Source organism: Bidens hawaiensis, unplaced genomic scaffold, assembly GCF_021521415.1.
Source record: "Bidens hawaiensis isolate Kalapana, Puna unplaced genomic scaffold, B.hawaiensis_p1.1 tig00001016_1, whole genome shotgun sequence".
Lineage (NCBI taxonomy): Eukaryota > Viridiplantae > Streptophyta > Magnoliopsida > Asterales > Asteraceae > Bidens > Bidens hawaiensis.
Window position 1 is genome coordinate 604,161 of NW_027491059.1, and position 72,089 is coordinate 676,249.

The window sequence follows — 72,089 nt, forward strand, 5'->3', positions numbered from 1 at the left end:
ATAAGCATTTATGAAAACAAATTTCTAGTTTTAGGTATCATTTGCAAAAAATTTCAGAGATATGTATTATAAACTAGTTGTGACGAGTAGTTTGTAGAACCAATTAAAAGTTGTCATGTGTCTGTAAACTAACCATAACGATTAACGACCACGTTCGCTAATCATTTACTCGTCACGACTAAATAAGTTTCATGCCTCGTAATCAACGCCCACGAGTAATTCGTAAGTCCTTTAGTCACAACGACTAGTTTACCCGGTTTACATTCCCTACACGAGTAGTTTATTAACTCTTCGTTACTAGTTTAACCTTATAATCTACTCGTAGCGACTAAAGGAATTATGAATTAATCGTGGGCGTTGATTACGATGCATGAAATTTATTTAGTCGTGACGAGTAATTGATTAGTGAACGTGCTCGTTACGGTTAGTTTAAGGACACTTGGTAAGTTCTAATTAATTTCTACAAACTACTCGTTACGACTAGTTAGGGCTGTAAACGAGACGAGTCGGGCCGAGCCAGACCCTGCTCGGGCTCGATTCGAACTTAACTCGAGCCAACTTGGCTCGGCTCGATTTCAAACACTGAGCTGTGAAACTGAGCTCGAGCTAGCTCGCGGCTCGACGAGCTAACAAATTATTCAAACTTATGGAAGGAAAAAATAAACTTACAAGAGGGTTTGATAAACTAAAATAGGGAATTGCTATTACTATATATATATATAGTAAGAGGGTTTGATAAATTAAAATAGGGAATTGTTATTTGGATTTTGGAAAGTGAAAACGGTTCGACGAGAGCATCGGAATTAGAATATGATTTGCAACTATTTAGGAAACAAAAATCACTTCATACATATATATATATATATATATGGGAGATTTAAAATGAGAACCCATTTGAGTTTTAAGAACTCGAAAGAACTCGGTGTAATAATTTTTTTTTTCGAATTTTTTTACACATACGTAATATATGTAAGTTATATACATGTAAAAAATTACATAATTTTTTACGCACCGAGCCGACTTTTTACACATGTGTAACGGACGTAAAAGTTAGTGTAACCACTTACCTCTTTATTCTCTCTCCTACTTTAACTTTTTTGCCATATTTAATCTCAACCACATATTCCAATCCACCTAATTAAATGTGTGACCTAGAATAGAGTTCTTAAGTTCTTACAACTCATCAACATGGTTTTCAAAAGATCTCTCCCCTATATATATATATATATATTATATGAGTCTTAGTGTACGAGCCATGAGCGAGCCACAAGCCGAGCCACCCCAGGCTCGAGCTCGACCCGAACAAAACTCGAGCCAGCTCGGCCCGAACAAAACTCGAGCCAGCTCGGCCCGGCTCGATTTTAGATCGAGCTTTTTTCGGGTGAGTTTTTTTCGGGTTTTTTGCGAGCGAGTTTCGGGCAAGCCGCGAGCTTTTTGAACACCCCTACGACTAGTTTATAATACCTATTTCTTGAATTTTTTTGCAAATGGTACTTAAAACTAGAAATTTGTTTTTATAAATGCTTATTTTGGGAAATTTCCCCACGGTTAAACATTAAAACTCACATATAGTTACAATAATGGTCCTTCAACTTTAAATCAAGTTTGGTTAATTTATTAAATAGTTACAAATTTAGCCCTTACTATAAACTAACTACATCAACGACTTTTTAACGACCATAATGATTTCATGCGTCAATATTTTTAAAGAAAATTACACCATAAAAATGAGTGTTATATCCTCTTTAAAATGAGTATGGTATTGTTATACTTTATAAAATTTAAAAAATTTACATGTTAAGTACGCACAATGGGGCAGGTCAAGTGGGCCTGAGTCATGGGACATCCCAGATTATGGTCGGAAAAGATCGATACAAAAAAGGTTAATTTGGTTCGAGTTAAGTTAGTACAGGTTTGGGTCGAAAGGGGTCAGGTCAAAACAAGTTTTGGGTTAAAACGATGTACTGGCATCAGTTAGGTGTATGATGACGTGTTACGTGCGCACCAACACCGGATTGCATGTGCATAGGTGTTGTGTGACATACTTACCAACACCGGTTACGCGCCCGATGTCACATTATGCGCATACCATCGTCAGGTTACGCACATACCGTTGCAAGATTTCGCACATGCTGACACCGGGGTGACGTGTTCGATGTTGGATTTATGTGCAAACTCCGCCGCATCGCGCGGGCTTTCATGTAGTTAAATTTAGAACATATTACACTTTCGTTTCTCTTAAGCATATAACAAATTTCGTTATTCGTCCTTAAAAGAAATAACATATATCAAATCAAATGTGATCATATAGTTGTCTTTACGTCGGACCACTTCTTGAGGACAACATTTAAGATGTTGATTGGTTCATGACTATATATTATTTCTTAAATCGGTTATTGAAAAAAAAAGAAAAGAAAACAAATCACTTTTTGATATTTGCCTAATTTGATTATGTAATTATAAAAATTTAAATTTACACCTTCCGTCGTTTATCATATTTCACTTTTCTTCTATAAAAGTAAGAGAATGACATAAACAAACGTACAAATTTACTTGTCTTTACATCAATCCACTTCCTGAACACAACAGCTAAGATAGTGATCACGTGATTCATGATAGTATTCGTCATTTTTTAATTGATTATTAAAACAAAAATTGTTTCATAATTTGATGGTGTAATTATTAAATTTAAAACAAATTACATTTTACGTTCTTTTGGTAGATATCAAATTTTACTTTTCGTTCTAAAAATAATGAAATGATAAAAATCAAAATGTGATCATTTACTTGTCTTTACGTCAAACTACTTCTTGCAACACAAGATTCATGTTGTTCATGACATTATTCTTTTCTTTTTAATTCGGTTATCGAAAAAAAGATCAATTATATAACTTGATATAAACCTAATTTGACGATGTAATGATTAAATGTAGAAGAAGTTATGAGCGTTATTCGTTAGGTACAAAACAAATTTTCGCATTTCGTTTTTAAATAAACGATTTTTTATGTTCATATTTTGTCATGGTTTACGTCTTTCCACTAACACGGGTAGGGGTGCAAATGATCCGAGCTATTCGCGAGCTATTCGAGATCGGCTTGTTAAAAAGCTCGATCGAGCCAAGCTTAATCGAGCCCGAGCCCGAGCCTAAAATTAAGCTCGTTTAATAAACAAGCCCGAGCCCGAGCTTCATTTATCGAGCTCGAGCCGGCTTGCGAACCTAAACAAGCCTATCATTTATATGATTTTTAAGAAGATGTATAATAATTATTAATTAATTAATATATATATATGTTATTAAACATAAATAAAAATAACTAAATAATATATATTATTTTATACATAAAATTTTAATAGAAAAATATATAAAAATAATTATAAATATGTAAAAAATAATTGATAAATAATAAACAAGCCGAGCCTAAACCGAGTTCGAGCTTGAAAATCTACTCACGAGCCAAGCCCGAGCTCTGTGTATGTTAAACGAGCCAAGCTCGAGCCTAATCGAACTCGGGCTTGGCTCGACTTATTTGCACCCGTTAACACGGGTTAACTTTTTCCATCCACTAGTGTAAATGATATAAACTATGACAATATGTAAACATAAAGGATGACTTGTGTGATTTTCATAGTTTAAAATACGATTTGTTCTTAAAATTGTTAAGTCTTAAAATATTTGTTGTAACATGAATACTCTTTTCTCGTTTTATTTTGCCTTTTCATTAGTTTACTATTACAAAAACATTTTTTTCTTTCTTTTTTATAACCATTAGTGGCTTACATCTAACTTGCCTTGCTAAACCTATTATACTATATATAAATAGAAACCTTAACCTACAGTAGTAAATTTATATACGCATATTTAGCCCTCCTAAGTTTAAATATTGACATACCGGGTCCCTTTGGTTTCCCTTCTATGTAGGCGCCAAGTTTTATTATTATTATTATAATTATTTTTTCAATAGGAGATTGTTTTGTTTGCCTTTATTTGAAAGTAATAAAAGTAACAAAAAAGGAAGTTGCTTTTGTGGTATTGTTTTGTTGTTGCAACTTGCAAGTCCTGAGTTCGAGCCTTTTTGAGGCAATTTTTTTGTTGTTTTTTTTTAAATAGAAATAGATTTTTATATTTATATATTTCATACTTAATCAAGAAATGAAAATGTAAGGTGGTGTGGTGTTTTGGTTTTAAATTTGTTTTAAATACGTTAGTTTGACGAATTATTTTTTTGGTTTAGTTTTGATACCGTAAAGAACGTTGTCGATATCAACCGAATTCGCGTCAACTTACGAAAACGACGCCCGACTGTAACCAACACAGAACTGCCTAGCACGCCCGGACGCAACGCGCCAGGTAACAACCTAGTTTAGAATATATGTAAGTGAAAACCACCATGTATGTTTATTGGTACATGCATTTTGATGTAATGGCGGATTCAAATTTTTTGGTAAGGTGCAAAGAATGGGTTGGATCAAACTAAATAAAGAAGAAAAGAACTTACATTGTATTTAATCAATTCTAAATTTGAGTTATCCCCTCTCTTATCTTTTTCTTATTTGTGAATGACATCATGGGACGTTCTTGGAGGACCACATTGAAGTCACTAATTCGTACTTTTAATATAATATAAAAAAAACATTTAAAAAAAACAACTAAAATATCATTACATTAAATTCTACATAATAGAGAAAAAATTTATATAAAACTAAAGCACGACTATAGAAAAATAAAGAGTTGAGTGTGAGGTTTTTAAAAAGTAAATAAAGTTTATAGAAAAATATGATTTTTAGTTAAAAGCTAGTAATTTTACCTCGCGCTTTACTGCAGGAAGTACCATTTGATCAACTATTTAGGCTATCCGTGCGTCGTAGTAGTACCTAGACTTGTGGTTCTTCATCTCTAGCCACGTCATTGTGGTTCAAAATTAGGGTCCCAAGTTTGACTTCTTAGCGTTACTACAATACCTCAAACATAAACAATCCGAAAATATATCAATTTATTAAGCTGGTATGTATCAAAACATATAAAGTGACTTTCATTACATTGAATGAGCAAAAAGTTGTTTTAGTATTGTTATAATCAGCTTTCAATACATCAGATGAGCAAGAAGTTGTTCTAGTCTTGTTATATTTATACCTTGCCATATGCAAGTTGACTCATTTAAGTAAGCGTGCATGTTTTGGTATACATAGTTTTAATCTGTGAAACGGGTAAAGGTGAGAATTTTGGCCCGTTTAAAATAGGACTGATTGTCATCTACATTTTAAATAGCAATATTAAGATGATAATATAAATTCCCACAACAAAAACATTATACCCAAAAGGTATTTAAAAAAAGTCTTGTAGATGTTACTGATGCGAAGAGAAGGGCGCTTTCGTGGTGCTTCCAATGGCTATGAACATTGTTCTACTTGAAAGATGCTGAGAGAAGGGTGCTTTCATCTTTCACCTTTAGCTCATGGTGTTTCCATTGGCCATGAACATTGTTGTACTTGACTGTGTATGTCTACATGTAAAATAATAATGAACGTTTGCAGATGGTAATATTAACATTTAACAAATGTTGAGTACTATATCTTGGGCCATAGCCACTGCCCCTTACGATACACAGTTAAATCAAAATGAGACATTTGTTTTGATATAATGCTACAGAATTTATGATAGTACAAAGGAAATAAGCCCACGGCACCTAGAAACACATGCCATATTACTTAAAAAGTTAACGTAATAAAATGAGGTACACCTAAATTATATTAATAATGGTGGCAAAAGCTAATGCCAATGCATGGTGTAGACAACATCTTCATTTACAAAAACAAATAACAAATGCATATATACTATGTAAATACATAACTTAAATAGACAACCACAATTGTAAAGCAACAAATAAACATATTCAAGGCGAAAATGCCTTTAAAACCCATGCTTCAAGAACTACGAAAGCAACTGACATTTCATTGAACACCTGGTCTGCACCTAAAAAAACACTAACTAAAAGCCAAATTTCACCAATATACGTCCTAAAAGCCTAATTTCAAAAGTCACAAACACAAAACAATATGAAAACACATACCTGAGATTGAATTAAGGTCGGTTTCGAGGAAAAGGTGAATTAATATGCAGCTTCTTATAAGTCCCCAAGTGCCTTAAACCTCAGAAATCGCCCCGGTATACTAAAGATTCCTAATTTCTGATATGTGAAGAATGGTTTAGCAGGGAAGATAGGAGACAAATTAGAAGTTAGTTATATCTCGGGCACCAAATTAGAAAAAAATTAGAGTTGTACAAACCGCAGAAGAATTAGTACTCCTCATCTACAGTGTGAATATGTGAGACAACGGTGATTTGTAAATCTACCTATTCTAATAAAGTAAAATAATTGTGAACACTTGTCATTTTTTGGTTAATTCTCACGATTTATTCCCCTCCAAAACTAATATCTTAATTAACCTTAATATATGTAATAGATTAATAATTATTCACTTTTCTTTTATACTCTATTTATATTATATTTATATATTTTTATAAAAATAAATATTAACATATTATTTTATTATATATTCCAAAATACTTGGTGAAATCCAAAAATTAACAACAAATCATTTTTGTCAAATATCAAAAAGAATATAATTTCAAATGTTAACATTAACATATTGTACTATGTATATTGTAAAAGATTGTAAAGAAAAACAAAACTCGAATACGCTTCATTTTTTACAAAGTAATTTTTTAATCATTAAATTATAAATATATGCTTAAAAGTTGGTCCTGTTTTTTAAAATCAATCAATTTTTCTAATGTTATTATTATTATTATTATTGTAAATTGTCATATAAATTTATGAATTATAAATACATGCTTTAAATTTATCCATTTATTTTTCGGTTAATTTACTAAACTATATATATATATTAAAATGTAAAGATAGTATACGCCAATCATTTTCAGACATAATAAAGTTATCATATCAAACTTCTTAGTTTTATAAACAGTGATTGTTTCGGGTTTTTTGTGGATCTTAAGTTTGATTTTTATGGGTAGAAAGTTGGTAAATAAATTGTTTGGTACTAACTACATTTAGATCAAAATTTGTTTCGTCTTTTTTATTTATTTATTTATTTTTTGTGGAACTTAAGTTTGGTTTTTATGGGTCAGAAGTTGGTAAATAGATTATTTAGTACAAGTTAACTACATTTAGATCAAAATTTTTTATGGGTCAAAAATGGAAAATCTGAGTATTTTTAAAAGTTTGATAATGAAAATAGATTAATCATCAAATTTGTTACGGGTTCAACGTGTTGGCTTGAAAATGTCACACATATGAAAGTTAAAATTTTAAAAATGATTCAGGTTTCAAAATTATTTTGAAGTGCATTTTTGGAAATAATCAAAAGTTCGGGATTTGGCAAATTGACTATTTTTCCCTCGACTATTAAAATTTAAGAAAAGATTACAAACACTTTTGACATGTCGCCCCCAGACCTATCAATGCTTCTAACTTTTATCAAATTTGAAATATTTGTGTAAGCATTAACTTTTCCTTCAATGGTAATCAGAACGTTGTATGGGAAACATGTCATGCAAAACCATGCTCAAATGAAGCAAAATATTCACAAATACTGAATGGGTTAACATGTTATTTTTTATGTTGTCATTATGACAAAGTCGAGAAGCCCACTGAAACTTATCAAAATCTTTTGCATGGTGTAGCTCTGAAAAACATAGTTCAAGAAGAACATCCATCGCTACAATTTAATGTTCTCTTTTCCTTTGATAGGTGGTAAATTGATAGTATATCAATAAAAGTAACACTTATTCTGTATTTAGGCTGAGTGGTTAGGACTACTATTGTATGAGAAGTCTTATTTTCGGAATTGGTTAATAAACAAAATTCTTGGAATTATGTATATATATGATACTGAGAATGAAATTTTCAATAGAAAGAGTGTTCTCGGTTATGTCTCTGCATGTGCATTTTTCTATTAGTTCATTTAAAAAAAATCATTTTGTGATATAAATGAAATTAATTTATGTACAAATAGTATAGGTATAAGCATAGATGTAATTCATTTTTTCATATACGTTATGTAATTATTTGTTTTACTTGTAATTTTATAATTTGGATCATCCCGTGTATAACATGGGCTCTAAAACCGGTTAGTATATATATAATATTATTTTAGTCAATATCTGGCCAGGTGACATGCATTTTAGTGACACCATAAATCATAATCAATACATTGACATCACCAAGGCCCAAATATTTGTTTAAACAAAGCCTACTAAAAATCTTCCGTTTAATATAAGAATCAAGAGCCCAAAACAGAAAATAAGAGTTTTAGAACTCATAAAATGCCCAAAAGCTAAAGCAAAGAAGTTACCCGCTTGCCTTTTTGACCCTTTGCATTTGTTGAAAGTGGGTCTATGTCCTAAAGTTAAAAGTTTAACTAAAGATTTATAAAGAGTAAACTGCGATTTTCGTCTCCGTGGTTTGTTTAAATCTGCGGTTTTAGTCCAATAGTTTCAAATTTACGATTTTCATTCATATAGTTTCGTTTCACTTGCAATTAAACCTGAATTTACTAATCCCGTTAACTTTGGTCATTAAATCCATCAGCGTGTCCTTCACGTGAGGGACAGTTTTTTTCCTTTTTCTCTCCAAATAAACTCCAGTCCTAATTTGCAAGCCTCCTCATGTGAGGGGCTGAGGTGTATTTTGGGAAGAAAAAAAAAACAAAACTGCTCCTCACGTGAAGGATACATTGATGGGTTTATCGACCAGATTAACAGGATTAGTAAATTCGGGTATAATTGCAAGTGAAATGAAACCACATAGACGAAAATCGCAAATTCAAAACTATTGGACTAAAATCGACAGATTTAGACAAACTATTAAAAAAAACCGGAGTTCACCCGTTTATAAATAATTATAAAACCAGGTGCATTGATAAGACCTTCCTTTATAAATGAATGGTTAATAACTACATATGAGTGACCTATTGCACATGGACACATGGTCTTATGCTAAAATCAAGTTGGATGAGTAATGAATGTCACACATGCATTATTAAATCATAAATGCACTATGATGCATTTTGAAATCATTTGGATATTTGCTAAATATTTATGTGAAATAGTACTACGTACACTAAAAAAACATTCAATTATTCTCACTATAAGATTTAATACAGTTCATCCACAAATAAAATTTGTAAAATGCACTATATTTGTAGCACATCATACAAACAAAATCTAATAGTATACAAATGAATCAATACCGTATCAAATTAAAATATTGAGCCTATCTTACATGGTACTAACTTCTTTGGCTCCCATAAAGTTGTGCATAAACTCTCTTAGTCCTATAGACCACAGTCATACTCAAGAAAAACGCGGTGAGACAAAGAACCGACAAGATCCCACAAGTGATTGAATAGCATATGGTTCCATAGCACGTGAGTGCATCACTGTCTGTGAGCGGGTTTGAATCGTTTTGAATCTTGGCTTCGTAGTCATAAATGCCACTAGCAATGACGCCCGAGAAGATTAATGAACCGGTAGGGCTAGCAAGTGTAAGAAAGTTGTACAATGCGCCGAAACTCTTTAGCCCGAATAGTTCTGAGGCAGCCGAGGGAACGATGGCCCAATGGGCCCCGTAACATGACCCCATTACAACCGAGACAATGTATATTGCGCCTGGTGCACCGATGGCGTAGTAGAAAAGCGAACAAGACATCACTACTTGAACTGCAGCCATTGCTACTGGTCTAGGGTATGCATACTTCCTGTTGACAAAACAGTTAAAAAATTGAATCATTTAAAAAAATCAAACTTATGTAGGTGCTCAACCCTGAACTCAAAAAATGATGGTTTAGTTTTATGTTTTCAAAAAACTGAATTTTCTGTTCGATTTCGGTTTCGGATGCAATTAAATCCGAAAAAACCGAACGAAACGAATTTATGGATTTTCATTTTATATTATAACTGTTAAGAAATTTATAAAAAGTTAATAAATTCTGTTACTTAAATATTTTAGGCCCAAATGTGTCATAATCAATTAACCATTAATTAATAAAAAAGATTTAGCCCAAATTCAATATTTTAGAACAACTTTTTTTTCGTCCCAAATATTTCAAGCCCAAATGGTAAAACCAGAAAACCGAACCCAACCCCAAATCGAAACCCAAAAATCAAACGGTTTTCAAAAACTCAAGAGCCGAAATTTTGGTTTTTGGTTCGGTTCAAGCCCAAAAACAACCCACCCCACACCCCAAACATGCCCACAAACGCACCTTACAACAAGCTCGGAGAAATACCCGCCAGCAACACGACCAAGAAAGTTCCATATGCTAATCATAGACACGAAAATATGCGGCTTTTCATACCCCAAAGATTGACACATCTGACCCAGATTATCAATAATCGTCAAACCCGAACCCGAAGCCAGCACAAGCGAAAAAAACATAAGCAAAAAATCCGCCTTCACCAATGCTTGCATCAAAGTAAAATCCTCCCCTCTTCTTGGCCCCCTTTTCTTGTTAACTTTCACAGCCCCATCAGCTGCAGCCTGCACGAGCCTCGCTTGCAAACGCGCTATTCGTTTCTCACGCTCTTTAGACGAAAGCGAATCAACCAAAGACGATGTCTCATCCTCCACTTCACTTAATATAACTTCGGTTTTACCATGCTCAACAAACTCTTGTTTTTCCTCCTCGTTAAGCAGGCTTTCGGGCTCGTGGGTAAAAAACACTAATGTAACGGGTATTACAACGGGTAGTAACACGAGGATCACGAGCCCGATAGTTAATGTAGTGAGAATAGTTTGGTTTAACTCAACCAAGTCTTGTAGTATCAATACTGCTAAAAGATACGCTGCGAGAATGAGGCAAACGCCGTAAAGAGCTAAAAAGCTCGTGCTATCGGATTGTCTCGCTTGTCTGTGGCCTCCAACGGGTCGAACGAGGAACATAACCGCGGTGATCACTATCGTGGGGCCCACGGCTACTACGAATATTATGGAGGCTTCGTCTGGGAAGTTAAACATGGTGTAGATTTGGGTTAGTATAGCTCCGCTTAAGCCTGCGAAACCTTTGAGGATTCCGACTACTGGACCGCGGCTTTTTGGGAAGTTTTGGACACCGGAGATTAATGCTCCGGTGTTGAAGTAGGTTTCTCCGTTTGTTCCCACAAATATGCAAACACATAGCTGCAAGTAACATTGGAACATTAACATGGTAAACATAGGCACAAATATGCAAACACATAGCTGCAATTAATATTGTAGATTCTGATCCCAGGAGGTAGGGGTGTGCATGAAACCGAAAAACTAGTCCGAAACCGTAAAAACCAAACCGTAACAGAAACAGATGGTTTGGCTTTATGTTTATGTAAAAGCCGAACTTTCGGATCAGTTTTCGTTTTGCGTGTAAACTAAAAACCGAACTGAACTTATAGATTTTTATTTGTTTTATTTTAAATGTTAAGCAATTTATAATAGTTTCAAACATTTTGGCCCAAATGTATAATAATCAATTAATTATTTTTTAGCCTAAAATTTTCAAGCCCAAACGGCAAAACCGAAAAAGATGAACCGAACCGAATCCAAACAAAAAACCAAAAAAACCAAAAGCGAACTGAATCCAAACCAAAAACCGAAAGCAGGATGTCCACTGGTGCCGCCGGGAACACCACTGGGACCACCAAAAACGAAAAACCGATCTGAAACTGAAATAACCTAACCAAGATAAAAGCCAACCCATACACACCCCTACCAAAAGAGTTGAACTTTTGATTTTCATAAAGTCAAACCTGGTACTTTCAAAGTTCAAGATTTACTTCAAGTTAACAATTTTTGGTAAAATTTGTTTGCAATTATTAATCAACAAAAAGATTTAGTCTCAAGTTCATTATTTTAATAACAACTTTTTTTTTCATTCTGCCAAAGTTTCAAGCCCAGATGACAAAACCAAAACCAAACCGAATCCAAAGCCGAAGCCCCAAACCAAACCAAACCAAACCGAACCAACCCCGCACACCCCTACCAAATTATTTGACATATAGAAGTCAAAAGTGAACATCTGGTGTCCAATAAAATGGTCCTATGAAGTAGGCTCATCAAATAACATCCAAATCTCATAAAAAACAAAAACTTTGACCATTTGACTTTGTGTATGTGTGTGACTGTGTGAGAGAAAATAAAAAAAGACAGAAAAACTAACCACCCACAAAGGCAAGTGTGGCAAAGTTTGATTAACAGTTAACCAAACAAGGCCATAGCCAAAGAAGTTTTGAGCCACACCAATAAGCAACACCACCCAAATGGGAGCCACTTCAGACAAACTACCAGCAATGAAGCCAATAGCATCACCAATATCTTTAGCCACACCCAGTATGGCTGTCTGCCTTTGGTTGTAGCCCATGGTGCTCTTGATCACTGGTGATATGCTTCCATACATGTACCCAATACCAGAACAAGATTGCACCCACATGGATGCTACAAACACTAGCCATCTGTTGTTCACAAAAGCCTTTGCTTTTTCTGGTATTGTCGTCATCTTTGTAACTTTAAGCTTCAAGGTTTTGATCAAGGTTGAAGCTTTTATGGGGGGGTTTTTGAGTTGGGTGTGTATGAAAGGTTACAGGTTTAAATGTAAGAAGTTGTGTTGAGTTTTCTTGTTTGTACAATTTTTGTGGTCTTTTAAAATATTGGTACAGTAATTAGGTTGACTATTATTATTATTATTATTTTATTTTTATTTATTTATTTTTAAAGGGTGAGTTTCTGTTCGGTCACCGTACTCCTTAAATTTGGAGTGTCCTGTTAATTCATTTTGGTCAGATTATGCTGTCTTAATCGGACCCACATTGGCTTCAGAGTTTGGCTTGGGGGACCATACCACCGGTTGCCACTTAACAGTCGTTGTGCCGCCACAAGATCCGAACTCTCTGACGTAACATACGGTGGGACGAAAACCCGGATAGTCTCGAAATCCTAACTGAGAACCTCATAAAAAAAAGCCTAGCTTAAATTCTTTATTTCCAATATCCATCCAAAATTACTCAAATGGGAATCAGAATTCGGTCTCCATCGGAGTGGGAGATGACTATTATTTATTTTATATTTTGTATTTTATATTTATATTATCCGGGTTTTGGAGAAAAACGAAATCAAATCCATATTAAAATAATATAGTGCATGTGATCCACATTATTATAATGTGGTCTTTTAATGCAATATATACTACATGTCATAAAGATATTAAATATTTTTTTCAAACTCATAGCTGGTGTAGTTCTATTATAAATTAAAGAAGATTGTTTTTATTTTATTTCATCAAAGGTGTAGCTCAATAGAGGGGTGTGGAAGATCCGGTTTTGGTTCTGTTTTGGGCTAGAACTAAAAACCGAAATGTTAGTTTTTGAGTGTTTTAAAACCGTTTGATTTTGTTTGTTCAATTTTTGTCTAGTGGTTGTTTTTCGGCTTTGCCATTTAAACGTGAAAATTTGAGCCGAAGAATATAAGTCGACTAAAAAGAATAAATTTTCTTTTAGTTAGTTAATAATTAACTAGATACTATACAACTATGTTAAATATTATTTCGGTTAAACTACATATTAAACCAATAAAAATTATTTAAATTTTAAAATGAATAATTAAAATTTATAAGTTTGGGTCTGGTTCAATTTTTTCGGTTTTAAAACGGTTTTTCTGGTTCATGCATATTTCTAACTGAATATAATATAAAATAATTAAAATTAGCATTAGTCTAAAATCTTGATTAACCGAGTTAATTAAACAGCCTTTTTAAATAATCGAATTAACTAAACCCATTTATGATCAAACTATACTAGTATACTTACAATTATCTTTCAAAAAGATAATACAACTATACCAGTATACTTTAGCCTTTAACTGAACTTAACGGTTAACCACGCTAACCCTGGTTATCATAACGTGTTTTCCATTGCTAAAAATAATATTAATTTTAATTTCTTTACATCTATAATTGCGGGTGTTCTTGTACAATAGTTTCTTTAATCGAATGCCCATGTGACAGATTATATTTAATTAAAAGAAAACATCAATTGGGCCATTATATAATTATATACTTCATTTACTATCTATATTAATCATTAAACTTCCAAAAATAAAATCAGCAGCCATGATCCTCAACGAGTCTCTCAAGGCTTACCTAACTCCTGGTCTCAAAGTGGCTCCTGGGTAGGTGCGAAATGCGTGGTGGTAGGTACAAAATACGTAAGTTAAAATGAAATAATATTAAATTAAATTGTTTCTAACACAAAAAAAAAATAAATCTTTTTCTCTTTATGTTTAGAATGTTAGGCGTCTAACTTTTAATGCAATTGCTTGACAGTCGGGGGCGGCCCTGTAGTAATGTTGGGTGAAGCTAGGGCTTGAGGTCCTCGAAAAAATAGGGTCTCCGTTTAAAAAGTTTAAAATTTTATATATATATGTAAAAGATAATATTTAAACCATGTAACTAAAGTTTAAAAAGATATTCTATATTGGCCCAGTGGTTAAAGGTTCAAGGCACCTACCTTCTTAAAGAGTTTTTCACCCAGTTCGATTCTGATAATGAGCAGCATTTATTTTAGTTATTTTCTATAAACATTTTTTATTCACTTTGTTTCTAAATTTTTCAGCTGTTACTGATACCGATTCCACAGTGATAATCAAATGGCTCAAGAACGAATATGGTAATCAATGACTATAATCGAACCAATGGTTCAATAATCAAAACTAAGAGTCTGACTTCCTACCTACTAGGAATGAGATAAACCAAACGCACACAAAAATCGGAAATAATAAATTCAAAATATAATAACGAAATTAGATAACTTCAAAGAACCCAGTCAACCTTATCTGCATCAGTTACATATAACTTTTTTTTATTACTGGGAAAGACAAAACAAAGTTGGGTATTCCGTTGATCTATATTATAATCAAACTCGTTGTCTAAAGCAAAAATTGAAAATTTTGTAATTATATATATTAAACACGGCAATCCTCGATAAATTTTAAGAATTACCTTTATAAATTATGTAATTTCAGCCCTCTAACTTTGAAAAGGGCCCCGAATTTTTCTATGCTTTAGGCCTTCAAGATGGTTAGGCAGTCCCTGTTGACAGTTGACACATGACCAAATTGAAGTAAGAAGATGTTATTTTTTTTGGTTTGTTTAATTATCTATTTAACAATTTCATGTTTCGGTTTGTCGTGTTAAATTAGTTTTCTAAAGTAACGTTGAAAGAGCTAAAGTTGATTACAAAATAAAAAATCGGGTTGACGAGTCAAATTAGTTTTCTAATCTACCTCATGAAATCGCAATTGACAAACATTGAACATGTGAAATATACATAGGACTAATATTGAGGCCACTAGTAGTCCAATGGACCAAGGGCTTTTATGCTAGTATTATTAAGGTGACACAAAGACATCTCACTTTACGAGGTTGAGATTTTTCAGTTGCATTGTGGACAAAAGGTATAAATTTACAAATATAACGTGTGTTAGTTAAGTGTTCTAAAAAATAGTTTATCGGTATTTTTGGTGTTATGAGATAGGATTTCCGTAGACCTTCTTGTACGCAGTCCGTTCTTGTTACAGTGAGACTGATAAATTAATTTGATCATAATCCCAATTTAATTTTGAAGAGGTTTAGTACTATGGTTTTATTATTATTTCAAAGGTAAATTGTTCACTTTGCGGTTAGTCAAGTTCCATGCAGGATTCCACTTAGGATTCCTTGTCTTTGTTCGCTGTTCAACACATCGATGCTTCCACTAAAAACAAAATATGATTTTCTTTCGGCTTCCACACAAGATGCCACGCAACTCTTTGCCAAACCACTTAGGCTTCAACTTCCTTCCTTAATCAACTAAGGTTTCAGGTCTTTGTTTCTCGTCTTTCTTAAAGTCCCACCACGCATGTATCAAATTAGGCTTCAACCTCCTTAATCAATTATATGTTAAATGTAACATGTTTACACATTGTTTAATATCACTTTAACAACCAAAATTCCTATCAAATGAAATATAGTTAATCGTTTCTTTAGTTACTTTTTAGATTCTTTATTGCATCAAATTTAAAAAAAAGTTTGATCATATCACTGATGTTGATATGTCCGAGTGGTTAAGGAGATACTAGCACGTGTGTTTTTAGCATGTATAAGATACAAGCACGGAATTAATGCTTCTCAACTTCTCATAGATCAGATTTGAGAACATATTATTGGCATTTTAAATTGGCAAGTTTGCAAAGTCTTGTCGCAGTATGACGTGAATAGATACATGATATTTAAGTTGTGCATCCTGTAATGATACACCAGTTGTTACCAAATTTGAGAGGATGCAAAATTTCTAATTAAACCATTAACTGCTAGTTGTTAGCTACGAATTATTGTTATAGTTAATGCGTTAAAACAGGTTTTTTTTTTTTTTTATTGTGTTAAAACTGTTAATTACAGGTATGGGTCAAGGTTTGTTCAGCCCATTTATAAGCAATGACCCAAATGGACCCATAACGTGTCAGATTAAATTGTATCACACTATCACCTGTCTTCATAAGCTTCATGTAACATCAAGTTTGAACTTTGAACACACACTTCAATTTCTTAGGTTTTGCACAAAACAAACTTGTAAATAAATTGGCCGCCATGATCACAACTATGGGTGTAAGCTAGAGGTGCACAAATCGGTTTTTTTAAAAAAATCGGTTCGGTTATTAACCGGACCGGTTTTTTTTGGACCGGAAAAAAACCGAACCGGTTAATAACCGGACCGGTTAATAACCGGTTTTTTCATCTCAAAACCCTAACCGGTCTAACCGGTTAGGACCGGTTTAGAAACCGGTTAGAACCGGTTAATAAACCGGTTTTTTTATTAACCGGTTTTTTAAAAACCGGTTTTTAACCGGTTAACCGGTTTTTTTTTTTTTAATAACCATAAAAAACGGTCAAAAAACCAAAAAAACGGCTATATGCCCGTTATACAACGGTCAAAACTGGTTTAACCGGTTAACCGGTTATAAAAAAACCGGTTAACCGGTTATAAAAAAACCGGTTAACCGGTTATAAAAAAACCGGTTTATAAAAAAACCGGTTAACCGGTTTTTTTATAACCGGTTATTAAAAAAAACCGGTTTTTTTTATAACCGGTTTCAAAACCGGTTTTGGCTCTAAAACTTAAAACCGATATACAAACCGGCGGTTTGTAAACCGGTCAAACCGGTTTTTAAAAAACCGGTTTTTTTAAAAACCGGTTTCCGGTTTAAACCGCCAAACCGGTTCGGGAACCGGTTTTTTTGTGCACCTCTAGTGTAAGCTAACCGAGCCGAACCCGAGCTTGACTAGGCTTGAGCTTAATTGGCTTGGCTCGTTTTGAGCAGTGGCGAACTCAGGAAATTGTCATAGGGGTCGGAAAATTACAGGATAGTTGACTATTGCTATATAAACTTTTTCTGATTCCGGTTTGGCTGTTCGGGTCGGCTAATCGGTATATAATTATTTTAGTCCGGTTGGATCGTTCCAGTAGGGTCAGGTCATATTGATAAAGATAATCCAACCAAATAGCATATAACAAAAAAAATACGTGAAACTTCATTAGAATGCATAACTTTAAAATGCCATGTGTCTAAGTTGTTCTCTAAGGGTTTTCATTTTTTAAAATCTAACGAAAACATCATTTAGTCTGACATTCAAAGGCTAGCACCACAACCACCACGAGTCAGAAATCGACAAACTTGGCGTGGATGGGCAAAAGTATTTTAAAAAATACTAGCACGCACATTTTTTACATGTAGATTTTAGGAGATTAAATAAAAAAAAGGACTTGTAGATCAGGTTTGAGAGTTTTGATAGACGTGTCAACTAAGCAAAGTCGTGTAGCAGGATGACACTAATGGATACTCGGTATTTAAGTTGTGAATCATGTAATGGATATGGTTAAAATATTTTAGTTTACAACCAGGAAAATCGATTCCTAATTATGTTCTAAAGTCTAAACCATTAACAGTTGGTTGTTAGTTGTGAATTATTGCTATAGTTAATTTGCTAAAAACAGCTTTCTTTTTACAACATTAGTTAATGTGTTAAACTGTTAATTACAGGTATGGGTCACTGTCAGGGTTTGTTCAGCCCATTTATATAAGCAATGGCCCAAAGGGACCCATAACGTGTCAAATTAAGTTATATCACCAGTCTTCGTATTTGATATTTCGTAAGCTTCATGTAACATCATCAAGTTTGAACTTTGAACACATACTTCAATTTCTAAGGTTTTGTGTAAAACAAACTTGTAAGCTAGATCAATTCGAGCTCGTGTAGTACCTTAAACGAGCCAAAGCTTGGCTCGAATTCAGTTGTGTAGTGTGAAACAAATACATAAAAGTCTAAGAGAGCTAAAACTTAAATATACACAAGGCTCGACAAGTCCAAACGAGCTTCCAATACAAGGCTCTAACTTGAAAAAGCTCTAGTTGTTTCGAGGTTCTTATCCGTCGGAGCTCGAATAGCTCACGAACAGGCCGACTCATTTGTATCCCTAAGACCCTAATCACAGTCAAGAATCGACATGGTGGTTGTTGACAAGTGTTTCTTATGAAAAGAATGATAGTGTATAAATAAACCAAAGAATGTATTAGTATCCAAACTGAGTACCAATGGTGCAGATACATGAATTTTAGTCGGTGGATACTGAAAAAGGTCAACCTAAAACGAGTCAAGTAAACCTAAAACGGATCAAACCAAAATGGGTTGGATAAAAAAACATTAAATGAATTACGTATAGAAATGTAGGCAACAAATTTCATTAAACATAATGTCATTTCATTCTTTAAGAACGGTCAATTATAGGTTCAACTAGCAATTGCTTTTTTTTTTGACACTATAAATTATACATGTGTTCAAAAACTCTTCACTGATTTGATTATGCAGATTTGTCTTTATAATCTTCATTGCCTAAAAACATATCTCAACCATTGCGGTTGCAATAAGCAAAACTAATGTTAACTTCAATAATCGTTACACAAAATGAAAAGAAATACGTTTCCTTGTTTTTACCATAACTCTAGCAAAATCAAAAGTACCTTTCGAATTAGCAGATCTTTCACCCTTTGAGATGCAATAACAGTTTATCTCGATTATCAAAATCATATATGGATAAAACTCACATAAGTCTCATTAACCTTAAGTCTCATTAACCTCGATGCATCAAATATAGTAAATGAGTCATACATATTGAAAGCCATCATGTTTTTGAAGTAAATCCGTGTTAAACTCATGAAAGCGACCACCAAATTCGTAAATGTCCATAACGATAGCATTGTTGAGACAATCGAAATAGTAATAATGTTGAAGCTTATTAAAGGAACTATAGATTTGAGGAGGTGCTACGACACTCATTACCCAACACGAAATCCGCCCACCAGAAATTAGAAAAGATGGTGTGTCTTTAGAAAACCTTATCCACAGTTAAAACTAAATATAAAAGTTCTAAATCTAAATGATTATTTTTTATGCTAGCATGTGTTTCCCATTCGCTTTGGTTATCCAAATTGTAAACTAACATAAACACATAGAAAACTCAAAAAACATATTATTTTTATTTGTCTCTGTTCCTTAAGAAACTGATTTAGTTGGTCACACAATCCAATTGTTATGATGCTATTATTCATTAAAATATGTGATATGATCAAACATTAATGAACACAAACGAAACCCTTTTATGTATTCAATCACTTAAAATAAATAAAAATTATATTTGCATTTGTTAACCTAACAACCAATCAAACAAAACTAACTTCCTGTTAACAATAGCGGATCGAGGAACCTTTTTCATGAAGGGTGATAAAGGGGCGCAACACTAATAAAGAGACAATCAGGATTTTCACATATAAATAACACTAAAAATATAAAAAAATAAAAAAAACCTTAAGGCGGGGATCTGCCCCCTCCCCCTCCTCGTATATACACCCCTTGGAAAACCCTTTATCCAACTTCCCGTCACGATAAGTCGCGTTTACAGCCTCTAAAAGATGGGGTTTTAGTGACATTCTGAATGTTCGGAGCATACCATCTTAAAGTAAATAATACGTGATAAATAGTAATCAAAGTCGATATGTCCGAGTGGTTAAGGAGATTGGGCTACGCCAGCGCAGGTTCGAACCCTGCTGTCGACGTAATAATGTTTTTGAACACCAGTAGTTTCGGTATACGAACCGAAACTTCGTGAACATGCTTGTTTATTTAATAAACACATGTTTTGTTTTGATTCATTCTCATTCATTTAGTTTTGTGTGTTCTATTCATTCATTTGGTTTTATTTAAGTTCGTTTAAATTTTTATAAATAGAAGTAGTTACATTTACATAAATATGATCAAGTCAAGATGGGTTCTAAGGTGATTATCCGTGCTATAGTCTTGGGTCAGTTGTTTTTAGAGAATTATGTGATGTATTAGTCGTATTTGTCTATGTTCATTAATGCTAACTTATGTACGCTTATGTTTGTTCGTTTACTTTTTTGTGTTCGTTTACGTTCGTGAACAGTTTGCTTCGGTTAACCAAAGAACACGAGCATGCCTATTGAAGAAACACTAACCGGACCCCGGGCAGATTACTGGTAACCTGGGGGTTGGATAGCTGTTTCCCACGAGGGGTTAGACCCTTGGAAGATGGTTCTTCTGATAACCTGCAAAACAGACACCGTGAGCTCGTCACTGAGAAGGGGGGGGGGGGTTCCTCCTTGTGACCACCCTCCGGCGTGAGAATCAGACTAGATTGCTCTTTAAATATAAAAGTATATTAAGAGATTGCTAGAGCAGATATCAGGTATATTATGATGATAATATGATAATGTAATGTGTCGATGATCATACCATTTGGGGTATTTATAGCCGAAGGTAGGTTTCCAAGGAGGTATGGCCGGCTGCAACAGTGTTCCTGTTCATCAACAGTAGCCTACGCACGTGCCCTGCTGGTAGTTGGTGGGTAGGCAGCGGCTGATAGTGACCAGGCCTGCTGTATACTGTTCCCTTTCCACCAACTGCCGGCTACGCACGTGGTATGACAGTAGTTGGTGAGTAGGCAGCGGCTAATAGTGATACAGTACAGGAGCATGCTGCTCGCCATGCTGTATCAGTGAGCTGTCGTATCTCTGATCAGATTTTTCGCCCATACCTCGTCAGGTACAGTAAAAGGTCCTTCAGTATACAGACTGGCTTATTTGGGCGGGAGTATTCCCCCTCCCGCCTCTGTGCGGGATTGCTCCCGGCTTTGCTCATTCCTTCAGGTGACACTGAATGATCGAGAGCTAAGTACCTAGTGCGTGTAGCCATGCTGCGCGGGTGGCCTTCCCTCATGGCTTGTATCCGAGGCTGCGGGAACAGGCGGAGTCCTTCACCATGGGAGGCATTTCCTGCGGGAACAGCTTGCGTACTGCGCGTAAGGACGTCACGTCTCTGAGCATGGTTGGTCCTGCGGATCCAGTTGGTTTTTGCGCAGACGTCCCTGTTTAAGGTGAGTCTTGCGGGACCAAATGGGCTCTACTGGGACCTACCTCTTCAAGTCCCCCCAGTCCAATGTTCTTCTCATGCGTGTTTAATAAAGTGAGGTGAACTTTTGGACTTTGAGCAAAGGGTTTTGAAAAGGGTTTTGTAAGGTTTTCCATGGGGATTCTTTCCGCGGAAGTCCTTGTCACTTGCAGAAATGCCCGAGTTTCCTGCTTGGTCTTTGGGTATGATGCGGGTAGGTCTGTAACCTCCTCGCAAGTCAGGAGCATTGAGTCCCAGTTGTATGGATTTTCCATGAGGTTTTGGTAGTTTTGAACATAGTGATCAATTATGTTAAGACCACCAATTCCATCCTGGAGCTTCAAACAACGTAGTTCTCGACGTTCCCGCTATGCGGGGATGTTATTTCCGTTTCCGCTAGCATTTCCCAGAAGATCCTTCTTGGTTTCAATTCCCAGCGGAGCGCTAGGTATGTGAAGGGTTTTGCCTTGACACTGTACCTGCGCTCGTCTTACGGTTACTTTACTTCCAAGGTATTCCTGGCGTCAATTCCCTGCGGGTGCTAGGTATGTGGAGGGTTTTGCCTTTACACTGTATCCGCACCCGTCTTGTAGTTACTTGGTTGCCGAGGAATACTTGGCTTCAATTCCCTGCGGGTGCTAGGTATGTGAAGGGTTTTGCCTTAACACTGTACCCGCGGCCGTCTTACGGTTACTTGTTTGCCAAGGTTTATTTGGCTTCAATTCCCTGCGGGTGCTAGGTATGTGAAGGGTTTTGCCTTTACACTGTACCCGCATCCGTCTTACGGTTACTTGTTTGCCAAGGTTTATTTGGCTTCAATTCCCTGCGGGTGCTAGGTATGTGAAGGGTTTTGCCTTTACACTGTACCCGCATCCGTCTTACGGTTACTTGTTTGCCAAGGGGTAAGGGGTATTTTCCCGCTTACCTTTTAATATTTTCAAATTTTTTGAATTTTGAAATTCGAAGAGTTGGTGAAAAGATAAGAACAGTCGAAACCTATGAAACGTCGTGCGACGGTTTCTTCTGACTGTGTCAGGACGTGCAGGAAGTTATGGTGACGTGACAGAACATGGTCATTCCAGACGCTTTTCCTGGCGCGTGGGCACGATTTTTCGGGCGCGTGGCCGCGAAATTACTGGCACACGTCCTGTCAACAGCTGTTGCCAGCCTGCTTTTTGCCACGTGTCATAGTTTCATTGCACCTTCGATTTCTCTCTCCTCCGCATTAAATTCACCGCATTAATTGCGATTAGTATATAAAGGGGGAGAGGCCTCTTTGTAATCCACACTTTCACCTCTCTTCTTCTTCTTCTTAGTGATTTCCGGCAAATACTCCCCTTTTTCAGGCAAGCATTTTCCCGAAATCACTCTTCTTTCTGCAAAAATGTCTTCTCATGATGCTGAAGCTGTAGCCGACGATAGGAGTACTGCTGGCGAGTGCCAGTGTGCTCTACCTGTCGATCAGTACCAGTACATCGTCAGGAAGTTCATGCTCGAGTCTCTCGAGCCTGAGTTTCCTGAATCCCACCAGACTGTGTACGATGCCCCCAGTGGCAAGATCGGGGTATATGCTGCATTCTTTGTTTATGGGAACCTTAGGTTCCCATTGACAAAGTTTGTGTACCGTGTCCTGGAGAGGCACGGGGTGCACCTGACCGAGGTGCATCCGATGGCGATTGCCAAGGTCCGGCACTTCGAGTGGGTGTGTCGGATTCTGGGTATTGAGCCCTACGTGGACCGCCTGATGACCTTTTATACTTGGAGGTGCGTCCAGGGGTGGTACACCCTGACAACCCGTATTAAGGGTTTGAAGATCTGCGTGACCGAGCGCAGTCTCCGATCGTGGAAGCGGGAGTTCTTCTACATCTCTGCCCGCGCCATCCCCATTGCTATGAAGTTCAAGAAGGGTCAAGCGCTTCCGAGCCTTCACGCTTCCAGCTACCAGGAGGCGGAATGGTTCGCGAAGATATCCCGGGTCCAATCTCCGGTTTACCGGTTTGCGGAGTCCGGGATGGTGCTGCTGGGGATGAGCCGGGTATGGAAGGATGCGTCCCGGTTTCCCATCCTTCTTGAATATGGTTTGAACTCTATTCCTTATGGTATGTCTTGTCTTTCTTGCTGATATTAGTTAATTTTCTAACTGTTTCTTTTTCTTTCAGAGGGGAATAATTTGGAGTCGCTCCTGTTCCCGCGGGAAGCTGACAGTCCCGTGCGGGTGGGCACTCGTGCTCTGGACGACAATGAGTTGCCCATCCTGGAGCAAACGGCGGATAGGTTTGTGGAGGTCTATCCGCCGGGCCAAGAGATCCTGAGCCACCGGCGGCCAGGTAAGGAGATATTTTATCCTGAACCCCTCAATGCTGTACCCGTTGCTGGAAATCCTTACATCCTGTCTTCTTCTGAGGAATCCGCAGATGGTCCTCCCCTTGTGCGGAAGAAGAAGGCTGCTGCCGGCGTGAAGGGGAAGGAGAGGGCCTCCACAGCTGATCCAGTGGTTCTCTCTGACTCGGAGTCAGATAGTGAAGAGGTGGCGGGGAAGCCCGGTGGTGAGGAGACCACTACTCCGGAGGCTACGACCGTTACCTCCGGAGAACCAACGAAGACGACGGTGACCGGTACCAAGAGGCCGGCTCCATCGGGTTCCTCCCCGCCCGTCCGTACGTTCAGGGTCAAGAAAACCCGTAAGTACAATCATAATGTCTGCAGATTTATCGCTATAAATTTATCTAACACTTTCTTCTTTGTGCAGGCGTGGGTGTTGACGCATTCCGGGGTGAAGCGCAGGGGAGTATCCCCCCGCCAATGACGGTAGGCTCGGTCAGCCTTCCTGAGGCGTCGACCCAGGCGCCTGCGCCTGCATCCGCTGGTCCAGTTGCTCATTCCTTTGAGCCAACTGTTCCGGCAGAGATGACGTCACCGCCGGCTGTGAGTGCGATTTTTACAGCATCCTTCACAGAGCCGGCGGTTACTGCTGCTGCTTACAAGGCGGCGACCACGGCGGCGACCACAACGGCGACCACGGCGGCTGCCGCCATGCCCGCGCCACCGGCACCGATGGCCGGACCATAAGGTACGCGCAGGGCTTCCCGTCGATTTTTGCCACCTTCCCGTCTGCCTGACCTGTTGGATGGATTTCCTTTAGGTTCAGGTGATGGGTTTGGCGGCTATCGGCCTGTCATTGACCCTACAGGTGCGTAGGGTTCCTTTCTTTTTCTCTTATGTTTTTTATCATCTTTTCCTTACTGCTTTTGTTTCTTTTGCAGTGTCGGATTCCAATGAAGTGTATGTTCCTCGATGGAACATACGCCGAGGAACAACCCTTCGCACACCTGTGGAGTGCGTGGACTGGGCTCGCCACGCTGCTCCTCCGGGTGCGTTGGGGGAAGCCATGGTTAGCTACCAGGAGGGTAGGCTAACTAATGAGCTTCGGGTTCTCCAGGCCCGGATGCAGCCGCGCGTCGAGCTGCTTTGTCGTGAAAACGACAAGTTGAAAGCAGCTCGCGCCAAGGACATATCTGAGGCGCGTGCTCTTCGGGAGGAGAACCAACAGCTGGCGGCAGCTGTCGCCGACAAGGAGAAGGCCTTCAAGGCCCTCGAGGTTGAAGTTCAGGCGCGACTCGAGGCCCGCTCCAAGGCTGCCCAAGCTGTGAATGAACAGCTTCGGCTGGCCAGGGAGACTGCGCGAAACGCAACCGAGAGGGCTGCCAAGGCTGAAGCCGTTGCTGAGCCTTTGCGTGTGGAGAATGAGGAGCTGAAAGGCAAATTAGAGGCTCTCCAACGCGCTCATGATGCCTTGGCAATGGAAGATGCCAAGAAACTCCAGGAAATCCTGGACCAGAGGGGGGTGCTTGACCAGACCCAGCGGAAGCTTAAGGGCGTCGAAGAGGCTGCCGCAAAGGAAGTTTTACTTGCCAACCTTAACAAGAGCGAAGCCGAACGCGCCCATAACGAAGCTCAAGCTGCCCTCCAATGGCTTCTTCGAGAAGCGTTGCCTCAGGTATGTTTAGTTTTATCTTCACGCTTTTCTTTTGTAAGAAAAGGTTCTAATACTTGTGTTTTCTTTGTAGGTTGTGCGTCGGGTCTTTTCAGAGACCTCTTACGATGATGCTATGACCGCAGCCCTCAACGCTTCTCATGAGGATGGGGAAAAGGCCGGCTTCTTGCTTGGTCTAGGGTTTGTTGAGAAAGGCGTCCCGCCTTCCAACTTCCCTTTGTTCAATGTGGATACCGAAGCCATTTATGACCAAGCATTGAACCAATACGCCGCCTTCCCGCATCCAGTGGTGGAGAAGGTGGACGAAGTAGCTGCTGCTGATGATGGGTTAGCTGTCCTCAAAGCGTTCCTCGAACCACCCCGTTCTTCTGACGGAGCGGGTCCAAGTGGAAGCGTCCCTGAAGCTTGATCCTGAAGATCCCTTCCCATTGCTAAGACTTGTAGTTTTTTTTTTTTTTTTTTTTTTTTTTTTCTTTTAGGCGGGTAGTTTCCCGGCCATTCTTGTAATATATTCTTGAAATATTAATCTTTTTGCGTATAAGATTGTTATTTCCTTCTTTGGGTTCCTTGCTTTATAAAATTATGACTTGCATACTTAGTTTAAATTAGCAATTTTCCAAGTGTTTAGAATAAGAACCTTTGAACGTGGTTGATAGTGGGTTAAAGTTTCGCTTCCTCCTTCGTGATTGTGCGGGTGGAACCGTCACTTGCACTTGGTAGGATGGCTAAACTTTAACTTATATCTGACCTGCGTGTAGGTTTTCCTTTTCGAAATTTCTAAGGCATTAAGATAAGTTGACCTTTGAACGTGGTTGATAACAGGAAGTCTTGCTTCCTCTTTCGTGATTGTGCGGGTAGAACCGTCACTTGCACTTAGTAGGATGGCAAAACTTTACCCTTATCTGACCTGCGTGTAGGTTTTTCTTACCTTTTGAGGATAAGTTAACCTTTGAACGTGGTTGATAATAGGTGTGAAGTTTTGCTTCCTCTTTCGTGATTGTGCGGGTAGAACCGTCACTTGCACTTAGTAGGATGGCAAAACTTTACCCTTATCTGACCTGCGTGTAGGTTTTTCTTATCCTTTTTAAGAATTTTGTTTTGAACCGTTCGACGCGCGGTTGTCGATAGGTTAGTGTTCATTTTCCTTTCATGATTCATGCGGATAGACCGGCACTTTCATTTAATGGGATAATTGAATTCTCCTTCAACTGACTCTGCGTGAAGGTTTGCCACGTTATTGGGTTCGTGCGGGTAAGACCGCCTTCCCACGCAACGACTTCACGTAATGTGAATGCCGTCACCAGTGTTGGATAGTTTAACCGTTCGATGCGCGGTTGTTGATAGGTTATTATTCAGTTTTCTTAATGATTCATGCGGATAGACCGACACTTTCATTTTTGGGTGCTGAACTTTTTCCCCTCCAACTGACCTACGTAAAGGTTTGTCACGTTGCTGGGTTCGTGCGGGTAGGACCGCCTTCCCATGCAATGACGACATAATTATGCGGTGAAAACCGGCATACTAGTTCAGAAAAGTATAAATGTAAAATCATCAGCTTCGGTGTTCTTAAAGAGAATCATTTCCATTAGAAGTGGCTCTTGGCCTTTTCTTTACAAATTGGAATTGATTTACATGCACTGTGTAAATGAGCTCCCTTCCATGTTGGGATGGGAGTGCCATCGAGCCGATACGCACCTGGTTCGGGATCTCGTTCTTTACGCAGCATGTAGTCTCGATTTTGAAGCTGGAATTGATTCGTGTTTTTCCCAGCTGTGGTTCTATACGCACTCGCCTGCTCAGCCTTTATTACGCCACGAGGTGCGCGAGCGTCCCATCTCTGACAAATGCTTCGACCATATCTTTTACATCTATGCATTCTTCAGTGTTGTGGCCCTTTGTCTTGTGAAAGTCACAGTATTTGCTCCGATCAGCATCGTGACGATGTCGGATTATTGGAGGCTTTGGCCATAGGAGCTCTTCAGTGGCGAATATCTCAGTGACGCTTTTGGTGAGTGGCGTCCATCTGGAGTTCCGGTGCGACTGTACATTATCCCTTCCGTCCAACCGATGTTGCAAGCCGGATGAGGTGTCAAAGTTTACCCTTGACTGCCAAATGCCTAGCTTTCGTTTTTTATTTAGTCGGGCGGTGAGGACGTTGTCTTCTCTCGTCCTCTGGGTGTAGAGGTTTGTGCTCTGTGGGAGATCTCTACCCAGTTGCTTCTCTGTTTCCGCATAGCGTTTTGCTGCTGTCATGATGCCATCCCATGTGGATGGCATGCCATCTTTACCCGTTAGGGTGCGGATGAGCTCTGGGTCATGTGCGCCCTGGATGAAGGCAGCGCGAACGAGATCTTCGCTGATATTGCCCAAACTTAGCTTCTTTGAGTTGAAGCGAGTGATGAAGTTTGGCAGAGATTCATCTTCCTCTCGTATGCATTTGAGGATTGTCCATTGCTCCTCGGTATACTTTCGTTGCTGGCTGAAGTGTTGGCTAAACTTCTGTTGGAAGTCTGCCCAGTCGTAGATGTGGTTGACCGGTAGACGATCGAACCATGCTCTAGCAGCCCCCACCAGCGTCATTTGGAACATGTAACACCACGTGGGTTCCGTCCAATTACTGACGGTTGCCCCCGCTATGAACCTGTTCAAATGATCGTCTGGATCAGATATACCGTCATATGTGCCTATGTTAGGCATTTGTTTGGCACTCTTTGGGGCGATTGCTTCAGCAATGTCCCTTGCAAATTTGGACGTTCCTGCATTTGCAACGTTTGGTCTGAACGTTTTAGAGAAGTCCCGTGGACTTCCACCTGTGCTTTTTGGTTTGAAGGCTTGTCCAAAATGCCTTTTCGGTTGGGATTCCGTTTCCTTACGCTTCCCTTTTGCCCTATGGCGAGGGTTCGCGTCGGAGTCGGATTCCTCCGAGTCATCCTCCCAGTATTCGAATTCGTCGGCCTGTTGCACGGAACGCAAGCGTTCGTCCAACTCAGCCTGGAATTCCTTTTGTCGTGCCTCCGCCCATGCCTTAACTTCATCGAGAGTCTGGCGGGGGAGTCTTCGTTTCTCAAACTGGATATCGGTGGATCCCAATAGGTGATCATTTACTGCACTTGCCCCAGCTTTGGTAAGTGGGGTAGTGTTCGTAAAATTTACTTCACTTGCCCCGGCTTCGGTAGCCGGGGTAGTGTTCGTAAAAACTGTGTTGCCGGTGTTCATCCCAGTAGCTGGGGTTGTGGTTACCGGAATTTCTCTAACCATCTTTGTAGAAGTTTGAAAAAACTGGAGAAAAATAAAGTTCTAGCTTTATGCACGGATGGCGCCAATGAAGAAACACTAACCGGACCCCGGGCAGATTACTGGTAACCTGGGGGTTGGATAGCTGTTTCCCACGAGGGGTTAGACCCTTGGAAGATGGTTCTTCTGATAACCTGCAAAACAGACACCGTGAGCTCGTCACTGAGAAGGGGGGGGGGTTCCTCCTTGTGACCACCCTCCGGCGTGAGAATCAGACTAGATTGCTCTTTAAATATAAAAGTATATTAAGAGATTGCTAGAGCAGATATCAGGTATATTATGATGATAATATGATAATGTAATGTGTCGATGATCATACCATTTGGGGTATTTATAGCCGAAGGTAGGTTTCCAAGGAGGTATGGCCGGCTGCAACAGTGTTCCTGTTCATCAACAGTAGCCTACGCACGTGCCCTGCTGGTAGTTGGTGGGTAGGCAGCGGCTGATAGTGACCAGGCCTGCTGTATACTGTTCCCTTTCCACCAACTGCCGGCTACGCACGTGGTATGACAGTAGTTGGTGAGTAGGCAACGGCTAATAGTGATACAGTACAGGAGCATGCTGCTCGCCATGCTGTATCAGTGAGCTGTCGTATCTCTGATCAGATCTTTCGCCCATACCTCGTCAGGTACAGTAAAAGGTCCTTCAGTATACAGACTGGCTTATTTGGGCGGGAGTATTCCCCCTCCCGCCTCTGTGCGGGATTGCTCCCGGCTTTGCTCATTCCTTCAGGTGACACTGAATGATCGAGAGCTAAGTACCTAGTGCGTGTAGCCATGCTGCGCGGGTGGCCTTCCCTCATGGCTTGTATCCGAGGCTGCGGGAACAGGCGGAGTCCTTCACCATGGGAGGCATTTCCTGCGGGAACAGCTTGCGTACTGCGCGTAAGGACGTCACGTCTCTGAGCATGGTTGGTCCTGCGGATCCAGTTGGTTTTTGCGCAGACGTCCCTGTTTAAGGTGAGTCTTGCGGGACCAAATGGGCTCTACTGGGACCTACCTCTTCACCTATTTTCTTAACGAACGAACATGAACAAAAACAATTGTTCGATTATATGTCCGCGTTCATTCAGTTCGTTTAATTGCCTCAAATCAATAGCAACTCCTTTTTATAATCCAAGTTGCAGAACCTTCATAATATATTATCTTATCCTGCAATTCTCTTTCTTCCTAGCAACGCATGTTGTGTAAGTTGTAAGCGTTTTCAAAAATAAATATAAGCATTTAAACCCGTAAACGTTATTGTCTAATGTTTTAATATGTAACTAACACGTTAAACGTGAGTAGAATACGTAGTCATCATCTAACCTTGTAGCGCGGACCGGTTTAAAAGGTCGTAGGCATTAAAAGTATGTACTTTCGAAGACCTTTAACCGATTCAAACAATTTAATCCAACTTTAATTTGATTTGTTACAAGTAAGCCAAAACTCAAACCGGTTGATTTGATACGTGAACAATACTAATTCATAGGTAATTTGGCCATAAAAATCCACCAACATGAGACAGTTTAGCATTCTCTAGACTAAGTCTTATAAATCTCTTTTAAGAGCAGGACAATCATGTCGATATGTCCGAGTGGTTAAGGAGACAGACTCGAAATCTCTTGGGCTCTGCCTGTGCAGGTTCGAATCCTGCTGTTGACGATGTTTTATTTATAAAGTCCCATTTTTTTAATCTTATTTAAAGGATTAGAACCATAATTTAGGAAATTATTTATCACTCACAAATCACATTTCTTTCAATTTTTGTTTTACTATAGATGCTCATGGTCTGATTTAAACAACATAAAACTCTATGATTTTGTTTCCTAGTTAATTTTTTTTATATATTTTTTCACTAGGTTGTTTAAGTCACATCAGACAGTATGATTTATGGTCTGATAAAAGGCCACCTGTTTTAAACCAGACGGGTCACGCACAAATAAACAATCATAATTAGTTTTTGAATTTTGAGAGAACGTAAATAATTAGAAATTTCTTCTTTCCTCTTGTCTTTCAAAGATACTTATTTCATCTTTTATCCTCTGCTATCATTTCACTCGTGCAGCATAAAAAAACCGTACCAAGTTCAAAGATACATGACACACTTTATGTCATTAATGCTCAATGCATACATAATGCGTGTTATATATGACTAGTAACTATGCGGTCGTTCGTCATCTTTCAGTCTTTCACTCATGTAACATAAAAAACCACCCTTTTTAGAGGAATCATCGTAATCGTAATATTGAACAAAAGTCACATATGATATCAGCTACATTTTCATATATCTTAGCCCATATTTGTTTAGACTTCTGTTGCTAACTTTTGTTCCATGTATCGATCAAATAAAAGAAATGGCTAATTAACGTCAAAGCAACGTAAAACGCCTTTCGTAACTTACCATCATGATTCATTTATTAAGGTATTATATGTGTCTTTTATCAAATAATATGGTTACACAATTTGGGATATTTGTCGAATGCTAGAAGGTTGCATGCTTCCTATACACTCAAATGTGAGGAGGACGACGACGACTTTATCTCTAAAAATCCCGGAAAACACAATTCACCAAATTAAGACCAACGGATGATAAAGGGTGAGCGGAAAACACTATTCCCGGAAGACTTCTACTTTCATGAGGACGTACGCTATGTTTTATCATATTGTATATCTAGAGTGTTTTGAGTGCACAAAGGAATTATGGAGTGTACACTGGGGGTGGATTCAAGTGATTGTTTATGGCTTGTTATAAGTTTCAAAAAGTTTCTTTTTTGACTTATTATTGATACATAATAATATGTTTTATAAACCCCATGTTTACTAATTTCATAACATATAATCATACATTTTGACCGGTTAATCTATATAGACAGGTCAGTTAGATGTTGGTGTATTCGCCGACAACACCATAAACCTTATGCGAAACTAAGGTTAAATATCACATCACTATAAATGTTATTATTTTGTTGTCGATTAATTACATATGTGTAGCAAACCAATATCCGTATGTTAAACCTTTTTAACAAATCACATTATGTTAGTACTATATATATAACATTTAAATCTAGAACGAAATCAGTCGATATGTCCGAGTGGTTAAGGAGACAGACTTGAAATCTGTTGGGCTACGCCCGCGCAGGTTCGAACCCTGCTGTCGACGTAACATTCTTTTTATTGGCTAGCACGCAGCTTGTTCGCTTGCCTTATTTTGATGTAAACGCTACTTTTTAATGACATCTAATACTTGTAGCAAAACTTTGCTTTTTTATAGCTTATAATATTCATTCAAGTCTACGTTCATGTAAATATGTAACAATACAATATTTGTGGCCAAATGGTGCAAAAGTTTACATACAAACCATTTTGCTTTGCTTCATATTAATCTGGTTCCAACCTTTTAGCTTACAACCAGTTAAAAAAAAAACAATAGCACACAAATATGTTCTATATCCTTAACGCGTTAATTATGAACCACAGTTCGGGTTGTGAGAGACGATCTCATATCAACGATGGCCGATTCATCCGCACCCAAATTGATAGCTTCTTTGCTAGCCGTTATGAACCGTGACACCGCACCTTTCACATACGTGTGAGCTTCTTTCACATTCATTTTCTTCCCCATTTCATCCGGAAAACTGCTCAAGAAATGGTCACCGTTAAGAACCGCGGCTAGTTGAACCACTTCACTTTGAAATTTAGACAAGCCCTTTGTTTCATCCGGCTCGGTTCTTCTCAACGGTGCAGCCTCGGGCAAGACTTCTGCAACCAATACTAAGCTCATAAATAACTCTTCACATAACATATGTGTATAATCATGATGTATTGATATAGCATACAAACATTCAATTAGGTGTGTGTTAAATACTTATATTAATGAAATTTACCTGGGCAGTCGGTTCGTGGAGCGCTTAGTTGGCTAACAATATGTTCAAAGGATCCGGCCCATGCATCTCTATGAGTTAAAAAGTTTGAGGACAAACTGAACATCTTTTTAATGGTGGCAGGGATTGAAGAATGCTCATATTCTGAACTTGGTGTTGGTCCTTTTGGGCTACTTATCACTGCATAAGTGGCACACCAAAACATCAGAAGATTCAATTTTATTAAACATTTTTACATTACAGATGTTTAAATTCATAATTTATTTTGCAATAATATAACGTATGTATGAAGAAAAGGATGAGAAAATTTTTTGCGAGAATGTAATTGTTGTTTATTTGTTATATTCCTTTCATATTTTGTTTTAATACTACATTTATTTGTTATTCTTTTTAACTGCAGGGATGTCTTTGAAAAGCGAATATACAAACTTCTTGCTGTTTATACCCCGTTGATTGTTTTTGGGACCGTAAAACAATCAATGGGGTATAAACAATTAGAAGTTTATATATTTGATCTTCAAAGGTATCCTTGTAATTTAAAGAAAAAGTGGCAAATAAATGTGGTATTAAACAAAATATGAAAGGAAAATAACAAATAAATAACAATTACCTTCTCGTAAAAATTTTTCTAATCATTTCCTTCATACGCACGTTATATTATTGCAAAACAAATTATGAATTTGAACATGCGTAATGAAAATTATTCATACGAAAATCAATAAATCTTGAATCTTTATACAAGAATCAAGAAATCTTGATTCTTTATACAATGATTCAAGAAATCAAGCTTGAATCTTGATACATGAATCAAGAAATCTTGAATTTTACCTGTGCCTTTCTTGATCCAAGGAGAGACCATAATAGTGGGGACCCGAACACCCAACCGATCAAACTTAAAAAACGAAGGCGCAGGACCCGTGTTCCCATCCGGGCTAGGAACATTAACATAAGGAGTCTTGACATGATCAAAGAACCCCCCATGTTCATCATAAGTAATCACCAAAAGACTCTCATTCCATTGAGGACTTGCCCTCAATGTCTCATATACTTCTTTAACCAACTTTTGGCCATTTGCCACATCATGTGATGGATGATCATCATTTGCAGGAAAGCCTTTAATATCAAGGTACCTTGGCTCAATAACACTCAAGCTTGGCAACTTACCATCTTTAGCATGCTGCTTAAATGTACTATATTGATGAAACTTGAACACATATTTAAGTTTTCTCATGTTTCTATAAAACAAAGTTGTTGGTATGTTTTGAAAATACACACCCCAATCTTTACCATTCTCATGAAGTGAATCAAATATTGTTTTTTGAGGGTACCCTTTTGGTAGCTGCTTTTTCACATGACTTGTTGATCCATGAGAAGTGGCCGAATACACAAATAACCGGTTCGGTTGGGTCGGGCCAGGGATCGACGAAAACCACCGGTCGAAAACCGCAAACTCTTGAACTAATTTAGCAAAAACTGGCACATTTTCAGGGCTAAAACCTTTCATCACAGTTTTAGAAAGACTTGGTGATAAAGTTAAAGCTTGTTCAACAAAACCATTCATTGATGGTATTAATGGGTTGGACCCATTGGACCCAAATACCTGTTTTTCAACATCTTCAAATGAATGACCCGGATCCGGATCCACATACTTGGCATCATCAGTGAAGCAAATGGATTCTTGGGTTTCTTGGTTTTTGGCCCGGGTCAAGTTGGTTGAAACCGGGTTGCATTCTTGACCCGTGACACCATTGATTGATGGGTTGATTGTTTTCTTCATCCAACCAATCATGTGATCAAAAGATCTGTTTTCAAGAACCAACACTACAATGCTTTTGATGGGTTGCTGCTGCATATTTTGACCCAATGCGAAATGGGTCGGGTCAAGAAAGCAAGAAAGTGTGAGAAAGATGAAGAAAATGGATGAAAGTTGAGTTGTTTGGGGTGTTTTCATGGTGGGTTTTGGTAAAGATTGAAGCTTTTTTGTGTTTCTTGATGAAAGCTAATGAAGTGGAAATAGTGATTGAAAACTTTGGTTTTTGATGGAGGGAGAGAGATTTAAATAATGATTCTTCTTATAATTTGTTAATACGTTAGCTTAACGGTAGCCCGGTTGCTTTTTCTGGGACGGTGTTACCCGGTTATTAGGGTTTTCAAAAGTTCTGCCAACGAGAGGTTTTCTATTCGGACCTAAAACGTCAAAGAGTTGAGAACGGCTGAAATCCTGTTATAAGTAAGCTTGGAAAAAAAATTGTTAAAAAGGTATAAGACAATGTTTAATGCTTTAAACAAAAAAAATTGTGTGCTTTTGACAAAATTACGGTCTTTATATATTTTAAACTTTATATATTTTAAACTTTTTTAAAGCAATAAAAGACATGTAATGGGGCCAAAGATGATCACACGTGCAAATTGATGAAAATGGATGTATGTGTGCATGTGAGCATGAAATGAAATCTTGATAAATAAACAAATGATTTGTGTAACCCTCACTTTAACACGGCATTTGCAGACACCTATGCTGCCGTATGCACACAAAACCTATACATGATAAGTAATTTTGACTTTTTGCACTCACATAAATAACCATTGGCCACAAAACCAGACATTTATGTTTTTCCGTATTATGCGTTTGTGTTTTTAATATTAAATAAATAACCGGTTATACATAATTAAAAGTTTTAAGAAACAGTCTTCTTAGAAATAATGACTTCAAAATCTTTAATAAATTTTTATAAAAATCAAGCCATCAGAAACATGTATTTAAGTAAATTTATATAAAACTTGGCAAATACTTAGAATATTTACTTACTTTTTGGGAATGGGTGATGGATAGACAAAGTCCTATTGGTGTGTCCAAAGTATGGTAGGTATAAATCAAGTAATATTTTCGATTCAATGTGACCGAATTTGGCAACACTCCATCTCAACAACTTAAGTTACCCAAAATAATAAATATTTATTTTTGCTTTAATTGTTATATATGGTATAAAATATGTTGTATTCAAGAATACCTAATGAACATAAATAAAAAATATTATCTGAGATTTAGGACGTCAACTATCTATACTGATTTTGACTATAGGACTTACTTAGAAACACCATCAATGATAAAACTCACTGCTGTGAGGAAACCTCATTGAGTCAAGTTTCAGACCTGAGATTATGAAAATCCTAAGCCTCGACTATCACCAACGTGCTATTAATCCAAAAATGTTATTTTCATATTTTAATACATCATGTATAAATATTATTTATACTTTTTACCTTTAATTTACATCCTTAAGATCTTAACCAATGACTGTATATGTATATGTATACATAGACTACTAAATTTGAACTAAAATTAATAGAGAAACAAGGTCACATGGTGGCATTTACACAAAAATTAGGTCCAGTAGATCTTCACCGACACATCGACACCTCATCAAGGGCCCACATCACATCTAAAGTCCAACGGACGTGTGGTCTTCAATGTAACAAAATTCATGCATTGATATATAATTATCTATCTAGAGAATATATTATTAATTGTTACATGTGTGTAAAAAATATTACAATAATAATTAAAACCCAAAATGAATGCAATCATCAACACAAGTGCATCTCAAGTTGAGACCAACACAAAGTCACAAACAACATTCTTGTTTGTTCATATAAATTTTTCGACATTATCAATATTAATTTACCTCAAATTCTCACTGGGACACGTGTCACCCCTTTTTAAGGTTTTTCAGTATCAATTGGCACCTCTTCTTAAGAAGGCTAGTACTCCTAAACCAGCCACTAATGCAGCTCCGGCTGCAACCGAACTGTACGCGGAAACCCATGCGTCTGCATGAGCATGCTCCAAAGCACCACCGTTGCCACGAGATGAACCTTTTCGAGTTCTAGGCATCCCAGAGTAATCTAGTTGCAACTTTAATCCCTGTTGATATTCATTAATATGTTATATATTATACTTTTATACAAGTTGAAGTGTTAAACATCATTTTACTTGAAAACATTCTTATATTTTCTAAGAATATAGTTTTGGTAAGCATATTTAATACATTTAATTTGCAAAATACAAAAAGATAAACAAAAAAGTGTAGGTGCATCGGCCCAACCCAGACCATTTGACAATAAGTGTACTAGTGTAGATGGGTCGACCCAACCCAACCCAGCCCATTTGACAAAAAGTGTAGGTAAGTGGACCCGATTCAGCCCGTTTGACAAAAACTGATAGTTTGCTGACCCAACCCAGCTCTCGCTGGATAAAAAAGTGTAGGCAGGTAGGCCCGACCCAGCCCATTTGAAAAAAAGTGTAGATGGTTGGGCCCAGCCCGTTCAACAAAAAACTGTCAGCTCATTTGACAAAATATGTAGTTGAGCCGGCCCCAACCCAGCCAGTTTGACAAAAAGGGCAAGTGGGTCGGCCCAACTCAGCCAGTTTGGCAAAAATTGTATTGGGTCAGCCCAACCCATCCTGTTGGACAAAAAGTGTAAGCGGGTCAGCCCAAGTGAGCCCGTTTGACTAAAAGAGTAAGTGGATCGATTCAACTCAGCCCGTTTGACAAAAAGTGTAGATGGTCCGGCCCACCCCAACCCAGCACACACACCTTCCAACCAGCTGATTTTGCATGTTCCACAGCTGCAACAAGATCACTATCTGTTTCAAGTATCACCATATCCTTATCTTCATCTTCATACTACAAAACATACAGCCAATGTCAACCCAAAAAGTCAACAATCATGAATTTTCACTATTAGATGAGAAATACCAGAATCTGTGGGAGGTTGTTGCGGTCAATCTCACCACCTACTCTTTGAAGTATTGCAGTTATAAGTTCGGTCAAACTATGAGTTTCTAATCGCAACAATATTAAAACAATCAATCAATTATTACAAGGTAAATTTTATCAAGACTGTAATTGAAAAACAAAACAAAACATACCACACATGAATCTATGCATTCGACCCTTTCGATCTTGAATCTTGAAAGCAAATGTATTTGGTAGTGTAGGTGAAGGAAAAAAGGCTCTTCCAATATCTGCCCCGCCTTCAGAAGTTAATCTGAAAGAACTCTCGCTGCAATATCACCGGTTATGTTTAGGTTGATCAACAATAAGTCGAAATCAGAGTAATCTAGTTACCTTCTGGTTTCACTATCATCATCTGCAGGTGGTGCTGCCATTGCAGAATCCCAAAAGTTTTGCATCATTGAACTTGCAGCCTCGTTATCAATTCCTGCAGTACTTCCAACCTAAACCAAGCATTAAAAAGTAAATAACATAATCATATATGCTCTAAACTACTAAACACTTGTGATCTCGAGGAGCACATGATCGACTCTGCTCATTTACATCCCTAACTAATCATTTAGCTACTTGCGAGCCGAGGTCGATCTCTCTTAAGTTAAATGAGCTGAGATCGAACTTAGGCGAAGTCATGCTTGGCTCGGCTCGGCTCGTGTAAACCCTTAAAATGATTAATTAATTTGTTTGAAATATAATAATAATAATAATAAAGAGAAAAGTAAATAACTTAAACAAACAAAAATAAATATATTATGAAAAAGTTATATTTTATAAAACAAATAAGTTGATTAATTAATAGAATTTTATAAAGTAAGTGATAAAAAATAGAGAGAAAAAAGAAGAAAAGAAATAAAGTAAAGAAATAAATTTAAAAAAAAACAGAAAAGAAGAGAAATTGTGAAAATCACACATTTTGGCATGTATTTTTAAGGGGCTATAGTCAGTTTGTAAAAGTTAACAGAATTTTTAACACCAGTTAGTGGAAAGGACGAAAAGTGTGACAGCTTCAAGGGCATGTGACGTCTATTAATGCATACAACATCCTAAATAAGTAATTTTCAGATTTAGAATACTATTTCAACACGTGTTTTTCTAGCACGGTTTTGCAAAAAGTGAGTGCGGCCCGACCCGACATAATTTAATATGAACCCACCCAGAGAAAATTTAACTTACTGAGGCCACAGCTGCATGAGTGATCTGAAGTACATCAGTAATAGCAAGAACAACTCCATCTGACCAAAAAAACAAGCCACTTTTACATATGAATTGTACAAAATAGGACTTAAGAATGAAACTAGCCATATGAAAACTAAATAAGAAAAAATTGATTAAGATGTAACATTTACCTTTATCAATAACAGGAAGATGTAAAAACTTTCCTTTATTCATAATATGCAAGGCCTCAACGATTGGTGTATCAACCGGAGCACATTCAGGATCAGGAGTCATCACCTAAATAATAAATGATGCATCATCGTAAAATACTCAAAAAACAGTATAAACAATTATAATAATAAAAAAAAGATAAAATGTAGTTCACCTTTTCCACTTCAGTTGACTCAGGAGAAAGACCAACTGCTATAACTCTCATCAAGATATCCTTTGACCTATTATTATACATAAAAAACACATTTTTATGATAGCTGTAAACAAAGATTCAAAGATCATATATAATTAAGCTACCAACGTTAAAATCCCGTGTGGTTTGTTATCAACTGTTATGATGGCAGAGCTCGTGTGAGATTCTAGCATCGCTTTTGTTGCCATTAGCACCGTGTCTGATGGTGAAATGGTCACAAGCCTGAAAGATTAATAATTTATGGAATAACCAATTTAAACGAGCTAGTAAACCATGTTATATATAAGTAAAGATATTACCTACTTTGGATTTCCTGATATTATGGTCGATAATGAAGGCTTGAACAATCGCTCTCGCAGTGTTTCAATAAATGTGTTGGAACCTTTTTTATGACAAGTAAATAAGATAGAAATGAGACATTACAAAGAGAGAAAATATAAAATGTCAACGAACCAGAAGCTGAAGATCCCCAGTGCTTCTCGACACCTTCAACAGCAGCTGCAATGGCTTTCCCCTTTTCAGCAGCTCGTTCCATACGTGCAATTGCATCATATAAACATTTTGCGATATCAAGAATAGCAACAACCCCTCCGTTTTCTACAACGGGCAAGTGTCTGAATTTTCCTGCAAACCAAATTTTATATTTCCAAAACTCAAAAAACAAAAAAGGAAAAAACTTTGTTACAGTAACTGATAATTTGATACAAACCTTGAACCATTTTTTGTAAGGCCTCGACTGCAAGAGTATCTGAAATTACAAAAACAGGATTCCGTGTCATAACAGCTGAGACAGGAGTGGTCTCAAGATCAAGCTCACGCGCAACGACTCTCGTTACAATATCCTTCAATTTTTTCCAAAAAGATAGTTAGTGTATTAGTGATTATATGATATAATCAGAATTAGCATTATCAGCCCAAAAACATTAAAAATATAACAACCCTGTCAGTTAATATGCCACAAAGTAATGCATTTGAGTCAGTAAGCAAAAGAGCATCAGCTTTGCGAGCAGCCATGCGACGACACACTTCGATAATAGTTGTGGAATCAGGTGCGGTTAAGGCTTTTGAGAGACGGAGTCGTTTCACGGTTCGTTCTCCCGTTAACGCCCTGTTTAATTATTAAAAATTAAAAAACAAACAAATAAGCATTCGCTTTATTAGAGTAATAATAAACCCTAAAATAGGTACACAAATATATGATAGAAAGGTCTTACTTGTGTTTGTTAGAGACTCAAACAAAATATGTGTAAGGAACCAACTGATTACAATAAAATAGATCAATTGTGTTGTAATTTTTTGAAAATCATATAGAAAATTTGTAACAGAAAGATCAAGGAACCAACTGATTACAATTTTTTGAATAATTGGAGTGTTACAATTCGGATCACAACAAGTGTTTGAGTAATGGGTGCCAACGAGCCGAGCCGCTCACAAGCTAGGATCAATAAAAACCTTGAAACAAGCAGCGTTAGTTGTGCTCGAACCTCAAATAAAGCTCTTTCAGTTATCAACCCAAGCTTGAGCCTTGTATGGGAAACTCGTTTAGGCTCGTCAAGCCTTAACGAGCCTTGTGTATTTTTAGTTTTACCTCTTTTGGACTTCTATGTACTAATTTTACACTACACAGCCAAACTCAACCTGGCTCATTTAACCTACTACACGGGCTTGAGCCAAGCTAAGACTCTAGGTTTTTCTCAAAATACATAAAATTAATTAAAAACGTATATAAATTAATAAATAAAAAACAAATGAGCCAAGCCCGCGCTTGAAAATACGGCTCATGAGCCGAGCTCAAGCTTTAGAAAAAAGAGGTTGAAACAAGCCGCGTTTTGGCTTGGAGGTACTACACAAGCTCGAGCTAAGCTTAGGCTCGTTTAACGTTTTTTTCTCAAAATACATAAGATTACTAAAAAAAGGTATATAAATTAATTAGTAAATAACAAACGAGCCGAACCCGAGCTTGAAAGAACAACTCACAAGCCAGCTCGAGCTTCACAAAAAAGAGCTCTAAAAGAGCCTCGGCTCTGCTCGTTTACACCCCTTGTTTGAGTGAACTAGGTTTTGTGAATGATGTAAGCAATTACGGAAAAATATTCAAAATTAATGATAAAAAAAAGTGAAAAAAAAAATGGTCAAGGTAATGAAGTAGAATAATAATAATTACTTTAGCTCCAAAAATTATAGAGAAATAATTTCTCTAGTTATTTGTACGCTTTTTAGTTCTCATGTTAAACTCGTTAAGAACTGTTTATACTTGATCCTGCCACATGTAAGCAATAAGGGTACACTAATCAAAGTTAATGATAAATAATAAAAAATGGTCAAGCAAATAAAGTAGAATAATAATAATAATAATTACTCTAACTCAAAAAACTGTAGTGAAACAATAACACTCTAGTTATTTGTATGTTTTTCAGTTCTCACGTTAACTCGTTAAGAACTATTTGTACTTGCTCCTTCCAAATGTAAGCAATACGGGTACACTAATCAAAGTTAATGATAAAAAAATAAAAAATGGTCAAGGAAACAAAGTAGAATAATAATAATAACAACAACAATAATAATAGGGGTTTGGATCAAATACAAATAAAATTAACGTGCTAATTGTGAGAATCAAGTAGAGGAATTATGCAATTACATCATAGAGTAATTACATAATTACTCTACTTGTATATATAATTACTCTACTTGATTCTCAAAATTAGCACGTTAATTTCATTTGTACGTTAACTTTACCCATAATGATAGTAATAGTAATAATAATAATAATAATAATAATAATAATTATTATTATTATTATTATTATTATTACTACTCTAGCTCAAAAAACTGTAGAGAAACAATAATCAAACTTAATAATGCAAAATAGTCAACGGTAGGAAGCAAAGGTGTTGTTCATGATTACCGGTCAAAATTGGTACATAAGCATAAATGATAACTAAACGAACAATAACTGGAATCAGTTAGGGTTATATATAAAAACGTACACAGGACGCGGGGTGGATGAAATTGAAATGGATCGTCGAATTGGATCAGCGGGTCCGTTATCGGAATGTTTCTTCCTGGAAGAATTAGGCAGAACCATACTTCTACGTGAAGAGCCTCCTGACTGACTAGTCGTCATCTGCGTCTGCTTGATCAATCAAAAGATAAGATGCATGATATTATGAGTTCCGAGAATATTGGAGTAATGAAGTGATTGATATTAATTACCAGATGAGAACAGGAAGAAGAACCCTAGGAATTGGGTAATGGTGGGCTGACTTCTGATTTGATTGGATTGGATCCCACGCACGGATTCTCTGGGTTTTACATATTCTTTTTAAAAAGCTATATATTTATAAATAATTAAAAATATACCAGAAGACACCGGCCTAGTCATCTCCCCTCACTGGTGCACAAACCGGTTTTAATTACTCTGGTTTGTTCGATAAAAACTCGAACAAATGTAGCTAAAATACTTGATTTGAAACAAACTATGCTGACTTGGCACATTGTTGTAACCAAGCCAAACTCCTTCCAAGCTTGATTCGGGGTCATGGCTTAGTCTTAGACTCGTTTAACTTCAAAGTCGAGCTCGAGCCTTGCGTAGCTAGCTCGTTTAATTTCAAGCTCCAACACAACCTGGCTCGACTCGGGCTCGACCCGTGAACAACCCTACTTTTAACCCTAAACCGTTCAGGTTGGTCAATAAAAGTCAAAACCGATTTGTTTTTGTCTGGTTTTGACTAGTTATGATTTCGGTAGTGAAAACTACAAGCTGTCACACCCCAACCTAGCGGCGAAACATGTCGGGGCGCGACAATATCTGTATCATAGCTCAAAGAAACTAAAATAAATATAAAGTGTCAATATCTAATTTATTTATTACAATCATCGTACAAAAGAGTTTCACGAATCAAAAATCATCCCAAAACTATTATGTTAACTAATACATATAAATTGTTAATTATTTTATTAAACCTAAGGCTAACTAATGTCTTGTTTTCAATCATCCTATGTAGCTACCTGTGATATGCGTAAATATATATATATATATATATATATATATATATATATATATATATATATATGATCAGGATCATGTGAGAACTTTTTGGAAATTGAGAACTATGAGAACCATTTTGGACTACAAAAAAACCCAAAAATAAAAAAAATCATAAAAAAACACAAAAATAAAAAGAGTAAAAAAACCAAAGTTCTTATTTATCATCCCGATTTCTAAAAAAAACATAAAAAAAAATTCTCGGTTTAGCTAAATTATACATATACATATATGTATAATATGTACATATATGTACACACTTGTTTTTTTTCCTATACACATATATATAATTTAAGGTAAATGATAATGTACATATGTGTGCATTACATAAATAGAGATTAAATGAAAGTTTACATATGTGTATAGGTATAATACGAATTAAAAAGAAAAAAATCGGTTTTTTTATTATACATATATGTATAATATGTACACACATGTTTTTTCCTATTCACATATGTATAATTTAAGGTAAATGATAATATACATTTGTGTATATTACTTAACTAGAGATTAAACGAAAGTATACATATGTGTATAAGTATAATACGAATTAAAAAGAAAAAAATTCGGTTTTTTTTTAAATGAAACGGGAATGAATATAAGAATTTTGGTTTTTTTACTTTTTTAAAATTTTCGGTTTTGTTTGTTTTATAATTTTTTTAATATTTTTTAGAGAGTTTTTTTAGTGGTCAAAAGTGGTTCTCAAAGTTCTCAATTTGCCAATGGTTCTCTTAAGATCCTTACCCTATATATATATATATATATATATATATATATATATATTGTCAACAATAATATTGAGCAAGTAATCACAAGTTTTGAGATATATATAATGATAAAAATGACAATTCTTTGCGATAATGTGTATTACATCAACTAGAAAAACATAAATAAAAGTGTTTTTCCAACATGCTACTAGATTCGGACATGTTTACACGGACGGCGTATGATTATGCTATACTATGAGGATGAGGATGAAATGTGAACCAACCATAAAAACTTTAAACACATAGTCATATAATATTTAGCAACTAATCAAGCAATATCACAATATGCAAATAGTGGAATTGTGTTTGAGTTTACTTGTATAATAAATAAATAATAAGGTTGTGCACGCATAATGTATCCAAAATGTAAAATAGAAAATGGGAAGTGTGACTATTTACCTTGATTGGTGAATGAAAAGACTGGGTTTTTGATTAAACTTGGGTGAGTGATAACGAGGAATCCCTAAATCTAAGTAATTAAGGCTTATTTAGAATGTGTTGGATGAATAAAGGTGAAAGAAACATATATGCATTAAAATAACACAAGTAGAAGTTGGAAAAGAAACAAGAAAAAAGAAATCAGTTTTGGATAGATTTATGTCACCGATTGTATAAATTTTTAAAAATATTAATAATTTTTCAAAAATTATAAAAATCTCCAATCAACTAAAGTAATATGTAAGGAACAACTTTATTTTACAAATTTTGCCCAGATTCGGACCTGAGATGTGCACCCCGGCTAAAGCGGAAACTCACGAGTGTGATGTACAGATTGTTCCAAATATATGTGACACTATTAAGTGATAATATTATCTTTATTTGGTTTAAACATCATATACACAAGTTTGTAAACAAGAAATACAAGGAAATATAAATAAAACTAAACATTTTATCCATTTGAATAAATAACCTAGGTCTAGTGTGTAACACCCCGGCTAAAAAAAGGTATTAGGTGACCATAATAAAGCGGAAACGCTTGAGTGTGACGTACAGATTGCTCAAACACACGTGACACTATTAGGTGACCATAATAACATTATTTCATTTATAATTTCATTTAGCACAAGTTTATCAAATAATACAAGTTGTAAACAAATACATAAACAAAATGATAAGTTGTTCTTTGAATATCCTATAAGCATGCTATGTGTCTTCTAACCTTCATCCTCGTATCTCTACACCTGTAGCATATGTATAAAATAAAGTCAGCTATGCACATAGCTGGTGAGATTCCCATAGTTTTCCATCCTTAGGCGAATTATGAGGTGTGCCCAACCTAATATTCGGTACTTAGCCGTGCGGGTTTATTAGGAATCCAACCTATATATTCGGATGTCTTCCATCCTTAGGCGAATTATGAGGTGTGTCCAACCTAATATTCGGCGCGTAGCCGTGCGGGTTTATTAGGATTCCCAACCTATATATTCGGATGTCTTCCATCCTTAGGTGAATTATGAGGTGTGCCCAACCTAATATTCGGCGCGCAGCCGTGCGGGTTTATTAGGATTCTCAACCTATATATTCGGATGTCATCCATGCTTAGGCGAATTATGAGGTGTGCCCAACCTAATATTCGGCGCGTAGCCATATGTTTGGCATTAATATAAGCACTTAACTTTTTGTGCCATTTAATGCAAATATTATATACCCAAACTTTTTGTTTTGTTTTGTTTTGTTTTATTTTGTTTGTTATACATACCAAAATCAATATAGGCGAAAAGTTTGAGGTTGTTGTGAAAACTCATGAATTAATTCACTTACTTGAGGAACTTTTAACCTAACATGTGCTGTTGTTAGCGTTCCGGGACTTGGCCGCAAGTATTCCACGCCTCTTACATGAGTGTTCCGCGCCTCTGACGCGAAACTTTTTTTTTTTGCTATAACAGATATGCCATAAAAGTTGAGGGGCTTAGGGAAACTTGGAAATAATTCCAATACCCGCGTTATCTGGTGTTGATCCGTTGAAGCATACGGGATCCATGGTGATCGGAGTTGAAATGCCTTGGTGTCCGTTCGGCTCGCATAGGTGATCTGCCATGGCCGAGCTTGTTGCGTCGGAGCCCATGATTGGCTCGCGACAACTAGGTTAGGTATGTCGTGCTAGTGGAGTTAAGTGTAACGTGCATGCGGCCTGCGGACAGAGTCTAACTCGCTGGTGCATGCATGCGGCTTGGGGCGGCGGAGTTTGACTTGCCGAGCGCGCCTGCAGCCCTTATCACGCATGCGGCCCGTGGTGGCTAGTTTTAATCTGCCTGAGGTTGTAAGTAGTCGGCGGGTGTGATCTTATTGGAGTACTTCGTGACCCGCGGGAACCGGGTTGGGTCCGCCGGTGCGCATATGTGACTCGTGATAGCGGGTGTTAGTCCGCCAGCCTGCTTTTATGACCTGCCAAACTCTATAACAAGTAGTTGATCCGCGCACGTTGTCACACCCCCAAATTTTGACTAACGGAGTTTTACCGCGAGGCGTGTGACATACCAGGGTCTAGCTCATTCGTTATACCAAACAACTAATTAAAGTATTCAAAACATTTATTTAAGTCTTATTCAAACTTGGTAAAACAAAATCCAAACTGACAATTTAAAGTGTTGCGGAAGCGTTAAACTAAGTGTTTTAAGATAAACAATAAACCATATGTTTGAACACGCACAACCCATCATATATAAAGAATGTAAAATAAAATTTCATGCGACAAGTGTGACTCCTGACATATGCAATGTAACCCGCTCCTTAGCACAGCTAGCAACCTGGGCAAGTATAAATACTCAAGGGTCAACACGAGGCTGGCGAGTTCATAAGTTGTAGTAAAAAGTAATATATATAGTATAGATAGTATACATAGCATAAGTAGTACAAGTAGATTTAGCACTTTTCAAATATACCAGGGTAGCTAACCCATTTACAAGCTACTAGACGTTTGAACCGAAGCTGACTGTCTGTATGCCTTCTTATCAGGTCTATCACAAAACGCTGGCGATTTATGTTAGGACAATTTACACCCGTCCGACCTCCAGTCGAGTTATAGCAGGTGGGGTTTGTCAAACCCAGTAGTACTACTTAAATTTCTCCGCGATCTCATCCTAACGGTTTAAGGTATGTAAGGACTTTAAGTGATATGAGGACATATAGTATACACTTGTGATATATAAGAAACTACATAAATCCAAAGTAAGTCGTTGCGTTTTCCTACAGAAAACCAGTATGTAAGTATGTCCGTGTTTTCAATCCGTAAAACAAGTATAGGCAAATGTTTTGTTGTTTTCAATCCAGAAAACGAGTATACGAAAATAGTTTTGTTGTTTTCAATCCAGAAAACAAGTATGCGAAAATGCTTTGTTGTTTTCAATCCAGAAAACAAGCATATGAAAATAGATTTGTTGTTTTCAATCTAGAAAACAAGTATACAAAAATAGCTTTGTTGTTTTCAATCCAGAAAACAAGTATACAAAAATAGCTTTGTTGTTTTCAATCCAGAAAACAAGTATACAAAAATAGCTTTGTTGTTTTCAATCCAGAAAACAAGGAAAATGCTTTGTTGTTTTCAATCCAGAAAACAAGTATACGAAAATAGTTTTGTTGTTTTCAATCCAGAAAAAAACTAGGAAAAAGCATGAACTCACCTGGTAATGCGTGTAATGGACTTTTCCCAAACCAAGGTATGCACTTGACTCGTTAACTGCTACCTATTACAAGTGTTTATGTTATGAGAATGTGTTTAACAACACAAGACTCTAAGACTCATGTATGGACACACACACACACACACAACTTGACCCGACAAATCGTTGGTGATATTAAGTAATGTCAACTATAATAAAAGTCCTAACATGTATCCATACATCATTTCATGTCAAAGCAACCAAATATTCATCATACAACCTAACTTATGATCATTAAGTTAACGGGGCAGATTCTAGCATGTACAAACTGATTTTATTCACTATGCAAAACTCAAAGATAAATTCTAAAAAATTTATCACAGTAGAATATATGGATTAGGTTTCTCAAAGAATTTTTATTATATTTTTATCATATATGAAAAGCTCACAATAATTCAATCATTGCAGATAGGTACAAACAGTTCAGCAGATTACGCAACAAAAAGTATTTTCATGGTTCTCTCAACTCATTTATCCAAATTATGCAAGGCCAATTGGGTTGTCTCCTAAATTCATAATACTAAGTTTCAGAAATGGAACCAACCTATTTGGATTTGTCAATATCAAGTAATGATGTCGGGAAGTTAGACCAGAAAACATCTTTCCAAATCAGATTAGACATGCAATCTTGTAAAATCATAAAAACCATCTTCTGTATATCCAAAAATTACAATTCATAACTATCTGGAAACTAGACTCGACGAACTATATCCTAGAATCAATAATATATTAAAAAGCATCGTTTATCATCAAGTTACAGTCGGAACAATAAGCAAGTACAAAGCTGTCAGCATTTTGATTTCAACAAAGATCGATCAATAATCATGTATACGACAAACCCAATGTTCTACCAAACCAATAAGCGAACCAACATCATTACAACCATCATAAAAACTCCATATTATAGAAATATTCATATCTTATTAGGGTTTTTCAACACGAACACTAGACAAGCACGTAAACGAGTTATTATCGATGAAACACTTACAATTAACGATCATACAATGATGTTGATGACTCCTAATCTTCCTAATCACCCACAAGCTCCCAAAGTGACCCAAGAACTCATATTTTTCGTCCAATGACGTCTGGAAAGGGTTATGGGGTGATTAGGTTTTGAAAAATAGGTTATAAAGAAATTTTCCCGACCTAGTCGTCCCCCGAGCCGCGCGTAGGATGAGGCCTCAGGCTACGAGACGCGCGAGGAGCTTAATTTTTTTTTACACTAGACTTTTGATAACTAATTATAATATGGAAAAACATTTAACACATAATCATTTATCATGCAATAATTAAATCATACAAGTTATTTGTGACATTCGTCAATTTTCGTTTCGTGTTCGTATTGTAAACCCGACCCGTTGGGTCGTTTCGATGTATTAAATATATTTTAATAAAGTGATTCCCGACATTTAATGTTCATTATTCGTTGTTCGTTGTTTATAAATTTCCGAACCTTAACGTTAATCGAGCCGCGCGAGTAAAACGCGTAAATAATCCAAAACCGAAAACTTTATAATTTAATTATAAAGTTTGGGTTAAAAATGTAAACTTGAAAACTTTATTTAACTTAAAAGATATTTATATTATCATTTAAAGGTTCTTTAAACTTCAGGGACTAATAGTGTAACATTTTTAATTCAAATTATATTAAAATAACAAACCTTACCCAGCCCCTCCTGTCCCCCCCTGTCCCGATTTTCCGGCGAACCTCCGGTGGCCGGAATTCGGCGCCGGAGGAAGCCGTTACACCCTTAAACGCGTTTTTTTAACTCGAATTTGTTTATATAAAAATGATTCTCCGTCAATATTAAGCAATAACCAACTAATTAATTGTGATTCCTTGCTGTAAAACACCCCGTAATCGACGCCGGATTTCACGGGATTCAACATTAGTGCAATAACCGCGTCCACGCTCCTCCTACTAGTATAAATAGGACCCTAAGCTTCATTACAACTCGCTCATTCCTCTTAATCCCCCTCTAATACACTGAGTAATCTGTAATTGGGAATTCTTATAAATTATTTTCCGGCAACTGGGTTTCGGCCAAATCTTAACATCTAAAGGTAATTGATATATGCTTTTTAATGCCGTTACACCAATAAACAAAACCCCTAAACTTAATGAAACAAACATGGAACAGAAACCCCAATTGGAAAATTAGGGTTTATGTTCTTATAAGATGAAGAAGATGAATCTGGTAATTATATATATATATATAATCTTTTTCAAGCTCAAACTGAATGAACACTTAGACCAACTGGTTAACTTCACTGTGTTGTAAACAGCAGACCCGGGTTCGAAACCCGGGTCAAGCGTGTTTGTTTTTTTTTTTCTTTACACTGTTACCATTATTATTATTATTATTATTATTATTATTATTATAAAACTAATAAAATATAAAAAAGTAATTAAAACCATGTTCATAACGAATATGAGACCCAGACCAGTTGGTTAACACTCAGAACTTGCAGCATAGAGACCCGGGTTCGAAACCCAGCCGGGTCAGACACTTTATTTTTTTTTAACCAGTTTTATTAATATAATAATTTTTATCATTTAAAAATCATAAATAAATCATAAAAGTCTTTTTAAATAAAATAAAAAATTATGTAAATTTAATATAAAATATAACTCACCATTTCACACTTAAAAACCAAGTTTCTCGTTTTCATAAGCCGCTATTAAAAATCTTTTAATAAACGTAAAGTAAACTTTAAATTCCTAAAAATCGTTTTGTCAAGACAATAATCATATTTTCGACTTGTAATCGATGGTTCAAGCATTTCGGAAGTATAAACTCCATATTCTCGCCGTTAAGCTATTTATATTTTATTAATAAACAATTTCCGTTAAACATAAATAATAATATAATAATCAAAGGGCCGTAGAATTGGTAATAAATTATAATAAAATAATAACTATCTTTTAAAACTATCATACAATTAAACAGCCTTAAAATCCCGATAGAATAGTCGTTAAAAGTCATGTTTATTCTTATTTATAGTTTGTACGGATTCACCGCTTCGGTTTCCCTTTGACGCTTTCGAGTTATTCTTATTCCTTTTTTCCACTTTAATTACTAAGGTGAGTTTTTCACCACCCCTTTTTAATATTTTTTTATTGTTTTGGGGTAGCATATGTATCCATATTGAAATTCAAGTATTGTTACTTCTATTACAAAACTACAATTCGTATATGGACTTGTGTGTTACTTGTATTACTTGCACAAATATTGCTTGCACGTTTGGGAAGCCTCATTAAGTATAATCATACGCCCCCCTTTGCACTCCGGTCCATTTGTATCGAGTGGAAAAGGGCCTCATTATCCAAGTACGTTGGTTGTTACCAATTGGAAAGGACCCTACTTGCGCGATTATCCAAGTACGTTGGTTGTACCAACTGGAAAGGACTTACTTGCTCGTTTACCACATGTCTATGAATTGTATGGTTTTTATGTACGTATTTAAACTGTGAAAACTCACCAGCTATATTTATAGCTGACCATATTTTATACATATGTTACAGGTATCGTGATTAGAGGTTGACGTATTGAAGACACTTAGATTACCTAGGTTATTTAATAAACGAGACATTTGTTTTGATTATTGTTTATCTTTGATGTAAACTCGTATTGTTTACTTGATTGAACTTGTGTACTTGGCTATTTAATGAATTAATGTTATTATGGTTACTTAATAGTGTCACGTGTGTTTGAGCAATCTGTACGTTACACTCAGGCGTTTCCGCTTAAGCCGGGGTGTTACGTTATTAACGTAACCGGTTCGATATTAATCACCAATGCTTACAATAGGACTCATGTGTGTGACTTGTTACTGACTCATGTAAATGTTATGCGTGAAGTGCGATATAAACGGAGTTGGGTGATGGTGTTAACGTGGAAGAGCGAGGTGTAACACATGTGATCAGAGTTGACTTCACCTGAACCCGCATGCGACGTGTTGGCAGTAATTGATCAGTGGTAGCGCCCAAGTGACTTTCTGTTGACGTTTCAAGGTGGTGGGAACTCCAATGTGGCTCGCGATGGCGGAATATATGATCCTCTGGTCCCGCAAATACAACCTGCCATGATTGTTAATGGCACACCGGAGTAACTCCAGACGTGAATGTCCGGTGTAGCACTTTGGAGCGGCGACTCGCGGGGTTAGAGTTGAACCATAAGAGTATACATGTGACCCACGGTGGTCCTCAGGCAATGCGTATCATCCGCGCAGCGCGCATGCATGGGTGACGGGGAGCATCATCCGCGACGGAGTGCATCATCCGCGCGGCGCGCATACATGGGCGGCAGGGTGCATCATCCGCGGCTACGTGCATGCGTGGTAGCGGAGTGTTCATTCGCGACGACGCGCATACATGGGTGGCGGAGTGGTGATCCACCGCAAGAGCCTGCGGGAACCGAAGTTGGCTTGGCCATATGTGACCCGTGGTAACTTTAGTTGCTCCGCCGGAGGTAGTACACGTCTCGTGTTTTCGTGTTGTCTGGAATTTGTTTGGATGAATGAGTAAGTGATGACCGCGGCTCTAACGCACAGGTATCGTGACTCCGATGGATATGAAGGGACACTGGTGGCCTTGATTCCGATACACCACAGCTTGATCTCATACATGACCCACGAGGTGGCCGACTCCACATCCTCTCACATGGAGGTGGAGAAGAGCACCGTCATGCTCCTCAACCTACCCCTAGCTAACCCTTTACCAAAACACAAACACTTGGTAACGCCATTAACCACCGTCTGACTAATCAACAACGGTCCAAACGCCGACAAGCCGTACGCCGCGGACGCATCGGAATCGTAGACGCAGTAATCGGACTCGTCATACTGATCTGGTACTACTTTAGCCGTGCTACGACGTCGTTCGGCGCCTATGGCGAGAACGAAGGCCAGGGCGTGAAGAGATATGATGACGACGATAACGGAGATTGAGACCGCCATTAATGAGCTCTGCTGCTCGTGCAGTGAAAGATACAGAGTACACACCACTTTTTTGAAAAAGAACACGGGTTTAAAGGCTTGTGTCTGTAAGCAATTATTTGGTGGCCGTACATTATTGTCGCCGTCCCCCATCACTCAGATCTGATCACGTGCATCTTTTAAGAAGTGATTTTCTCTCTCCCAGCCATCTGAATGTAAAATGGGTCCTTTTATTGAAACTTGAAAGTTGTAACCCTTTGAAATTGAAATCTAGATCTGGAATTTTTAACTCAAAATCTAGATCTGCAACCCAGATCTAGATCTGTAAACCGATTCTGTATATTTAAGTTATGAACCATATACAGATTCCTCCCCGAAGACAGATCTGAAGCTCGGAGTGGAGAAAATTTAAAACCATCACAGATCCGGAGGCTTGACCGTCCGAATCAGGTATGTTTTTTTGTATACTTTCAGATCTGGATTTTTCTAGAGATAAAAAAAAATTTTAGATCTGGAATATTACATGGATAGATCTAAGAACCGAGAGGAAAATCAAGGTGTGGTTCATTACCAGTCCCACAGATGGCGTCAATGAAGAAACACAAAATGAATCTGACCTGATCCAAGACGATGTTCCTTGGTCTTCGATATAAACGAACCACGACCTCGTCTTCTTCTCCGGTTGCTCGAGATCTGTCATGGAAATATGGGGGTGTGGAGGTGACTGCTAAGAGTTTCCTCTTGTTTACAGACACAAAAATATATGTGGAGGCCAAGCGTCCAAGAAGGATCATTCAAATGAAAGATGAAGACCCATTATATAGGAACTCCATGGCTACCATCATGAAGCCCTAACCATATTGGGCCAGACCCGGTTAGGGGTTACCTCCACAAGCCCTCAGCCCATTAGGCATTGGTTATTGAACAATAATAATACAACAAATATAATGTACAACATAATAAGTAAAAGGTCGTACCGGGTTATTTAGGACCCTAACTCCACACCAAACACCCCATCTGAACCATTACATCCTTTTGTGAAAGGATACTTTGTTTCTTTAATAAAGCGATGCTAATATAAGTTTAATGGTCGTGTTGGCTCGAAAAATATGCCCTTCAATAAACAAAATGAGGCGGTTGTGAATTCGTACAACGGTTAGGTTCATTTATATTTGTAACTATATCTGGACCAATTCTAATGAATTATTCTTGATGCGTTCATCTTTTGCTGTGGAAGTAATCCGGCATGAAAGACAAAACAAATAAAAAATATTAGTGAATTTTTTAAAAGTTAAAACTAAAAATCAATTTTTTTTGCGCCATAAAAACGAGCATTTTATTCTCTTTAATTTTTTTTTTGTTAAAAATTGGGTTCCAATATGTAGAAACATAGATATTACATCAATATAGCAGGTAGGCGGGCAACAAGTTGCGCCGCCACCCCTTTCTCTGCTTCGACCCTCCGTCTCCATATTTCCGTTGAAATCGCACTCGCCACCAAAGGTTTGAAGCATATATGATAGCCACGACAACGGCTACATGATTAACAAACATCGATAACTGAGTTTTTGTGATATATACGGTTTCGAAGTCCAAATCTCCCTTGGGTCAACGGTAGTGGTACCAAAAATCCTTTTAATATTAATGGAAATTGAGGTGAGGAGATTGGAGGGATGTGATGGTTATTTATAGGTTTGAGATGGTGGTTTTTGGTAATCGTAATGACAGTTAGCGGGCGGTTATTGAAGCAAGAAAAAAAACATGACGGCTCATTGAATTAATTAAATATTATAGCTAAATGGGGGGAAAATCATAGGATTAAAATGGGGGAAAAAATCATACCTAAACTTTGTTGCACCAATTCTAAATGTAGTATGGAATCTACGAAAATTTAAAGACTAGCTAACGGAATAACAAGAGTTAATATTTGTATAATTTGATGGGAATATACAGTGGCGGATCTTGAGCATCTAGTATGGATGGGCCATAAGTCACGAGACCTGAAATTTTTTTCTACTTCTAAGGGGACCAAATTCATAAAGGAGACCAAATTCAAGCACCAATTCTTCCAATAATTCCAAACCCTAACATACCAAATCGGAAAAAAGCACCGAACTTTTTGTTTGCCGAATGTCATAATTGTAATTCGTGAGCACTCGTGACTCCACCCTAGTCTAGTGGTCCGAGTATTTTTCGAACGATCTGTTCTATTTCGGTTGTTCGATCAGGGTTGAAAGTGTGGACTTATTGTTAGATTTATTTTTTCTTTACACTTATTAGGTAAACGGTTTCCCGTTTTTCAGCTTTAACGAATTTATTTAAAAAAAAAGTTCAAGTGTGGGCCGAATACAAATAATCGGATGGGCCGGACTCAATATATATATTTTCTTTTAACTTTTTTGGGAAAAATTAACAATAATAAGTGAAAAAGTTGGATGGGCCGAGGCCCACCTTGGCCGATTATATGATCCGTCCATGGGAATATATATTATTTATTATAATTTTACTAATTTTAAGGCATTTGATTATTTTAATAATATTTTATGTTTTATCGAACATTTAACGGTTTAATATTATTTAATTATTAACTTAATGTAAATATGAGAAATATGATATTTGCAAGGCATGGGTTAAAGTTTACAATTTAACTAATTTCTAACGGTTTAACGAATTAAGAATTAAATAATTAAAGTTAACAAGTTAACATCAACGAACGAATTAAAATTTAGTGATTTAACGGATTTGGAAGTTGGTTTTACACAGGAGATGATGAACTATAATTTATATTTAATTTATAAAAAATTTATTTGGTTCAAAATAGTTTTATTTGATTTATTATGATTTTAAAATAATTTAATTGATTTATAATATAATAGAAAAGTCTAAAAATAATGAACAAAATTTTAAGTTCTGGCCCAGGTTCGAACTCGGGTCTCCATGCCACCTGTTTGTTTGAAATTAGATTGAAAACAGAATTAAATATATTAATATGTAAGATCATCATCTTCCTTATCAAAACCCTAACTTTCAATTCTTCAAATTGGTTCCATGCTCGTTAAATTAGAGTCAGGGTTTTAATAGTCGGCGAAGAATGATTCTAAAACATGTATTAATTGCCTGGTAAGGTGATGGAATGATGGTGAACCACGATGGCCGGAAAACGAACTTTGGCTAATGAATCCGAGATTATAGAGAGCATATTAGGTTGAATTGTTGCTATGAACGAGTTTAGCCGATGGTTTTGGTGTTATTTATATGCTCAATTGATGCGTTTATTGTTTAATGGACGCTAATTGATTTTTATTAACTTTCCGGTCGTTAACTGATTTTGAAAACTCATTATTTGATGATTATTACGCGTTATGTTGACGATTATGGATTTTCCATTAGTTTTTATGTGGATTACGAGCTTTTAATGGTTCAACGTGAGTTTAATGGACGATTTAATGGTTCGTCGGAGTTGAGGCAGGTCGCCTGTGACATTCGTCAATTTTCGATTCAGATTTGTATTTGTAAACCCGACCCGTTGGGTCATTTCGATGTATCAATTATTATTAATAAAAGTGTTCCCGGTATTTATCGTTCAATGTTCGTTGTTATTCAAATGTTTATAAATTTCCAAACCTTAATGTAATCGAGCCGTACGGGTTAAATGCATAAATTATCCAAAACCAAAAATTATATAATTCATTTATAAAAGTACAAGGTTAGAAATGAAAATTTAATTAATAATTTTCAACTTAAAAGATTATGAAATTTGAGGGGCTTAAAGTGTAAATATGAATTTTAAAATATAATAAATATATTAATTAACCTAACCCAGCCCCCCACCCCTTCCCCCGTCCACGCTTTTCCGGCGGGCCTCCGGCCACCGGAATCCGGCGCCGGAGGTGGCCGCCACCCCCTTAAAACACATTTTGTAACCGAATAAATTATATAAAACTCGATAATCATCAATATAACATCCTAACAAACTAATTAATTGCGTATTAACACCGCGAATCACCCGTGATACTCGCCGGAATTTCCGGATAATCAAATTAATTACATAAACGCGTATACGCTCCTCTACCAAGTATAAATAGATGCCTAAGCTCCTAAACAACTCGTTCACTCCTCTTAATCCCCCTCTAATACACGGATTTTCTGTAATTGGGAGCTTCTTTATTTTATTTTCCGGCAACCGGGTTTCGGCCAAAACAAAACATATTAAGGTAATTGTTATGTGTATTATAATGTCGATGAACCAATAAACAGAAACCCCAAGTTAATTATAACGAACATGGAAAAGAAACCCCAATTGATAAATTAGGGTTTATGTTCTTGAAGATGAAGAAGATGAATTCTTATTTAATGAATTAATGTTATTATGGTCACTTAATAGTGCCACGTGTGTTTGAGCAATATGTACGTCACACTCGGGCGTTTCCGCTTAAGCCGGGGTGTTACATCGCCGGAATTCTGGGCCGGATAAACGGCCGACGACGGGGTTAGGGACGGGAGTGATGGCTGGAATTTCTAAAATAGAGGCATTTACATATATCCCCTCCATAAGTTCCATTATTACATATTTACCCTACTTGTAAAAATTAATTACATATTTCCCCTCTCTAAACCACATATATTACATATTTTTTCATTTCATTAAAATTAATTAAAAAATGACTATTTTACCTTTAATGAACTAGTTAAAGACTTATTTACATATATCCCCTTTCTAACAACAATAATTACATATATCCCCAATTTAACCCAAAGTGAGTCCGTGCTAAGACAAACATATCGAAGCTATTAAGAGGCTTGAGGAGGAAATATATCTAAAAGTTTATTTTACTACTACTACTACTACTACTACTACTACTGTTATTAGTAGTAGTAGTACTTTGGTGTAGCTAACGTTACAAAAGTGAAATGAATATTATATTTAATATAAGAAGTAGTAGTCTAAGTTGTTTATTTGGACTTACTCAAATGGACATACGCCTAGATTTAATAATTTAAATTTATGAAAATATATCCGAAACATCACTCGACACACCGAAATCTTAAATGATACAAGTTGAAATTCATCTAAAATGTTTGTAAACTTTTATAAAACTTTTAATCCCTTTATTAATATTATTATTATCAACACATTATTTGGAGTCAGTTTTTTAATCGCTAGCAAATATCAAAAATATTTTTACATAGTTAATAAGCTAAATATTTCTAACATAGGTGGCATATGAACAAATTTTGTCACATAATAAGGGTAAAAGGGTAATTGCATACTAAAAGGGAAAATATGTAATTAAGATTTTAATATTTGGGAGATATGTAATTAAGAGGCTTAATGAGGGGATATATGTAAAAATCTCTTTAAAATATAATAGTTTAACTAATTTTACACAACTGACCATTAAGGTTTCAAGTTCTTCTTAAGTCAGAATTAGAATATAGTTACATATTGGACTTTGCACTTTGGAGTTGTATTAGAATAGGAATGAAGGTTACAAAACTTTGGTGTTTATTTTATGAAATACTCGTTTAGTTCGATGCTTGTTTAGATATAAACTTTAAATTTCGTAGTTTCGTTAATTGAATAAAATGATTTGAAAATGATAACCGTAAATCCTCGGAGTTTAATACGAATAGAAAATGAACAATCGATAAACTTAAATTATCGGGAATATTATTTTAACGATGAATGTTAGACACGAATACCATGTAACGACAAAATTGGTCGATTTAACGAACACAAATACAAATCCAAATATAAATAAAAATGACGAATGATATATAAAATATTGCACTGAAACTTGAGATGATTTAATTATATATATATATAGGGGATGGTTTCATTGAGAACCAAGGTTTTCTTGAAAACCAATTAAGTTAATTTGAACCCCTGATCTAATAGATCAATGGTTGATATATGCAATGGCATTTAGGTGAATTAATTTAAATGAAAGGTTATTACTTTACTAGGATAAGGGCAAATTAGATAGAAAAAAATTGTTTTAGAAACCACTGTTCTAATTGATAAAATCCCTATATTTACTCTTCTCTCTCCTCTCTCCTAATTAAGAGTAACTATAAATAATTTTAAGAAGTCATCATTTTTAACTTACTTTAACAATAAAAGTAACATGCATACATGTAACATGATGTGCTTGAAGTAGTTATATAAAAACACGCTAATCTAGACACTAAGTAATAAATTCTAGACTCTTAAACTTAACTAAATTACTAACCGGCAAGTGAACCGGTCGACTCTAGTACAGCTAAGTAAGACCGGATATCGAACCCACGAGACTCTTTAAATTACGTTTACTAGCTAATTAGACTCGACTACAAAACACGACTTATTATTTATATTTGTTTAAGGGGGTTTTTATTTAAAATACTAAATTAATACTATAATTAAAACTAATTAAGAAAACAAGTAAATTAAACGAAAGCAAAGTTTGTTATGAAAATATGATGATGATGAGAAAACTACCTAGGCTAGACTCCCTTAAATTTCAGTAATGACCTGACTTGGGAAAATATTTAGTTATGGACTAGAATCGTAGAATAGACACTTAAAAGAAAACCCGAATAGTACTCCTGACCATTCTCAAGAGAAAACCTATGGATTTCTAACAAGTTTTAACGCACACCAGTATTAAAAATCAAGTTCGCTTATGGTCACCCAATTGTTTACAATTTAGTTCCTTTATACGAAATCCTACCTTACAGCGTGGAAATCAAAGGCAATTTACTATGATTAATTGATTTGATAAACAATAATAAATAATCAACCCTAGAGGGACTCCTTACGAAGAACTAAATCTAGCCATATTAAATAGTAAAGACTTATCAATAACCTAGCACTTTACAGATTTTAGGTTAGCAGCTCGCTTAGGTTTATTTAACAATATTATTCCTATGATCTTATCGCGAAATCAAATCATAAAATAATCAAGAACACAGAGTAATTGACCTAATAGCAATCCTATCAGATGACAAACAATAATCAAGGAAAACTATGGAATAAAACTCATCAAACAATCTTAAGCAATCATACGCATCAATTAATTATAAGCAAATCTTTTACTAAATCATAAAAACCATAACGTAAATAATCCCAAATCAAATCAAAACGTCAAGATAAGTTTATCATAAGCCTAGGCAGTTTATAACGTTTAGCCTAGCATCTTAAAATTAAACGGAATAAACAAACAAGAATTCATGGTGTAAAATAAACAAAAACGAAAGAAACAAAAGATAAAACCTGTGTTCTTCGTCTTCAATCAATGCGCGCAACACCAGCTGATTCTTCGACTCCAAAGCTGCTGAAAACTCTTCTCGGTTGCCTCGGGATTCACCAAATTCGGATGTGGGGTTAAGGTCTGATTAATGGTGAGTTAAGGGGTCTTTATATAGGCAACAAGGGTCCAAAAATAGGTTAAGACGGTTAAACAGGAAGATTCTGGAATTCTGACACCGCACACACACGCCGCGCCGCGCGGTGGGCTTCCCTTTCCCGTCGTGCGGCGCACCGGCCTCAAGGGGGGGGGGGTCTTGTCCGGTTCAATCCTGGTTCGGTCCGGTTCGTTTCCTGATGCGTCGGTTCTTCGGTTCGGCTTGTTTTTGCTAGTTTTTCGCCCTCTTTTTACCGGAATTATAACCCGAAACCTAAAACATAAAACTAAGTTAGTAGTATACAAATCTTTCAAGTAACCGACCAAAACTAATAAAATATTAGATAAAATATACACGGGATTCACGTATAATAAACGTTATATCAAATATCCCCACACTTAACCTTTTTTCGTCCCTGAAAAAGTCTTATTGCAACGGGATCAGAATCGGAGAAATATAGTCTAATAAACATATAGATTATCTTAATTAATTACAAAGAACATAAAAACCGCGATTGCCGATATTGTTGTCCACTTAAACCCAACCACCAGCCTATCAAGCCCTCACACACATTAAGCATTTAAGTTCATGTGATATCAAAAACATATGAGTCTCACACCTTTGGAGTTAAAATCCACCTACCCCATCTCAAGCATAGTAAAGACAATTAAAAATAATCGAGTTGAAACAAACTGGTTCAACATATCACCGTAAGATAACAACCCCTTAATGGTAAGAAGAAAATACACTTAGATGGAATTATGGATGATAGGTCAAGTGAGGTCGTACGAGCATGCCTTAAATATTATTGGACTTTGTCCTATATATGCCCTAAGAAAATATTTATTAACTAGAAACTTTCGAGCGCCAATAGTGTTCCTCAGAGTCGCCATCCCCTTGGTAACACGTAAACTCTCAGTCTCGTCTAGTATGTGCACTTTGGCCTCTTTTCCTATTTTTGAGAATGTTTTTTTTGGCATTTTTCATTTCATAACTTTTCTCACCTTTTCTTTTCTTATTTATTTATTGTGCACTTAGGCATCTTTTACCTAAAAATATATAACTAAAGAATAAAGCTCGTAAAAAATTGGACATTTGTGGGCGACACCACTCTTTATTTATTTTCATAAAACGGAGTAGCGTGCTAATTTTAAAGTGCATTCAATTCTCACCACCTTAGGGTAATCAGCTTATAGTAATACTCCCTATACCTTATCGAATTTCAGCTTCACTGTCCCCCATTAGGATGAGAACCCACAAAATCTATAATTAATTAGGTTTATTAAGAATATGCAATGTAAAACCTTTCAAGACTAGTTGGGCCTACCGACACATCCCAAGTTAAGTATGCTCCTGTATTTATTATATCTTATTATTAGTAGTTTGAAAAAACCGATTCCCGATAAGTATCCTCATCTCCCATTTATACGCAAAAAGAACAAATCAAGGGACATTTTTCAAAACTTTTATTATTATTATTATTATTATTATTATTATTATTATTATTTTAAATAAAAACAAGTTAAAAACATGTGTTCATATCCCCACACTTAAAATTTGCGTTGTCCTCAATGCAGAGACGGAAACACCACTCAAAAATTTAAAAACAAAACAAAACCTAAAAATACAAAAAGATAAAGAAGAATAAAACAAAACTAAAAAATAAAGACTAAAAACGAAGTAAAAAGGAAAAGACTTAGCTGGTAGTATGCGAATGACGATATGATGCCAAAGTCTTTTACCAAAGCTGCCCTCCATCTCCGAACGTGCTCCACAACCGGTATCTCCTTTCTCTCGTACACGAACGGAAACGACAACAATACAAACACTATCTAAAAACTCATCTTATCAACCTCGATAGATATTAATCATTCAAAGTATGGAACCGGACCAACCAATCAAACTAATAAATATAAAAGCAGCAAAATAAATAATAGGAAAAGTATACGGCTCCTGCTGCTCCGTCTCCTCTCTTGAGTGTTGCAGTATACCTCAAAGGGATCTTCTCTCCATCTTCCTTCAAAACTTACAAAAACTTAAAAAATAAAGAAAAAACTACAAAAAGCTACGTTAGTGACTCAAGGAAAAAGAAATAAAATAGAAATAAAAATAAGAAAGAATGTACAAACTCTACACTTAAGTATTCACTTAAGAATCAAATGTGACAATTCAGTACGACGGATTGATAGGAGTGTCCTCCCTCTCGATTGATTCTTTTGGTCCTCCATGATAGTGCTTTAAACGATGACCATTCACCTTCTAGGACGTTCCATTATCCGGATTCTCTAACTCCACCACTCCATACGGATAAACTTCTTTTACCAAATATGGTCCCGACCACTTCGATTTCAACTTTCCTGCAAACAACTTCAAACGAGAGTTAAATAATAGTACCTTATCTCGTTTCTTGAACTCTTTTCCGCTTTTTAAACGTCAATCATGCAACGCCTTCGTATTTTCTTTGATGTTCAACGATCGAGAATACGCCGCATCCTGAAGCTCTTCCAACTCATGAATCTGAAAATACCTTTTCCTTGCGGCCGCGGTAAGGTCAACATTCACCGTCTTCAATGCCCAATAAGCACGATGCTCCAACTCCACCGGAAGATGACAAGACTTACCATAAACAAGCATAAACAGTGTAGTACCCAATGGAGTCTTGTATGCGGTTCGGAATGCCCATAACGCATCATCTAACTTTTTCGACCAATCTTTCCGACTAACCCCAACCGTCTTCTCCAAAATCCTCTTCACCCCTCGATTTGCATTCTCGACTTGACCATTTGTTTGAGGATGATAGGCGGTAGAGGTACGATGAGTAACCCCATAACGAGCCAATGCTTTCTCCATGACGGAATTACAAAAATGGGTGCCCCGATCACTAATAATAGCTCTCGGAGTGCCGAAACGAGTAAAAAACTTCTTAAGAAACCTCACAACAACTCGTGCATCGTTCGTGGCTAACGCTTGGGCTTCCACCCACTTCGACACATAATCAATCGCCACCAAAATATACTTATTACCATTCGACGTGGGAAATGGTCCCATGAAGTCGATGCCCCAAACATCAAAGATTTCAAGAATTTGAATGGGTTTTAAGGCATCTCAGTATTGGAAGAAATATTACCTGTTCTTTGGCACGCATCACAAAGCTTCACAAACTTTTCAGCATCTTTAATAATTGTCGGCCAATAAAACCCACTATCAAGCACCTTCTGCGCGGTAGCATGTGCACCATGATGACCTCCAGTCAACCCCTCGTGAACATGCTTTAGAATATCCCAACCTTCCTCTTTCGTCACACATCTCCTCAGAATCCGATCACCACCAATCTTGAACAAGAACGGGTCATCCCACACATACCTTTTCACATCCCGAAGAACTTCCTTTTTTGTTGCATAGTCATACCCTCTAACACAAAACCATTAGCCAAATAATTTGCAAAATCTGTGAACCATGGCATACCTTGCTTCTTAGCCGCAACAAAATCGATCGACTCGTGTGTAACGCCCGTTAATTTCAGATAAGTGATTTAACGCATGTAAAGTATGTACATCTCTCGGGATTTATCCGACTTTCCTCGGAGGCTTTACGTCATCCCGGTACGTTAAAATTATGTAACTTTACACCCAAGTTGCTACACACTTTATACTTGAGGGGCTAGAATGAAACTTCTTATTTTATATCATAAAAGAATGAAAAACCCTAACTCATAACCCTAGGTGCAGCCGATCGCAGCTAAGAACCCCCCCTGCTTGTTTTTCTTCTGCCCCGCCATGTTTCCGCCGTGAAAACTTCAATTCAAGGTCGGTTTTATGGTTCCCCATGTCTTTTACACCTTAATTGATCATATTAACGCGCTTATTGGTCGTTAAGATTGAGTTTTGATGATAACAGCTTGCTGGAAGATTCGTACACGCTTATTGTAGGGTCTGTAACGCGATGTTAATCCACTGTTTATGATCGATTCTTGATTCCATGAGGTTCTACTTTGAGTCTAGTTTCCAGAAAGGTATAATACGTAATTTTTGGACGAGATTTGAATACTTTTTATGATTTTATAAAATCGAGTGTCAAACCTGATGCGGGACGACGGATTCTGGTCCGTCTTCCCGACATCATACCCTTTTTTCGACAAGTCTAAATTGCTTGGTTCCACTTCTGGAAGTTAGTATTTTGAGTTAGGAACCAAACCCAATTGGAATCGTTTAATTTGGCTGGGTAATGAATTTTATAAAAATAAAACCATTTTGTTGCGCAGCTGAAATAGCTGCACGTACCTTGCTGTGTTGGAGGAATTTTTATAATCTTTGTGTCCAATATAAAAATATAATAAAAATATTTTTATAAACCTAAGACATTTATTAAAGTCTGGTAAAAATTAATAATTTATTTCAAAGGTTATCCTATGTAATTAAATGCATCTTCGCATGCTAAAATCTACACGTTTTACTCGTTATTGATCGATAAGTTCGTTTTAGGCTTAACCGGTGGATGTTCAATTGTGTTCTTGTCGGGGCTGTTTGAAGTGAGTTTTTGCACCACAATCTTCCTAGGTATGTCCCGTATATCATACTCAAAGATCATGTTCTTAGGTGTTCGTTAAGTTGATCAACTAGTTGTAGTTTGATTGTTATGTTCGGTTGTCTAGAATTGTTGAGTTTGATGCGTTAATCGGTTGGATGACTAACCGAATCAGTTTGCATGGCCCTAGGGGAGTCTAAGGGCTGTGGGAAAATTATTTTTTTGATGCTCGGGGTTGTTGTGGTTAGTGCTTCGTCAATCGAGTCGGCGATGCGCGAATTTTCGTTTAAATGTTAAAGTAAGTGTTGTAAAAGGAACCGTCAACCCTATCAACTCGGGTGACATATTTATGATGAATGAAAAGGTTTAAGACGGAATTTGGTCCATTCGGGGTTGATTCGGTTAACAAATGGTTTTAAGGATTATTTCACGCGCATTCGACCCGATTTGACTATCTTTGGGCCTTGGGCCAAGTATTGGGCCTTGGGCCAAGTATTGGGCCTTGGGCCAAAGTTGTTGGGCCTTGGGCCAAGTTGTTGGGCCTTGGGCCAAAGTGTTGGGCCTTGGGCCAAGTGTTGAGCCTTGGGCCAAAGTGTTGGGCCTTGGGCCAAGTTGTTGGGCCTTGGGCCAAAGTGTTGGGCTGGTACGGCCCATTAGGCTAGAGTGTTCCTACAGTCTAGTTTAGTAACGCGTTATGTATAATTTACAGGCCCTTGCTTGTGATTTTGCCCTTAGGAACTTCCTAGCTCGTTGCAAGTATTCGATCGATCTCAGGTGAGTTCTTGATGCCCCGTTTAAATCTTTTTAAGTTTTGGGTTAGCATGCACACCTAAGTGCTTTTCTTACTTGATGAAATGTTATGAATGGTTTTACATAGGCTTGCTAGTATCGGTAGGCCTTGGAATGTTATGGAATGTGTATGTATATATATATATATATATATTTAGAATGGCCATTATTTGGCGAATGTTGTAGTCGTCTCGACTACTGAATGTTGCGTATGCCTACCTTGTGTTTGCACGCGCCGAAGTTACGTGTTTGGGTTGTACGTTTGCTCGACCCTGAATGTTTGTAGTCGTCTCGACTACTGAATGTTGCGTATGCCTACCTTGTGTTTGCACGCGCCGAATGTTACGTGTTTGGGTTGTACGTTTGCTCGACCCTGAATGTTTGTAGTCGTCTCGACTACTAAATGTTGCGTATGCCTACTTTGTGTTTGCATGCGCTGAATGTTACGTGTTTGGGTTGTACGTTTTCTCGGCCCTGAATGTTATTATTGAATGTTATATATACGTATAATGATATATATAGGAATGCACGTATAGAGGTGCTCATACGTAAGGATGATTATTTATTTGAATGTGGTGACCTAACCGATGTACTTCCGTTTACCGTTTTAAAACCGTTGGAATGATTATTAAAACTGTTGCTACTTATTTAAAACTTGAACTCACTCAGCTTAAGCTGACTTTGTGTGCATGTTAGTGTGAGTTTCAGGTTAGGAAGAGGATGCCTTATCGCTTGGACGTGCACAGAGCTACTTGGACGGTGAAGGGCATACTGGAATGAAGAATTACTTATAAACCTTTTATTTCAAAAGACTTTTAAAAGTTATAATTAATTTTGATTTTGGGAACTTATTCATCTATTTACGTTTTCCGCCAAATTATACTCTGTAATGCTATTTTAATGCAAAGAATTGTTTTTAAGTTTATTTAATTTCTCAAGTGTTTTGTATGATTACCAACTGTGGGGTTTCCCGGGGTTCGGGGCCTTACATCGTGAGGGAATGTATCTCCAATCTCCTCCTCACGCAACTCTTCTCTCATCGGGTCCTCTAGACGGGATAAATGATCGGCCGCTACGTTCTCCGCACCCCTCTTATCTTTAATCTCGATGTCAAACTCCAAAAGTAGAAGAATCCACCGTATGAGACGAGGCTTCGCGTCTTTCTTCTGAAAGAGAAAACGCAAGGCTGTATGATCGGTAAAAACGGTGGTATTCGAAAGCACGAGATAGGAGCGGAACTTGTCGAATGCGAAAACAACGGCTAAAAGCTCCTCTCGGTGGTGGTGTAATTCTCTTGAGCATCATTCAACGTCTTACTAGCATAATAGATGGGGTGAAAATGTTTATCTCGTATTTGCCCCAAAACCGCTCCAACCGCATAATCACTAGCATCGCACATGAGCTCAAACGGCAAACTCCAACCGGGAGAACAAAGAATAGGAGCACTTACGAGCTTCTCTTTCAAATACGTGAACGCCTTCACACACTCATCATCAAACACAAACGGCACATCTTTCTCGAGAAGTTGGGTCATCGGGCGAGTAATTTTGGAGAAATCTTTGATAAATCGCCGATAGAACCCCGCATGGCCCAAGAAACTCCTGATCGCTTTCACGTTCGATGGTGGAGGAAGTCTACTTATACTATCAATCTTCACACAATCCACCTCATACCATCTCTCGAGATCTTATGACCCAACACGATCCCTTCAGTCACCATAAAATGGCAATTTTCCCAATTTAGCATTAATTTCGTCTCAATACACCTCTTCAACATCTTCTCAAGATTAGCCAAACACTAATCGAAAGAATTACCATAAACCGAAAAATCGTCCATAAACACCTCCGTGGACGTCTCTATCATATCCTGAAAGATGGCCACCATACAACGCTGAAAAGTAGCCGGAGCGTTACATAGTCCAAACGGCATGCGTCGGTACGCAAACGTGCCATACGGACATGTAAAAGTTGTCTTCTCTTGGTCTTCCGGTGCGATGGGAATTTGAAAATAACCCGAAAAACCGTCAAGGAAACAATAAAACTGCTGACCTGCCAAACTCTCCAACATTTGATCAATAAACGGCAACGGGAAGTGGTCCTTCTGGGTGGCATCGTTCAACCGCCGATAGTCAATACATACTCTCCAACCGGTAACCGTACGTGAAGGGATAAGCTCATTCTTCTCATTCATCACAACGGTCATACCTCCCTTCTTTGGAACAACTAGGGTCGGGCTCACCCATGGAGAGTCGGAAATCGGGTAGATCATCCCGGCATCCATCAACTTTAACACCTCCTTCTTCACAACCTCTTGCATATTAGGATTGAGGCGTCTTTGTGGTTGCACCACCGGTTTGTACTCATCCTCCATTAGAATCCGGTGTGTGCAATAAGCAGGGCTAATGCCTTGAATATCGGAAGTCGCCATGCAATCACCCCCTTATGTAGCTTCAATACGTCTATCAATTTTGTCTTTTGATCTTCTGTCAGCTTGGATGACATAATAACGGGCAAGTTTGAGCCCTCATCAAGATACGCATACTCCAAGTGTGACGGGAGTACTTTTAACTCCAACGGAGAGGGTTTCTCTACCGAATCCGCTCACAACTAATCTCATTCACCTCAATCATCTCGGGCAAACCCGAAATCTCAGCTAACTCATCACAAACCGAGTCGTTCTCACACAACTCATCCTCACCCAAATCATCACAATCGACCAAACCATTACTTTCCATGAGATCAGCACCACAAATGTAGTCAAAGCATTTATCCATACCTGCAATAAATGAGTTAATAAAATAAACCGAGTAGCACCGACCACTGAAATCATCTTGATCACTCGGATGCTTCATCAACCTCGCGACATCATAAGTAACATTCTCATCACCAACCCGAAGCGTGATCTTCCCATCATACACATCGATAAGTGCCTTCGCGGTTCGTAAAAACGGACGACAAAGAATAATGGGAACCTTCTCGTCGGCCTCCATATCGAGCACCACAAAATCAACCGGGAATACAAACTTATCCACCTTTACTAACGAATTCTCGATAATACCTCGTGGATATTTAACCGAACGATCGGCCAATGATAAAGACATGCGAGTCGGTGTAAGTTCGCCTAACTCCAACTTCTCGTATAAAGAATACGACATCAAATTAATACTTGCGCCCAAATCCGCCAATGCATGGCTAATCGCATCACTACCAAACAAAACTGGAATCGTAAACACACCCGGATCATACAACTTCTCGGGTACGCGGTTCAACACTACCACCGAACAAACTCCCATGAGTGGAATCGATGATACCTCCCCCAACCTATCCTTCCTATTCAACAAGTCCTTCAAAAACTTCGCGTATTTCGGCATATGTTGTAGGGCTTCAATGAATGGGAGATTGATCTTCAACTGTCGGAACATATCAAGAAAGTGTCCATACTCCCACGTATATTTCTGGTGTTTCACGCGAGCGGGATATAGGATATGAGCATGGTCAATCAAAGGTGATGGCCGGACTTCAACCGGCTTCTTCTCTACTAGCGGTGCAACTGGTGCGGTGTTCTGCACTTTACCCGGTACTTCCATCTCGATTTCTTCATCCATCACTTCTTCATCTTCCACTTCAACTTCATTCCTTCGCACCTCGGGACCCAAAACCCTACCGCTACGAGTTGTAATTGCCTTTATTTGAGCGGCCGGATTCTGCTGAGTAGATCCTAAAAACTGTCCCGGAGGTCTTTCATTCAATTGTCGAGCAAGATCGCCAATGCTTCGCTGCATGTCGAGCATAGCTGATTGTTGATTCTTCAAAAGCATGTCATGATCGGCAAGGGTCTTTTGAGTGGCTTGATCTCTAGTAAGGATTTGCTGCATCAATTCGTCCAACTTCTTACTCAGATCCGGCACATTATTCGAACTTTGACCATTAGAACCTTCATTGTTATATTGTCCCTGGTTTCGGTTGGAGGGAGCTTGGAAACCAGGTGGCCCACCAGCCGAACGCCAATTCGAGTTACTTTGTCCTTGATTCTGGTACTGACTCTTGTAACTGTTCCAGTTCTGATTATTGTTGTTGTAAGTATTAGGGAACCTGTTCTGACCAGCCACGAAATCAACATCTTGATTATTCATCAACGGACAATCCAGCGTACCATGACTACCTCTACACATCTCACATTTATCCACCATAGTCTTTAACTCTTTTATCTCTCGGGTGAGATTCTCCAAAGCAGAAGCTATACCAGTATCCAGATTAACCTGGTGCACTCCTCGAGCAGATGAGGGTGTACTGGTGACGGGTTTGGAATTCCTGCTTCGTGGCTTCTTCGCGTACTCGGATTGCGCGAAACTTTCAAACATCTTGTTACACTCGGTCATGTTCTTCCTGTCCATCAGATTACCCCCAGCAGCTATGTCAAACCTCGCTTGAGCCTCATAAGTAAGCCCATTGTAAAACTTCTCAACGAGGGCCCATGGTGTGAGCCCATGGTGTGAGCCAATGTTGTGAACAACGGAAAAGCAGATTCTGAAAACGCTCCCAAGCTTGGTAATACGCCTCATCTGGTTCCATGTGGAAGGAGTGGATCTAATCACGGAGGCGAGAGGCCTTAGCAGGTGGAAAATACTTCTTAAGAAATGCATCGCGAAGCGCCTCCCATGTGGTGAACGTTCCAGTAGGTTGCGAATTGAGCCAAGTGGCGGCACGATCCGAAAGTGTAAACGGGAACAGGTGAAGGAAGATCGCATCCTGGGTAGCACCTTGCAGGTTGAACGTTTTAAACACACGGGTCAGACGGTTGATGTGTGCCGGTGCATCTTCATCTTCACGGCCCTAGTGGTGATTGGTGATGTTGTTCATGACATAGGATGGGATCTGCCACGAGTTAGGGTTGTTAATGTCGGGGGTGACAATGGGTGAGTGATCTCCATGGAAACCTTCAAAAGCTTGTTGGTACACGGTGCGGTTATTCTCGGCCATCGGAACGGTCTAGGCCTTTGCGGGTGATGATTTTGGTGAAGTATCGATGGTAATTGGTTGCTTTTTAGACAATGATGAACTTGAACTCGCCTCGGACTTCAACTGAGTGGATTCAAAGCAGTCCAACGGTGGTCCTTGCGAACGCAGATTGTGGCATATACCTACAAAAACGCACAAGACCGAGTAAGTAGTTTCTAATATAGTGACTCTAAAACTGACAATAAATAAACAAATAATAATAAAAAATACTAGACTTAATTTAGACTCCTACGACTCAAACAAAACAAAACACATAGCACGTATGTAGCAAAAAGGTCCAATCAACGCTAACAACGCAATTGCCAAGAGTCCCCGGCAACGGCGCCAAAAACTTGATGTGCTTGAAGTAGTTATATAAAAACACGCTAATCTAGACACTAAGTAATAAATTCTAGACTCTTAAACTTAACTAAATTACTAACCGGCAAGTGAACCGGTCGACTCTAGTACAGCTAAGTAAGTCCGGATATCGAACCCACGAGACTCTTTAAATTACGTTTACTAGCTAATTAAACTCGACTACAAAACACGACTTATTATTTATATTTGTTTAAGGGGGTTTTTATTTAAAATACTAAATTAATACTATAATTAAAACTAATTAAGAAAACAAGTAAATTAAACGAAAGCAAAGTTTGTTGTGAAAATATGATGATGATGAGAAAACTACCTAGGCTAGACTCCCTTAAATTTCAGTAATGACCTGACTTGGGAAAATATTTAGTTATGGACTAGAATCGTAGAATAGACACTTAAAAGAAAACCCGAATAGTACTCCTGACCCTTCTCAAGAGAAAACCTATGGATTTCTAACAAGTTTTAACGCACACCAGTATTAAAAATCAAGTTCGCTTATGGTCACCCAATTGTTTACAATTTAGTTCCTTTATACGAAATCCTACCTTACAGCGCGGAAATCAAAGGCAATTTACTATGATTAATTGATTTGATAAACAATAATAAATAATCAACCCTAGAGGGACTCCTTACGAAGAACTAAATCTAGCCAGATTAAATAGTAAAGACTTATCAATAACCTAGCACTTTACAGATTTTAGGTTAGCAGCTCGCTTAGGTTTATTTAACAATATTATTCCTATGATCTTATCGTGAAATCAAATCATAAAATAATCAAGAACACAGAGTAATTGACCTAATAGCAATCCTATCAGATGACAAACAATAATCAAGGAAAACTATGGAATAAAACTCATCAAACAATCTTAAGCAATCATACGCATCAATTAATTATAAGCAAATCTTTTACTAAATCATAAAAACCATAACGTAAATAATCCCAAATCAAATCAAAACGTCAAGATAAGTTTATCATAAGCCTAGGTAGTTTATAACGTTTAGCCTAGCATCTTAAAATTAAACGAAATAAACAAACAAGAATTCATGGTGTAAAATAAACGAAAACGAAAGAAACAAAAGATAAAACCCGTGTTCTTCGTCTTCAATCAATGCGCGCAACACCAGCTGATTCTTCGACTCCAAAGCTGCTGAAAACTCTTCTCGGTTGCCTCGGGATTCACCAAATTCGGATGTGGGGTTAAGGTCTGATTAATGGTGAGTTAAGGGGTCTTTATATAGGCAACAAGGGTCCAAAAATAGGTTAAGACGGTTAAACAGGAAGATTCTGGAATTCTGACACCGCACACACACGCCGCGCTGCGCGGTGGGCTTCCCCCTTCCGTCGTGCGGCGCACCGGCCTCAAGGGGGGGGGGGGTCTGGTCCGATTCAATTCTGGTTCGGTCCGGTTCGTTTCCTGACGCGTCGGTTCTTCGGTTCGGCTTGTTTTTGCTCGTTTTTCGCCCTCTTTTCACCGGAATTATAACCCGAAACCTAAAACATAAAACTAAGTTAGTAGTATACAAATCTTTCAAG

General features: G+C 37.3%; 3 protein-coding genes and 2 non-coding genes across 5 annotated transcripts; 2 read left to right on the top strand and 3 right to left on the bottom strand.

Annotated features, from left to right (window-relative positions):
- Nucleotides 1-9,312: 9,312 nt before the first annotated feature.
- Nucleotides 9,313-12,555, bottom strand: LOC143551370 (protein NUCLEAR FUSION DEFECTIVE 4-like). The gene is made up of 3 exons (XM_077041828.1): nucleotides 12,215-12,555; nucleotides 10,289-11,202; nucleotides 9,313-9,781 (listed from the first exon to the last, which is right to left on the bottom strand). Exons 1-3 carry the CDS (start codon nucleotides 12,548-12,550, stop codon nucleotides 9,313-9,315), a joined length of 1,719 nt encoding a protein of 572 aa, XP_076897943.1. The 5' UTR covers nucleotides 12,551-12,555.
- A 17,838-nt stretch (nucleotides 12,556-30,393) lies between these two features.
- TRNAS-CGA (transfer RNA serine (anticodon CGA)) lies at nucleotides 30,394-30,475 on the top strand. The gene has a single exon. It is a non-coding gene; the product is annotated as a tRNA-Ser (tRNA).
- A 1,416-nt stretch (nucleotides 30,476-31,891) lies between these two features.
- TRNAS-UGA (transfer RNA serine (anticodon UGA)) lies at nucleotides 31,892-31,973 on the top strand. Its single transcript has one exon. It is a non-coding gene; the product is annotated as a tRNA-Ser (tRNA).
- Nucleotides 31,974-32,134: 161 nt separating this feature from the next.
- Nucleotides 32,135-34,737, bottom strand: LOC143552107 (non-specific phospholipase C6-like). Its single transcript, XM_077042401.1, has 3 exons — nucleotides 33,523-34,737; nucleotides 32,698-32,874; nucleotides 32,135-32,572 (listed from the first exon to the last, which is right to left on the bottom strand). The coding sequence occupies exons 1-3, from the start codon at nucleotides 34,643-34,645 to the stop codon at nucleotides 32,274-32,276; spliced, it is 1,599 nt and encodes a 532-aa protein (XP_076898516.1). The 5' UTR covers nucleotides 34,646-34,737; the 3' UTR covers nucleotides 32,135-32,273.
- Nucleotides 34,738-36,337: 1,600 nt separating this feature from the next.
- Nucleotides 36,338-42,193, bottom strand: LOC143552096 (CBS domain-containing protein CBSCBSPB5-like). Its single transcript, XM_077042394.1, has 14 exons — nucleotides 42,057-42,193; nucleotides 40,009-40,177; nucleotides 39,779-39,911; nucleotides 39,523-39,693; nucleotides 39,373-39,451; nucleotides 39,178-39,291; nucleotides 39,031-39,097; nucleotides 38,837-38,942; nucleotides 38,664-38,722; nucleotides 37,827-37,936; nucleotides 37,628-37,761; nucleotides 37,455-37,540; nucleotides 37,293-37,382; nucleotides 36,338-36,619 (listed from the first exon to the last, which is right to left on the bottom strand). Exons 1-14 carry the CDS (start codon nucleotides 42,191-42,193, stop codon nucleotides 36,431-36,433), a joined length of 1,644 nt encoding a protein of 547 aa, XP_076898509.1. The 3' UTR covers nucleotides 36,338-36,430.
- Between the last annotated feature and the right edge of the window lie 29,896 nt (nucleotides 42,194-72,089).

Bases quoted from the DNA above. Each gene is read 5' to 3' on its own strand.
- LOC143552096 (XM_077042394.1), bottom strand. From the start codon at position 42,193: ATGACGACTAGTCAGTCAGGAGGCTCTTCACGTAGAAGTATGGTTCTG. The intron at 37,937-38,663 runs GTAAGTTAAATT...TGCTTGGTTTAG, and splicing joins CTCATGCAGCTGTGGCCTCA to GTTGGAAGTACTGCAGGAAT. The intron at 36,620-37,292 runs GTGTGTGTGCTG...GAATATCAACAG, and splicing joins CAAAATCAGCTGGTTGGAAG to GGATTAAAGTTGCAACTAGA.
- LOC143551370 (XM_077041828.1), bottom strand. From the start codon at position 12,550: ATGACGACAATACCAGAAAAAGCAAAGGCTTTTGTGAACAACAGATGG. The intron at 11,203-12,214 runs GTTAGTTTTTCT...TGTTACTTGCAG, and splicing joins CACACTTGCCTTTGTGGGTG to CTATGTGTTTGCATATTTGT. The intron at 9,782-10,288 runs GTGCGTTTGTGG...TTTTGTCAACAG, and splicing joins TTCTCCGAGCTTGTTGTAAG to GAAGTATGCATACCCTAGAC.
- LOC143552107 (XM_077042401.1), bottom strand. From the start codon at position 34,645: ATGAAAACACCCCAAACAACTCAACTTTCATCCATTTTCTTCATCTTT. The intron at 32,875-33,522 runs GTAAAATTCAAG...CCACTTATGCAG, and splicing joins TTGGATCAAGAAAGGCACAG to TGATAAGTAGCCCAAAAGGA. The intron at 32,573-32,697 runs GTAAATTTCATT...TATTGGTTGCAG, and splicing joins TCCACGAACCGACTGCCCAG to AAGTCTTGCCCGAGGCTGCA.